At 48.4% G+C, this 72089-nt stretch overlaps 1 protein-coding gene, 1 long non-coding RNA gene and 1 pseudogene across 2 annotated transcripts; 2 read left to right on the forward strand and 1 right to left on the reverse strand.

Annotated features, from left to right (window-relative positions):
• The first annotated feature begins 4185 nt into the window (after positions 1-4185).
• LOC148140029 (U1 spliceosomal RNA) lies at positions 4186-4320 on the forward strand (annotated as a pseudogene).
• Positions 4321-12139: 7819 nt separating this feature from the next.
• On the reverse strand, positions 12140-17535 carry LOC148140030 (uncharacterized). The gene is made up of 2 exons (XR_015753017.1): positions 17423-17535; positions 12140-12615 (listed from the first exon to the last, which is right to left on the reverse strand). It is a non-coding gene; the product is annotated as an uncharacterized LOC148140030 (long non-coding RNA).
• A 7088-nt stretch (positions 17536-24623) lies between these two features.
• Positions 24624-43152, forward strand: LOC148140031 (nuclear factor 7, brain-like). The gene is made up of 6 exons (XM_087979206.1): positions 24624-25340; positions 25431-25526; positions 25617-25850; positions 28229-28251; positions 28352-28467; positions 42426-43152. Exons 1-6 carry the CDS (start codon positions 24930-24932, stop codon positions 42944-42946), a joined length of 1401 nt encoding a protein of 466 aa, XP_087835332.1. The 5' UTR covers positions 24624-24929; the 3' UTR covers positions 42947-43152.
• The last annotated feature ends 28937 nt before the right edge of the window (positions 43153-72089 follow it).

Genomic DNA, 72089 nt, shown 5'->3' on the forward strand with positions numbered 1-72089 from the left:
GATCCCAGACCACCGTGCCATTGACGAACCCCTGTGGGAGGCATCCTCACCAAAGCAGCCAGCGAAAGTGACCTGGACACCAAAGTTGGAACAGGTATTCACTGAACTAAAACAGCCCTGGTGGTCCCAGACGACTCTCAGCCCTTCTACCTGTAGGTCAACAAATCCGAGGGGTTTGCATCCAGCATTTTAACACAGCTGCCTGTGTTGCTTTTGACTCTGTACACTTACTGCCTGTTGTATGGGGAATGCTGGCATGTCTGAGAGCTGTGGCAGCAGCTGTGGGAACAGTAGAGAAGGCTACCCCCATATTATGCTGGATCACCCATGCACTGTTTTGGTTCCCCATTCGGTCTCCCTGCTGCTAAATTCTGAAGCAACCCAACATTTCACAGCCACCCGGAGAACTAGCTATGAGGTTGCTTTACTATCTAAAGCCAACCTGTCCCTACAATGTGCCCCTGCTTTGAACCCCACCACCCTGCTCCCACTCACTCAGAATGCCATCGCGGACGACCACGACTGTTTAGACCTTGTTCACATCTCTAGACAATCCTGACCTCATACTCTATACAGATGGCTCATCCTTCAGGCCCTCAGACACTGCACACTGGCAGGGTATGCTGTCTGTTTACCTTTCACAGTCCCAGAGTCAGCTGCACTGCCAGATGGCACATCCGCACAGGCTGCGGAGCTGTTTGTGGTCACTAGGGCTTGCATCATTGCAAAAGGTCATACAGCAAATATTGATACTGACTCTAGATATGCCTTCAGAGTCGTCCATGAATTTAGCCCACTTTGGAAACAGAGAGGCTTCATCACGTCAGCAGGGAGGCCACTATGACACGCTGCACTGATCTCTAACCTCCTGGAAGCGGTCCTCTTGCCCTCCGCCCTAGCCATTATAAAATGAGCTGCCCATACCTCTGCCACTGACCGTGTCACCCTGGGGAATGCCTCAGCTGACCTGCAGCCTGGGAGGCCGCACTGCCTCCCACCACTCACCCCCTGCCCACCCCAGAATAGGGATGGCCCCAGTATTGCCTGACCCTATGGAGGTAGTGCGAGCTGCCCAACAGGCTTCTCCACTGCAAGGAAAGGAGAGTTGGGCCCCACATTGGGACCACACAGTCTCCTTCCCTACAGCTGCTCGGACACCCTGATGGCTGCATCATTTACCCAAGAGCCCACCGACACTCACTGACCCTCGCAGCCCATGGCATTGTTCAAATGGGCAACAGAGGCATGATGCACACTTTAACGCAGTCCTGGTATGCACCGGGATTTGCTTCCACTGCCCTGCTAGATTATGTTCAGGCCCTTAGCAGGAGCATTAGTGTTACACACACCCAGGTCAGAGGTTGTAGCAAAACAATGCCAGGTGGGATGGATCTTTGAGAATGCTGGCGGCCTTTCCTTGACAGCGGGCCTGGTAGATGGATTCTATAGATGGGAGGTTGGCCTTTGTGATTGTCCGGCGGAGTTCACCACTCTCTGTAACCATCTCCGATCTAGAATGGTACAGTTGCCATACCAGGTAGTGATACAGCCAGACAGAATGCTCTCGATGGTGCATCTATAAAAGTTGGCAAGGGTATTTTCCGTCATGCCCAATTCCCTCAGCTGCCTGAGGAAGAAGAGACATTGTTGGGCCTTTGTAACCAGTGCGTTCATATGAAGAGTCCAAGAAAACTTGTTGTGGATGACCACTCTCCACTCGTACCATCTCTGTGCTGTTAATGTGTAGGGGGGACATGAGTAACATCCCACCGAAAGTCAATAATGAGTTCCTTGGTTTTGCCGGCATTGAGAGCTAGGTTGTTCTCAGGGCACCATTTTTCAAGATCTTCCACCTCCCCGTCTGTGACCAATTTTGTCGCCAACTAAGATTCAATCGACTGTGGTGATGTGATCAGCAAATTTGTAAATGACATTAGTCTGGTATTTGGTGATGCAGCCATGGGTATACAGTGAGTACAGTAGGGACTGAGTACGCACCCCTGGGGGGCCTCCAGTGTTAGTGAGGATGAAATATTGTCCCCAGTCTTCACTGATTGTGGCCTGTGGGTCAGGAAAGTGAGGATCCAGTTGCAGAGAGTGGGGCTCAGTCTGAGATCACTAAGTTTAGTAATCAGTCTCGAGGGAATAATGGTGTTGAAGGCTGAACTGTAGTCAATGAGTAGGAGTCTTACATAGCTGTTCTTGGTGTCAAGATGTTCTTGGGAGGAGTGAAGGGCAAGTGACATGGATCTGTTGGAACGATAGGCAAATTAGAGTGGGTCAAAGAGTAGTGGGGAGGCTGGTGTTGACTAATGCAATGACCAGCCTTTCAAAGCACTTCATGACCACCAAAGTTCGGGCCACAGGGCGGTAGTCATTGAGACATGCTTCACGAGCCTTCTTAGGCACAGGGATGATGTTGGCCCTCTTGAAGCAGGCAGCGACAGGGGCAGGCTGCAGGGAGAGCTGGAAGATGTCGGCCTGGTACTCCATCTGGTCCCATTGCTCTCCTTGAATTCACACGAAGGAAAACTGATCTGACCTCTGATGCAGTGACTGTTGGGATAGGTTCATTAGGACTTGTCGGAATAGGTGTTACCTCTCCACCAAAATTCTGCTCAAAGCGAGCATAGAAGGTGTTGAGACGATCTGGGAGGGATATGTCATTGTCTGCTATCTTGTCCCTTTTTTAAAGAAAATACAGCTCTTTTGGGATTCTGAAAACAACATTGGCCAATTGAATGGCCTGCTGGGAAAACTGGATAACTGAAGCTGGATCAGGCCAGACCAACAGGTATGCACACCTGTTACCCTGATTGATGATATGGAATAGGTTTTAATAGGACAGTGGGAACTGCGGTATGAAGGCAGGAAGCTTGCAGCATTCACTTGGATCAAGTCAGACAGATATACAGGCCATTCAACTTGATTGATTGAATAGGTGTTGACAGGACAATGCTGCAAGGTTTCGGGTGGAACAGTAGATCTGAGTTTCAGTCGAACTGCTATTGAGACAGTTTGGCTCCTCGGGTCCGCTCAGTCAATAGGGAAATTACAATATCCAACACTGTATTTTGTAACAGTCTTCCCGAGATAGAATGTCAATTAACATCAAGTAACTAATTTATGCTAATTACATTCTTACATCAAACCGTTGCTGCCCAACAGCACTCAGAGGTGACCCAGATAACTAGTTCAAAGCCCAGTCCTGATGAAGGGTTAGACCCAAAACCTTGACTTCTCCACCTCCTGATGCTGCCTGGCTTGCTGTGTTCTTCCAGCCTCCTGTCAAATAAAGCAGCTCAGATCAGACGGGTTCCCTCACACACTCCAGAGAGAACATTAGCACCAAGAATAAGAAACCTTGGGAGCAGGAAGAACAGCCTGATCTTCAGTTTGTCCTGCTATAATCGGGGTAGTATAAACCTCTTTATCACCTTCTGAAAATGCAATCTTGCACAAATAAGAGATGCCTTTTGTTTGTTTGTTGATTAGAGTAAAACTCCAATGTTTATTAGTCTCTTTGATATGCTTCTGTACCCTACCTTTGTGATATATGATTAGATTCCCTAGAGTATGGAAACAGGCACTTCGGCCCAACCAGTTCACATCAACTGTGCCTGGAGGATCATCAACTCGGTGAAGGATGCTCCAGAGGAAGTCTGGAGAGGAATGCAGTGGTGTTTGTCGAGGTTCGTCCCGAGCAGCGCCGTGACCCAGGATTCCGTGCTCTACGGCCTGTTCCCCGGGACGCACACTGAGACGAACATCAACTGTGCCTGGAGGATCATCAACTCGGTGAAGGACGCTCTCTGGGTGGTCCGAAACCTGCTGATCTTCCAGCTGAAGGAGTTGACCCCGACTGAGTGTTGCAGACTGGCACATTCCAAGGTCCAGGACTACGTGTTGGGGGATGTGCTGAGGCTTGGGGCAGCTGCTGCCAATGTGCGGTGGGGAAAGACCACTGTGTAACATCTGCCTGCCTAACGAAGAACAGGGGGCCCATGCAGTCATTTGGGCTCTGCTCACGCCTCAGCTAATCATATGGGCATATGATCGAAAAATGTACAGACCTGTATAAAAATGATAAATTCTGATCTCTGTATGTACATGTTTACATATGTATGGCATGACCAACTGTACAGACCATCAAATTATTTTATGAATAAAGTCTATTTTTGAAATAAAAAAAAGTGGTTCTCCCAGGACGAGGCTATCCCATTGCACTTCGGGTGTGCTGACGCCTGCGATGTCCCCAAATGCGGGATACTCGACTGCAAAATTTGTGGTAGTGGGGGACTGCGTTCGCGCTCTCCCCTGATTGACAAGCAAAAAGCAGATTTTTCAGTAAATACCACACACTTGTGCTTCATACGGCTTCCTTTGTCCCGCGCACCTATGTTCAATTCAGTTTCACCCAAATCGACGGATAATGCCGCACATCTTACTTCATCCGCTGTGTTCAAAGCTCTTCATAAGAGGACTAAGCCCTTCAAATAACCAAATCTGCGCCCGCATTTGCTCCATTTCCCTCTATTTACTGCCTTATTACAGTATTGCTCAAAGTGTCTCTTTCAACAATTTATTTGACAGATTATATTCAGCTCTGTCCACTGATTCTTCACCACCTGCTCCAGGTAAAAGGAGACGGTGGATGCTGTCATCTAATCATACAACTTCACAGTATGGAGGCAGGCTTTTCGGTCCAAAATGGCCATGCTGCACACTCTTATACAGTCATACAGATGTACAGCATGGAAACAGACCCTTGGGTCCAACTCGTCCATGCCAACCTGATACTCCAACCCAATCTAGTCCTACTTGCCAGCACCCGGCTCATATCTCTCAATCCTTCCAATTCATATACACATCCAAATGCCTTTTAAGGGTTGCAATTGTACCAGCCACCACCACTTCCTCTGGCAGCTCATTCCATACACGTACCATCCTCGAAGTCAAAACTTTGCCCCTTAGGTTATTGACCCTCTCACCCTAAACTATGCCACCAGGGAAAAAACTTGGTCTATTTATCCTATCCATTCCCCTCATGATTTTATAAACCTCTACAAAGTCACCCCTCAGCCTCCGATGCTCCAGGGAAAACAGCCCCAACCTGTTCAGCCTCTCCCTATAGCTCAAATCCTCCAACACTGGCAACATCCTTGTAAATCTTTTCTGAATCCTTGTAAATCTTTTCTGAACCCTTTCAAGTTTCACAACATCTTTCCGATAGGAAGGAAACCAGAATTGCACACAGTATTCCAACAGTGACCTAACCAATGTCCTGTACAGCCGCAGCATGACCTCCCAACTCCTGTACTCAATACTCTGACAATAAAAGAAAGCATACCAAATGCCGCCTTCACTATCCTATCTACCTGCGACTCCTCTTTCAAGGAGCTATGAACCTGCACTCCAAGGTCTCTTTGTTCAGCAACACTCTCTAGGACCTTACCATTAAGTGTATACGCCCTGCTAAGCTTTGCTTTCAAAATGCAGCACCTCGCATTTATCTGAGTTAAACTCCATCTGCCGCTTCTGCCCATTGACCCAGCTGATCAAGATTCTGTTGTAATCTGAGGTAACCTTCTTCACTGTCCACTACACCTCCAATTTTGGTGTCATAAGCAAACTTACTAACTATATCTCTCATGCTCACATTCAAATCATTTATGTAAATGACAAAAAGTAGAGGACCCAGCACTGATCCTTGTGGCACTCCACTGGTCACAGGCCTCCAGTCTGAAAAACAACCTCCCACCACCACCCACTCTGTCTTCGACCTTTGAACCAGTTCTGTACCAAATGCCTAGTTCTCCCTTTATTCTGTGAGCCCTGACCTTGCTAACCAGTCTCCCTTGGGGAACCTTGTCAAACACCTTACTGAAGTCCATATAGATCACGTCTACCGCTCTGCCCTCATCAATCCTCTTTGTTACTTCTCCAAAAAACTCAATCAAGTTTGTGAGACATGATTTCCCACATGCAAATCCATGTTGACTATCACTAACCAGTCCTTGCCTTTCCAAAGACATGGACATCCTGTCCCTCAGAATTCCCTCCAACAACTTGCCCACCATGGACGTCAGGCTCACCGGTCTATAGTTCCCTGGCTTTTCCTTACTACCCTTCTTAAAGAGTGACACTACGTTAGCCAACCTCCAGTCTTCCAGCACCTCACCTGTGACTATCGATGATACAAATATCTCAGTAAGAGGCCCAGCAATCACTTCCCTAGCTTCCTGCAGAGTTCTAGGGTACACCTTATCAGGGCCTGGGGTTTTATCCACCTTTATTCATTTCAAGACATCCAGCACTTCCTCCGCTGTGATATGGACATTTTGCAAGGTGTCAGCATCTATTTTGCGACTTTTTATATCTTCCATGTCCTTTTCCACAGTAAATACTGATGCAAAATGCTCGTTTAGTATCTTTCCTATTTTCTGCGGCTCCACACAAAGGCCGCCTTGCTGATCTTTGAGGGTCCCTTACCCTCTCCCTAGTTATCCTTTTGTCCTTAATGTATTTGTGTTCACAATTAAATTAGTCCCATTTGCCTGTATTTGGTCCACACTCCTCCATATCTGTCCCATCCATCGACTTGTCCAAATGTTTCTTAAATGACAAAATTGTACTCCACTCCACCACTCCCTCTGGCAGCCTGTTCCACTCCCCACCCTCTTTGTACACCCCAGTGCGACACCGGCATCTCCAATAGTCACAGACACAGTTTAGTTCTGTGAAATAGCACATGAAGAAATCAAGGTGGAGAAAGTGAGGACGCAGATGCTGGAGATCAGAGCTGAAAATGTGTTACTGGAAAAGCGCAGCAGGTCAGGCAGCATCCAAGGAACAGGAGAATCGACGTTTCAGACATAAGCCCTTCTTCAGGAATCTGAAGAAGGGCTTATGCCCGAAACGTCAATTCTCCTGTTCCTTGGATGCTGCCTGACCTGCTGCGCTTTTCCAGCAACACATTTTCAGCCATGAAGAAATCAAGTAAACATTGGAGTTTGATGCTCTCAATAAACGCATCAAAGGAATCTCTTATTTGTACAGGCAACTTCAAAGGCATCTGGATGGGTATATGAATAGAAAGGGTTTGGAGGGATGCGGGCCGGGTGCTGGCAGGTGGGACTAGATTGGTATTGGATATCTGATCGGCATGGACAAGTTGAAAGGCCTGTTTCCATACAGTACATCTCTGTGACTCAATTACTGCATTTGATGCACCAGGAACATCCCATAACTGAAGGGACCCCTGCTTACCTTGAGCAGGGAGACCTTTGACAATGGTCTTTCCCAACTATGTCTTGCTGGCACCTGCCTTCAAGCTTTAGTGTGTCCCTCAGCATGTAGTCCTGAACCTTGGAAAGTGCCTCCAACACTTGGGGAAGGTCAACTCCTTGTTCTGGAAAACCAACAATTTTTCGGAAGACCAGAGAGCACCTTTCACCGTTTGCCACGCACAAAGCCACACTGACTGTTCCAAATGGGTGCTCGCCTCTCCAAATGCCTCGAGATCCTAACTCTCAGAATCCCCTCTCACAACTTAGCAACCACAACCGTTCGCCTCACCAGTCTATTGTCTCCAATCTATGCTGTGAGTTCATTTGCCTTACCTGTCAGGCCCCTTGCTTTGAAATCAATGCAATTTCACCGAAGGCTTCCCTTGCTTCCTGCCGTGCTCTTGCCTGCCCTGTTTAGTACGAGAGTTATCAAAACTGCCATTACTGTTTAACTTAGTTTCATTACGTCTGTACTGTCCTCAAAATTCTGAATGTAGGGAGTGTTGCTGGACATAAAGACCTTGGAGTGTCGGTTCATGCTTCCTTGAAAGTCAAGTCGCAGATCGATTTAAGAAGGCATTTTGTAAGCTCCCCTTCATTGGTTGGAGGGTTCAGTATCAGAGTTGGGATTTTATGTTGTGGCTGTACAGGACATTGGTGAGGCAGAGTTTGGAGTATTGTGCCCATTTCTGCTCTCCTTCCTATCGGAAGGATGTTGTGAAACTTGAAATGCTTCAAAATACATTTACAAGGATGTTGCCAGGGTTGGAGGATTTGAGCTTTCGGGAGAGACTGAATAGGCTGGGACTGTTTTCCCTGGAGTGTCGGAGGCTGAGGGGTGACCTTATAGATGTTTATAAAATCATGAGGGGAATGGATAGGATAAACAGACAAGATAATAGACCATAGGTGCAGGAGTAGGTCATTCTGCCCTTCGAGCCTGCACCACCATTCAATATGCTCATGGCTGATCATCCTTAATCAGTATCCTGTTCCTGCCTTATCTCCATTACCCTTGATTCCACTATCCTTGAGAGCTCTATCCAACTCTTTCTTAAATGAATCCAGAGACTGAGCCTCCACTGCCCTCCGGGGCAGAGCATTCCACACAGCCACCACTCTCTGGGTGAAAAAGCTTCTTCTCATCTCTGTCCTAAATGGTCTACCGCGTATTTTTTTTAATAGATATTTTTATTAGAAATTTAACATTTTTACAAGTTTACAAAAATAAACAAAACTCTCAAGTACAAACATTGATATACAATTAAATCTTAAATATACAACTGCCAAAATTTAACAAAAGAAAAAAATACCGAGAAAGAAAAAAAAACTCAACTAACTACTAATCTAACCTCCAACTAACCAGAGTGTATATTTAAGTCAAATAAGAGAGAGAGAGAAAAAAAAACAACGGATAACATAGAAATTGAGTAGTGAGATACATGCTCGGAATGTGTTAACATCAAATGTAACAAAACCCGTATTCATGCGGGATTCCTCTCCTAAAGGGCCCCAGACCAACCAGATTCGTAATCTCAATTAAATAAAAGCCCTTGTTAGGATAGCCAAAATATCTGTATTTATGTAATTCAAGAAGGGCTGCCATATTTTATAAAATAATTCGGTCTTTCGGAGCATCATATTTGTAAGGACGTCAAGGGGAATACATTCCATAATTAATCTGTGCCAATTTGAAAGTCCAGGGGAGCCCTTAGCCACCCAGTTTATCAAAATATCTTTCCTTGCACAGAAAGAGAGAATAGAAAATAGTCTCTTCCCCCAGCCTTTCTCTGGTCTGACTGGCTGGGGCAGGGCTGGCCGCCAGGTTCGAATTGGGCTATGTTTAAAATGTCAGGTTCGCTTACCCTGTTCAGAGAAGAAGGAGCTGTCGACGAATATCGACAAACGTTTTTTTAATTTCAAAAATATACTTTATTCATAAAATATTTGGATGATCTGTACAATTGGTCATTCCATACATTGGTAAACATTCCATTTCTTGGTATGCAGAGACAGAGTCATCATTCATATATACAGCTCTGTGCCATTACATATTTAGCTGAGGTGCCAGCAGAGCCCAAATGACTGCATGGGCCCCCTGTTCTTCGTTAGGCAGGCAGACTTTACACAGTGGTCTTTCCCCACTGCGCCTTGGCAGCAGCTGCCCCAAGCTTCAGCACGTCCCTCAACACATAGTCCTGGACCTTGGAATGTGCCAGTCTGCAGCACTCAGTCGGGGTCAACTCATTCAGCTGGAAGATCAACAGGTTTCAGACCACCCAGAGAGAATCCTTCACCGAGTTGATGATCCTCCAGACACAGTTGATGTTCGTCTCGGTGTGCGTCCCGGGGAACAGGCCGTAGAGCACGGAGTCCCGCATCACAGCACTGCTCGGGACGAACCTCGACAAACACCACTGCATTCCTCTCCAGACTTCTTCTGCGTAGGCACATTCCAGAAGGAAGTGTGTGACGGTCTCGTCCCCCCCGCAGCCGCTTCGAGGGCAGCGTGCGGTGCGGCTGAGAGTCCGGGCGTGCATAAAGGATCTCACAGGCAGAGCCCTTCTCACCACCAGCCAAGCCATGTCTTGGTGCTTGTTGGAAAGTTCTGGCGATGAGGCATTCTGCCAAATGGCTTTGACAGTCTGCTCAGGGAACCGCTCGATAGGATCCGCCCTCTCCTTTTCCCGAAGGGTCTCAAGGACACTACCTGTTGACCACTTCCTGATGGACTTGTGGTCAAAGATGTTGTTCTTCATAAACTTCTCCACAAAGGACAGGTGATACGGAACGGTCCAACTACTCAGAGCGTTCCGCGGCAGCGAGGCCAGGCCCATCCTTCACAACACCGGGGAGAGGTAGGACCTCAGTACGTAGTGACACTTGGTGTTTGCGTACCGGGGATCCACGCACAGCTTGATGCAGCCACACACAAAGGTGGCCATCAGGGTGAGGGTGGCATTGGGTGTTTTTTTCACCGTTACCCAGATCTTTGTACAGTGAGTCCCTTCGGACCCGGTCCATCTTTGACCTCCATATAAACTGGAAGATGGCCCGGGTGACTGCAGTGGCACAGGTTCTGGGAATAGGCCAGACCTGTGCCACGTATAACAGCAATGACAGTGCCTCACACCTGATGACCAGGTTTTTTCCCGCGATGGAGAGCGACCGTAGCTTCCATCTGCCCAGTTTCTGCCTCACTTTGCTGATACGCTCCTCCCAAGACTTGGCGCATGCCCCAGCCCCCCTGAACCAAATACCCAGCACCTTCAGGTGGTCGGTCCTGACGGTGAAGGGGATCGAGGATTGGTCGGCCCAGTTCCTGAAGAGCATGGCCTCGCTCTTGCCTCGGTTTACCTTGGCCCCGAGGCCCGTTCGAACTGGTCACAAATGCACATGAGTCTGCGCACAGACAGCGGATCCGAGCAGAATTCGGCGATGTCATCCATGTACAGGGAGGCCTTAACCTGCAGGCCCCCACTGGCAGGAATAGTCACCCCTCTCAGGCTCGCATCCTTCCTGATGGACTCAGCAAATGGCTCTATGCAGCACACAAACAAGGCAGGAGAGAGGGGGCAGCCCTGCCTGACTCCAGATCTGACTGGGAAGCTATCTGATTCCCACCCGTTGATTGAGACTGCACTGACAATGTTGGTGTAGAGCAGTCTGATCCAATTGCAGATTCCCTCCCCAAAGCCCATTTTGGAGAGAACATCTCTCATATACCTGTGTGATATCCTGTCAAAGGCTTTCTCCTGGTCCAGACTGATCAGGCAGGTGTCCAACCCTCTGTCCTGCACGTAGGCGATCATATCCCTGAGGAGTGCGAGACTCTCAGCGATCTTCCTGCCCGGCACAGCACAGGTTTGGTCAGGGTGAATCACCAACCCCAGAGCAGACCTGACCCGGTTGGCGATTACCTTTGAGAGAATTTTGTAATCCGCATTCAACAGTGAGATTGGTCTCCAATTTCTAATTTCTTCCCTCTCCCCCTTCCGCTTGTAGACAAGGGTGATGATGCCTTTCCTCATGGATTCACTCATGGTACCTGCCCGAAGCATACTGACATACACCTCCAGCAGGCCCTGGCCAATCAAGTCCCACAGAGCGGAATAGAGCTCGACCGGTAAGCCGTCGCTTCCGGGAGTTTTATTCTTTTTGAAGGACTCGAGGGCCTTGGTCAGCACGTTCAGAGATAGTGGCAGGTCCAGCCTGTCCTGTGTTCTGTCGTCTAAGACCTCCGTGATAGAGGGCAGTAACATTTGGGAGACCGCGCTGTCGGTCGGCTTCGCGTCATACAGACTGGCATAGAAGGATCTGCTGATCCTCATGACGTCAGCCTGAGATGACGTTATCGAGCCCTCTTCTTCCTTCAGGCTGCTGAGCCGGAGCTGCAGAGAAATGACCCAATAAAGCAGATAGCACACAACCAGATCGGGTGAAATCGACAAGCTATTTATTCCGAGCGATTAAGATTAAAGGTGCCAGGTACAAGTAAATATTTCTCAACATTGTTTGGATGTGAGCTTAAACTGAGAGCACCATCTTCTCTGGCTGCACATTCCACGTTTTCAACACCCTTTGTTGCTCTGAAAAACAGTCGCCTGTGATTCCAATGTAAACATCGTTTCCACATGTCTTTGATTTACGGCACTTGCTTACTTACACTAATAACGGAATGTGGTTTACCAATGAGATGTGCTTATGATCGTTGAAACACAAGATAGATATCTGATTAGATTAGATTCCCTAGAGTGTGGAAACAGGCCTTTCGGCCCCAACAAGGCCATACCGACCCTGTGGGAGAAATTAGCCCAATAAGGCAGAGAGCACACAAACCAGATCGGGTGAAATTGACAAGCTGTTTATTACAAGCGATATGGTTGGAAGAGAAACTGACTAGTCTGACACAGAACTGACAGTCTGTACAGGGAGATCAAGGGTTCTCTTCCTCCAGCTGAGGATGAAACCAGGTTTTATAGGAATCTTGTACAAAAAGATTAATGAAAATGGGGAAAGATACAATGTATCTGGAAATGGAGTAATCTAGTTACAATGGTGATAATTGAAAAACAGTTATCGAACGAATGTCCTGAATCTCGATACGATACAATACAACATCCCGACAGTATCAACGGGATCAGGAGATTCCAGCTTTTTGCAGGTTGGTGAGAATGTCTCTTCTGAAACAGTAAGGGGCTTCCATTGTTCCTGTCCTGGGAGCGATGTCCTTGGTGGTGTCTCTCCGTCTGACCTGTTCTTTGTGGGGCTTTGGTATTGCTGTGTTATGAGACTGACCTCGGGGTTGTGGGAGGTTCGCAATCTGCTTTGAGAGCACAAGATTTCTTTTAATTTTAAAATTTATACTTTATTCATGGAAATGTCTTTACATAGATGTGTTTTCTCACAAATGCAGGGTACAATAGCAGATCAAAGAAACTATTACATATTGGAGTTTTACTCTAATCAACAAACAAAAGGAACCTCTTAGATTAGATTATTTACAGTATGAACACAGGCCCTTCGGCCCAACAAGTCCACACTGACCCTCTGAAGAGCAACCCACCCAGACCCATTCCCCTACATTGACCCCTTCACCTAATTCTGTGGGCAATCTAGCATGGCCAATTCACCTAACCTGCACATCTTTGGACTGTGGGAGGAAACTGGAGCACCCGGAGGAATCCCACGCAGACACGGGGAGAATGTGCAAACTCCACACAGACAGTTACCCGAGGTGGGAACTGAGCCGGGGTCTCTGGCACTGCGAGGCAGCAGTGCTAACTACTGCGCCACTGTGCCACCCACAAGATTGCATTTATGGAATATGATAAAGAGGTTTATACCACCCCGATCATAGAACATAGAACATAGAACAATACAGCACAGAACAGGCCCTTCGGCCCACGATGTTGTGCCGAACTTCTAACCTAGATTAAGTACCCATCCATGTACCTATCCAAATGCCGCTTAAAGGTCGCCAATGATTCCGACTCCACCACTCCCACGGGCAGCGCATTCCATGCCCCCACCACTCTCTGGGTAAAGAACCCACCCCTGACATCTCCCCGATACCTTCCACCCTTCACCTTAAATTTATGTCCCCTTGTAACACTCTGTTGTACCTGGGGAAAAAGTTTCTGACTGTCTACTCTATCTATTCCTCTGATCATCTTATAAACCTCTATCAAGTCACCCCTCATCCTTCGCCGTTCCAACGAGAAAAGACCGAGAACTCTCAACCTCTCCTCGTACGACTTCCTCTCCATTCCAGGCAACATCCTGGTAAATCTTCTCTGCACCCTCTCCAAAGCTTCCACATCTTTCCTATAGTGAGGCGACCAGAACTGCACACAGTACTCCAACTGTGGCCTAACCAAAGTCCTGTACAGCTGCAACATCACTTCACAACTCTTGAATTCAATCCCTCTGCTAATGAACGATAATACTCCATAGGCCTTCTTACAAACTCTATCCACCTGAGTGGCAACCTTCAAAGATCTATGTACATAGACCCCAAGATCCCTCTGTTCCTCCACCTGACTAAGAACCCTACCATTAACCCTGTATTCCGCATTCTTATTTGTTCTTCCAAAATGGACAACCTCACACTTGGCAGGGTTGAACTCCATCTGCCACTCCTCAGCCCAGCTCTGCATCATATCTAAGTCCCTCTGCAGCTGACAACAGCCCTCCTCACTGTCCACAACTCCACCTATCTTCGTATCATCTGCAAATTTACTGACCCACCCTTCGACTCCCTCATCTAAGTCATTAATAAAAATTACAAACAGCAGAGGACCCAGAACTGATCCCTGCGGAACTCCACTTGTAACTGGGCTCCAGGCTGAGTATTTACCATCTACCACCACTCTCTGCCTTCGACCGGTTAGCCAGTTTTCTATCCAATTGGCCAAATTTCCCTCTATCCCATGCCTCCTGACTTTCCGCATAAGCCTACCATGGGGAACCTTATCAAATGCCTTACTAAAATCCATGTACACTACATCCACTGCTCTTCCCTCATCCACATGCTTGGTCACCTCCTCAAAGAATTCAATAAGACTTGTAAGGCAAGACCTACCCTTCACAAATCCGTGCTGGCTGTCCCTAATCAAGCAGTGTCTTTCCAGATACTCATAAATCCTATCCCTCAGTACCCTTTCCATTACTTTGCCTACCACAGAAGTAAGACTAACAGGCCTGTAATTCCCGGGGTTATCCCTATTCCCTTTTTTGAACAGGGGCACAACATTCGCTACTCTCCAGTCCCCTGGTACCACCCCCTTTGCCAGTGAAGACGAGAAGATCATTGCCAACGGTACTGCAATTTCCTCTCTAGCTTCCCACATAATCCTAGGATATATCCCGTCAGGCCCGGGGGACTTGTCTATCCTCAAGTTGTTCAAAATGTCCAACACATCTTCCTTTCTAACAGGTATCTCTTCTAGCTTACCAGTCCATTTCACACTCTCCTCTTCTACAATACGGTCCCTCTCGTTCGTAAATACTGAAGAGAAGTACTTTTTCAAGACCTCTCCTATCTCTTCCGACTCAATACACAGTCTCCCACTACTGTCCTTGATCGGACCTACCCTCGTTCTCGTCATTCTCTGGTTTCTCACATACGCATAAAATGCCTTGGGGTTATCCTTGATCCTATCCGCCAACGATTTTTCATGCCCTCTCTTAGCTCTCCTAATCCCTTTCTTCAGGTCCCTTCTGGCTATCCTGTATCCCTCCACTGCTCTGTCTGAATCCTGTTTCCTCAACCTTATGTAAGCCTCCTTCTTCCTCTTTACCAGACATTCAACCTCTCTCGTCAACCAAGGCTCCTTCACACGACCATTTCTTTCCTGCCTGATAGGTACATACATATCATGGACACGTCGTATCTGCTCTTTGAAAAAGTTCCACATTTCCACCACATCCTTCCCTGACAGCCTATGCTCCCAACGTATGCTCCTCAAATCCTGCCTTACAGCATCGTAATTTCCCTTCCCCCAATTATAAAATCTACCTTGTTGTGCGCACCTATCTCTCTCCATAACCAAGGTGAAAGTCACAGAATTGTGGTCACCATCACCAAAATGTTCACCCAAGTCACAGAATTGTGATCATAGCGGGTCAAACTGAAGTTCAGAATGTTCTTCCTGCTCCCAAAGAAGAATTGAAGCATAGACTATTTCTAAATGGGGAGAACATTTGAAAACCTGAAGTGCAAAGAGACTTGGGAGTTCTAGTCCACCATTCCCTCAAGGTCAAACTTGTAGGTTGAGTCAGTAGTTTTGAAGGCAAATGTAATGTTGGCATTTACTTTGAGACGAACAAGTAACAAAGAAATTTACACGAACAGGCCCTTCAGCTCTCTAAGCCTCTGCCGATTCAGCTTCTCTGTCTAAACCTGCCACCTATTTTCAAAAGCTCTGTGTCGTTTTGTTCCCTCCCCATTCATGTATCTGCCTGGATACATCTTCAATGACGTTGTTGTTCTAGCCCCTACCACCTCCACTAACAATGTGTTCCAGGCACCCACAACCTTCTGCCTGATGAACTTTCCACATATCTCCCCTAAACTTTGCCCCTCTCACTTTGAACATGTGATCCCTCACTTCTCGGCCTTTTGGCTAAGATCAACTGTCTGTTCTTATCAGGACAGGAGTCGAGTCGCGGGTCATCAGAGCAAGTGGAGCTCATCGATGGATCATGATTGGACGTTGGAGGATCGTTTGGTTGTGCTGACCTGCTATTGGTGGATATTCATGCTGGCTTCAGCCTAATGCCAATTCAGGGACCAGCCAACCTCAGAGCTATGGCCTCAACAGCTGCCCGCACCCCGGGCCAGGGGGTTCGAAATACCGTCCGGGTGTCTGTCAAGAAGGAGGAAGAGCGTACACCAGTCGATCGGATGGTGTTCGTCAAGAAGGTGCTGTTCGAGTGCTGTGGGTTCGCCGCAGCAGATGTGTACTGCCTGCACGCTTCAGGCTCACTGCCTTTATTCCTGATGAAGGGCTTTTGCCCGAAACGTCGATTTTGCTGCTCGTTGGATGCTGCCTGAACTGCTGTGCTCTTCCAGCACCACTGATCCAGAAAAAGCTTCTTGCTGTCCATCCTGTGTATACTTCTCATTATTTTTTCGGCCTCAATCAGGGTCCTCCTCCACCTCCATCTTTTCAATGAAAATAATCCTAATCTACTTAACCTCTCTTCATAGTGAGCCATGGTCCACATTCTTTCGGGAATGTTGGGACCAGAACGTGGAATTCCTAATGTGGCCAAACCAAAGTCTGAAACAACTGCCAACTCTTGTACTCAATACCCCGTCTGATGAAGGAAAGCATACCGTATGCCTTTTTGATCACTCTACTGATCTACATTGCCACCTTCAGGGAACAATGGTCCTGAACACTAAGATCTCTCTGTACATCAATTTTCCCCAGGACTTTTTCATTTACTCTATAGTTCACTCTGGAATTTGATCTTCCAAGATCCATCACCTCGCATTTGTCCGGAGTGAACACCATCTGCCATTTCTCTGCCCAACTCACCAATCTGTCTGTATTCTGCGGTATTCTCTGACAGACCCCTTCACTATCTGCTACTCCACCAATCTTAGTTTCATCTGCAAACTTGCTCATGAAGCAACCCACACGTTCCTGCAAATCATTTATGTACATCACAAGTAACAGTGATCCCAGCACGGATCCCTGTGGAACACCATTGGTCACAGGTCTCCATTTTGAGAAGCTCCCCTCCACTAATACTCTCTGTCTGCTGTTGCCCAACCTGTTCTCTATCCATCTAGCTAGAACAGCCTGGACCCCGTGCGACTTCACCTTCTCCATCAGCTTACCAGAGGGAACCCTATCAAATGCCTTACCAAAGTCCATGTACATGACATCTACATCCCTTCCCTCATTAATCAACTAGGACTTGAATATAAAAGCAGAGATGTACTTCTGAGGCTCTATAAAGCTCTGGTCATAGAGTCATAGAGATACACAGCATGGAAACAGACCCTTCAGTCAAACCCATCCATGTCGACCAGATATCCTAACCTAATCTAGGCCCATTAGCCAGCACTTGGCCCATATCCCTCCATACCCTTCCTATTCATATACCCATCCAGGTACCTTTTCAATGCTGTAATTGTACCAGCCTCCACCACTTCCTCTGGCAGCTCATTCCATACACGTACCACACTCTGCATGAAAAAGTTGTCCCTTAGTTCCCTTTCAGATCTTTCACTTCTCACCCTGAATGTATGCCCTCTAGTTCTGGACTCACCCACCCGAGGGAAAAGATCTGTCAATCTTCCGCTCTGCCTCCACGCCACAAGTTGGCGTGGAGGCAGAGCGGAAGTGTCAGACTCGCACACAGCCGTGGTAATAGGGAACTCCATAGTGAGAGGAACTGACCGGGGTTTTTGTGGCAGCAGGCAGGACTTAAGGATGGTGTGTTGCCTTCCTGGTGTCAGGGTTAAAGACACCACAGACAGAGTGCAGGAAATCCTCAAGGACGAAGGTGCAGGTCACAGACGTCACTGTAATTTCTGAACGCGATGACATTCGTGGTGTAGGATTGTCACCAGCTGGCAGTCACCGGTACTGCAGCCAAATATCATTCATGCGCGATCTTAGCCCAAAAGTAAAATATTGCAGATACTCAACATCGAAATAAAATCAGAAAAGGTTTACAATTGCTCAGCAGATCAAGGAGCATCTTTGAACAGAGATAACTTTGCAGATCTGTGGCCTTTTGCCAAATTGTGAAAAGGTGAAAAATAGATCTGATTTGAAGCATGACAGAGGCGGGGAAAGGTGAGAAAAGTAACAACCATAAAGGGGAGGATTTGTGATGTGGTGGAAGGATCCGTTCCAGTGCAGCCTCCCCATTGGATTGTGGGATTAACCCAACTGTTGTCTCTCGTACCATTCCATAAAACCATAAGACATAGGAGTGGAAGTAAGGCTATTCCGCCCATCGAGTCCACTCCACCATTCAACCATGGCTGATGGGCATTTCAACTCCACTTACCTGCATTTTCCCCGTAGCCCTTAAGTCCTCGAGACATCAAGAATTTATCAATCTCTGCCTTGAAGACATTTAGCGTCCCGGCCTCCACTGCACTCTGTGGCAATGAATTCCACAGGCCCACCACTCTCTGGCTGAAGAAATGTCTCCGCAGTTCTGGTCTGAATTTACCTCCTCTAATTCTAAGGCTGTGCCCACGGGTCCTAGTCTCCTCGCCTAACGGAAACAATTTCCTAGCGTCCGTCCTCTCCATTCCCACTGCAGTGTGCAGCTCCTCCCGCTAATCCGAGTGATGTTCCCAATGAAAGGACCATCTGAAAGTATTTTTCTTTCTCCTGAGTTTTTTCCTGCAGGTTTCCCTCTTGCTGTCCTCTTGAGGTCGAAGCTTTTGGCACATTGAGCCTGCATCGTGGCAGAGAAGTTTAGTATCTGCACTGTTACCCCAAAAGGACATCAGACAAACTGGAGGAAATCAGAAATTGCTGGAAAAGCTCAGCAGGTCTGGCGGCATCTCTTTGGATTGTGGAAGGAGACTGGAGAATTTCCCGGATGCTGTCAGACCTGCTGAGCTTTTTCCAACAATTTCTGTTTTGGTTCCGATTTACAGCATCCGCGGGTTCTTTCGGTTTTTATGGAAGTCCATCTGAGTCTGGAACAGGACAGGAAACAGCTGCTGGTCCGTTCACTTTGTCCTTCCCAACTGCTCCATCCTGTGTATCACAATGTATTATCCCTCTCCCCGCCCCCACACCTAAAGCCACGTGATCTCCTCCTGTTGGATAAATTGTTCATTTTAAATCTGAAGTAGATACATTTTTTGGGTCAAATGTGTTATGGGATTCGGGCGAAAGTCAGGAACATGGACTGGGGACAAGATCAGTCATGATCTCATTGAATGGTAGAACATACCAAAGGGGCCGAATGGCCTATTCCTGTTCCTGTGCCCCTTTAATGGGGAGATGGCGGTGCAGTGGGAACCTCACTAGAGGAATAATTCCCGGATGGACACGGGTCCCAATCCATCACGGTGCCTGTTAGAACTTCAATGCAATGTCTCAGTCTGGAATGGAAAGTGATTCCCATTAAAGTGGCCCAATGTTGGAAAGCCCCCTCCCTCACTCCCCCCCCCCCCCCCTCCCCATTAGTGTCAGTGCTGCCCTTTAGGGAAAGCAATCTGCCCTCCTCACAGGCAGGGCGGGGCCGAGATGGGGCGCTTGCGGGCGGTCGGTAACCGGGGGGGGGGTAATGCTGGGGGAGAGAGGGAGGGACAGGAATTGGACAGCACCGGTCACCGTTCATCCTTCACTAAACCGGTTCAGGCAGATTGTCGCTCTCTCTCTCTCCCCCACCCACCGCCCACCTCCCCCTTTCTCCGGGGGCGGATTGAAAGAGACTGGGATCTTCCTGCACTCTGATCCTCCTCTTCCCCATTTATTTAAGGGATGGAGGGGCCGGGTGGGGATTGTGTGAACCGACCCCCCGCGGTGGCAGCATCATGATGGAGAGTCGAGTGGGTTTGGGAAGTGGGGCATCTGGAGCCGGAGCTGCCTCTGGGCTATTTCTCTCTCTCACACAATCACACACAGACACACACACACACACATACACACACAGAGAGGGGAGAAAGGCTGTGAGCCAAGACCGGGCGGGAAACACGAATCTGCTGGAAAAAAGACGTGGGCGATGAGGCTGAAAGGAAGCTGCTGGAGCCCGCGCCCCTGAGTCTGAAATGGAGAGGTCTCTGAGCTTGCCCAAGGTGAAGGGTTACAATCCCAGGTTTGAGGGGGCACCGTGTCTTCATGGAGGGTCTTGGGAGGAACATATTGCCAGATGACAACGGATTGAAATGTTCTTCACGACTGTTTCAGGAGGTTGTACAGGATGTTGGTGAGGACATTTCTGGAGCAATGTGTTAGATTCTCGTCACCCTGCTGTAGGATGGATATTATTAAACTGGAGAGGGTTCAGAAACAATCTACAGGGATATCACACAGACTGGAGGGTTTGAGTTACAAGGAGAGGCTGGACAGGTTTTTTCACTGCGGCGTTGGAGGCTGAAGGGTGACCTTTATCGAGGTTTATAAATCATGAGGGACATGGAAGGGGCGAATAGCAAAGCTTTTTATCCCTTAGGGTAGAGGAGTTCACAACGAGAGAGAGGTTTAAGGTGAGAGGGAAAGATTACAGAGAGACCTGAGGGGAAACATTTTCACACAGAGTGAGGGTCGTGTATGGAACGAGCTGCCAGACAAAGTGATACAACGACAACATTTAAAAGGCATTTGGACAGGGAGGTGAATAGGAAACGGTCAGAGGGTTATGGAGCAGTCACAGGCTCCTAGGACTTGTTTAGTTTGGGAAAGTTGGCCGGCATGTTCGAATTAGTATACGCCTCTATGACAGAGATTAAAGGATGTGAAAAAGAATGATTGTTAAAAGGGAAAATGAGACAGAATTTGAATAAACACAAATAGAGAATGCTGGGGATACACAGCAGGGGCGCACTGCCCGGTTCTACCTCCTTCCCAAGATCCACAAGCCTGACCACCCTGGCCGACCCATTGTCTCAGCATGGTCCTGCCCTACTGAACTCATCTCTACCTACCTTGACACTGTCTGATCCCTCCTAGTCTAGGAACTCCCCACATACGTTTGAGACACCACCCAAGCCCTCCACCTCCTCCAATACTTCCGTTTCCTCAGCCCCCAACGCCTCATCTTCACCATGGATATCTAATCCCTCTACACCTCCATCCGCCATGACCAGGGCCTCTAAGCCCTCCGTTTTTTCCTCTCCAGTCGTCCCCAACAGTACCCTTCCACCGACACTCTCATCGTTTGGCCGAACTGGTCCTCACCCTTCACAATTTCTCCTTTGAATCCTCCCACTTCCTCCAGACCAAAGGGGTAGCCATGGGCACACGTATGGCCCCAGCTATGCCTGTCTCTTTGTTGGCTACGTAGAACAGTTGATCTTCCGTAATTACACCGGCACCACTCCCCACCTCTTCCTCCGCTACATTGATGACTGCATTGGCGCCACCTCGTGCTCCCGCGAGGAGGTTGAGCAATTCATCAACTTCACCAACACATTCCACCCTGACCTTAAATTTACCTGGACCATCTCTGACACCTCCCTCCCCTTCCGGGACCTCTCCATCTCCATTAGTGACGACCGACTTGACACTGACATTTTTTACAAACCCACCGACTCCCACAGCTACCTGGATTACACCTCATCCCAGCCTATCTCTTGCAAAAATGCCATCCCGTATTCCCAATTCCTCCGCCTCCGCCGTATCTGCTCCCAGGAGGACCAGTTCCACCATAGAACACACCAGATGCCCTCCTTCTTTAGAGACCGCAATTTCCCTTCCCACGTGGTTAAAGATGTCCTCCAACGCATCTCGTCCACATCCCGCACCTCCGCCCTCAGACCCCACCCATCCAACCGTAACAAGTACAGAACGCCCCTGGTGCTCACCTTCCACCCAACAAACCTCCGCATAAACCAAATCATCCGCCGACATTTCCGCCACCTCCAAACAGACCCCACCACCAGGGATATATCCCCACCCCTTTCCGCCTTCCGCAAAGACCGTTCCCTCCGTGACCACCTGGTCAGGTCCACGCCCCCCTACGACCCACCCTCCCATCCTGGCACTTTCCCCTGCCACCGCAGGAACTGTAAAACCTGTGCCCACACCTCCTCCCTCACCTCTATCCAAGGCCCTAAAGGAGCCTTCCACATCTATCAAAGTTTTACCTGCACATCCACCAATATCATTTATTGTATCCGTTGCTCCCGATGCGGTCTCCTCTACATTGGGGAGACTGGGCGCCTCCTAGCAGAGCGCTTTAGGGAACATCTCCGGGACACCCGCACCAATCAACCAAACTGCCCCGTGGCCCAAGATTTCAACTCCCCCTCCCACTCTGCCGAGGACATGGAGGTCCTGGGTCTCCTTCACCTCCTCTCCTTCACCACCAGACGCCTGAAGGAAGAACGCCTCATCTTCCGCCTCGGAACACTTCAACCCCAGGTCATCAATGTGGACTTCAACAGCTTCCTCATTTCCCCTTCCCCCACCTCATCCTAGTTTCTAACTTCCAGCTCCGCACTGTCCCCTTGACTTGTCCGGACTTGTCCGACCTGCCCAGCTCCTTTTCCACCTATCCACTCCACCCTCTCCTCCCTGACCTATCACCTTCATCCCCTCCCCCACTCACCCATTGTGCTCTACGCTACTCTTTCCCCACCCCCACCCTCCCCTAGCTTATCTCTCCACGCTTCAGACTCTCTGCCTTTATTCCTGATGAAGGGCTTTTGCCCGAAACGTCGATTTCGCTGCTCGTTGGATGCTGCCTGAATTGCTGTGCTCTTTCAGCACCACTGATCCAGAATCTGATTTCCAGCATCTGCAGTTATTGTTTTTACCTATGGGGAAACTTTGTCGAATGCCTAACTGAAGTCCATATAGATCTGCCCTCTTTAACACTTCTTCAAAAAACTCAATCAAGTTTGTGAGACATGATTTCCCATTCACAAAGCCATGTTGACTATCCCTAATCAGTCCTTGCCTTTCCAAACACATGTACACCCTGTCCCTCAGGATTCCCTCCAACAACTTGCCCACCACCGACTTCAGGCTCACTGCTCTATAAGAACCACTCCTGCCACATTCCCATTCCATGATCCAAAACCAATTATACAAATCAAAACCACACACATTTGAGCATTGATCATTAATAAACACCAATGTCTACCTCTCAGCAGTTTGAAAAGTAACCAGTTATCAAAGGGGAGGGTAGTGTTGATGCCACTGAAAGTGTAATCCGTGAGCCCAGGCCAAGGATCAGATTAGATCAGATTAGATTACAGATTCCCGACAGCATTGGAAATGGGCCTTTCAGCCCAACAAGTTAACACCGACCCTCCGAAGAGTAACCCACCCAGACCCATTCCCCTACCCTATGTTTACCCCTGACTAATCCACCTAACACCACAGGCAATTTAGCAAGGCCAATGCACCTGAGCTGCACATCTTATTCTGGCTAATGTGTCAGACATCTCTCAACCCTCCCACTGCAGAAAAGACCAACAAAGAATTAAATCAGATGGACCACTGGCCTCCAAATCTTTTCTGAACTTTTCCAAGCTTCCCAACATCCTTCCCAACACCAGAGCCTCCAACAGAGACTGAGATCATGAACAAAGGACACTTGAGGACATGACAACAATGAGACAGGATCAGCATCATCAGGTCATTCCTTTCAGAAATGGAAGAAGTCATTGTCACAATCAATAGCCCAGACAATATCCACCGCATCATGGAAGGAGATACATCCTTCTATATTCGGATCAATTTGGGAGCCAGGGATACAATTTCCCCTAAATCCCTTCCTGTTTCAAACCCGCCTGCATTCCCCGTCCTGTGAAGGGCCTGATCTGACTCCACCGCCTATGGGAGCCCCTATTGGGAAAACACCTCTCACTTGGGTCTGGGTCGCCCAGACAATCCCCCCAATGACTCCATGTGGCAGTGAGTCCCACATCCCACCAGCCAATTGAAGAGAAGGACACTCTCATGGAGACTCATGTCCTGTCAGGCCCTCCCCCTGCCCCGTGTCCGGGAGAGGGAGATACACTCTGAGGGAGAATTGCTGCCGTGTGTCCGGTTTGATGGAAACCCTTGGGGTTGAATATCCCTGGTGCGGATTCCCTGGACTGTCTGCGGTATTTAGTGGGATCCAGCAGTGAGCCCAGAGAAATAGTGGAAACAGCACCAACAGGATTCCCACTGGTCTCCCGCCCAGGCTGCAGCCAATTCTGGGCCTGGCCTTTCGGAAGGATGTCAAGGCCGAAGGGATGGTGCAAGGGGAGATTTCCCAGAATGGGACCAGGGATGAGGCCCTTCAGTTCTGTGCAGTGACTCCCAAAGTGAGGTTTGAGATGATCCTGGTGGATTGTAAGGGAGTGATGAGGAGGCGCTGGACAATATGTTTCAGCTTGTGTTTCCCACAAAGACCAACACAACTTGGCCATCCGTGCCTGGGGCTGCTTTGGGACTGAAGGATATGAAGGAGAGCAGCAGGCTGCCAGTCACTCCCAGGACAACATCCCCACCCCCTCCCATCCTCTCTCCACCCACCCACACCACTCCCAACCGACCTTCCCTCTCACCTCCCAGCTTCAGGGATTCCCATGGTTTTGCCAGGACTAAGCACTTGATGGGGGGGCCAGGAGCTGAACAATACACAATTTATATTTAAAGGCTGAGAAACCACCACCAAAAATACAACATAATTTTCTTTCAGTGAGTTATGTACCAACAGAGATCAGTGGGAGAGAATGTAGGGAGAATATTTTCCGCTCAGTGTTGGGGGTTGGGGTCTGTTACTCATTTCCTGAAAACGGAATGCTCCAGTCACATCCAGCCGACGGCGAATTAGTCCGAGACTCTGCGATGGACGGTGCCGGTGGATACAGAAAGGAAGCCCTGTATGAACTATCACCATCTCGGTGCTGCCTGAGCTGAATGTGTTCAGCAGCGCAGGGACAGCGAAACTGAAAGGGGTTTGCATCAGGAAGTGCTGAGGGTGAACATGGATTCCAGACAGCAGGTCCTGAGACTGACTGAGGAGGTAATCTGTCCCATTTGTCTGGATTTCTTCACCGATCCGGTTATACTGGAGTGTGGACACAACTTCTGCCGCTCCTGTATCACCCAGAGCTGGGAAAAGCAGGAGATAAACTCCTGCCCGGAATGTAGACAGGAATTTCCGGACAGATCCCTCAGAGGCAGCCGGGCCTTAGCGAATCTGACCGAGAAAGCTCGAACATTAAATGTGAATCCACAAGAGAAGGAAAGTAAACATCACTGTGAGGAACATCAGGAAGAACTGAAGCTGTTTTGTGAAACTGACAAGAAATTGGTCTGTGTGATTTGTAGAGATTCCCGGGAACACAGGGAGCACCGCTTCATCCCGCTTAAAGAAGCTGTTGGAATCTACAAGGTAAAAGGAAACAGATTCCATCCCCTGATTATTTCATCACATTTTCATGGTCTAACACTTTTATTTTCTGATTTTCTCTCCCAATCCCAGGATCGGGTGAAATCTTCCTTGGATTCTCTCACAGAGAAAAAATCAGCAGCTCTAGAAATGGAGCGGGAGCAGAAACAGAAGATTTCCCAAATTCAGGTAAAATCTCCCCGGTTCGGCTTAAACATTTGATTTGTTCATTTGTTTTTTTTTTGCAGAAACATATTGTTTTTATATTTCCCCTGACAGGAGGAATCCAGCAGTCTGCAAACTCACATCAAATCCGAGTTCACTAAAATGCACCAGATGCTGACTGAGAAAGAGCAGAGTTTACTCCGAGATCTCATGGAACAAGAGGAAAACATTCTCAAAGCAATGGAGCAAAATCTTTGTGAAATTCAAAAGAATTTAAATTCTCTTCAGCAGAAACTCTCAAACTTGGAAAAACAATTGGAACAAACAGACGGAGTGATATTTCTGAAGGTGAGGGATTATGTTTCAGTTTAGTTCAGTGAAAGAGACACCCATCCTCCGTCACTATCTCCCTCTGCTGCTTTCTGCAACATTAGGTTCTCCACTTTCCTGTTCAATATATTTGTCTCAATCACACTGTGTGACTGTGGGTTCCACATTCTCATCACTTTCTTGATCAAGACATTTCTCCTGAATTCCCCATGGAATTGAATTGAAATGAATTTATTGTCACGTGCACCAGGGCACAGTGAAAAGCTTTGTGTTGCGAGCAATACAGGCAGATCACAGAGTTAAGTCACATAGACAGTAAATAATAGGCAAACAGCAACAAAAACAAACATACAGGTACAGGCGAATGTTAAGAGTTTGTGAGTCCACTCAGTATTCTAACAAGAAACTGTTGCGAAACCGGTTGGTGCGTGTGTTCAGGATTCTGTACCTTCTCCCCGATGGTAGAGATTGTAGAAAAACATTGTCAGGGCGGGATGGATCTTTGAGAATGCTGGCGGCCTTTCCTTGACAGCGGGCCTGGTAGATGGAATCCATAGATGGGAGGTTGGCCTTTGTGATTGTCCAGGCCAATTTCACCACTCTCTGTAACTGTCTCCAATCTTGAATGGTACAGTTGCCATACCAGGTAGTGAGACATCCAGACAGAATGCTCTCCATGGCACACCTACAAAAATTGGCAAGGGTATTCACCGTCATGCCAAATTTCCTCAGCTGCCTGAGGAAGAAGAGATGTTGTTGGGCCTTTGTAACCAGTGCGTCCACTTGAAGAGTCCAAGAAAGTTTGTTGTGGATGACCACTCCCAGGAGCTTGACACTCTCCACTCGTTCCACCTCTGTGCTGTTAATGTGCTGGGGAGGCATGAATAACATCCCACCGAAAGTCAATAATAAGTTCCTTGGTTTTCCGGCATTGAGAGCTAGGTTGTTCTCAGTGCATCATTTTTCTAGGTCTTCCACCTCCCATCTGTAGTCTGTTTCGTCACCATCTGAGAGTCAACTGACTGTAATGGTATCATCATCGAACTTGTAAATGGCATTAGTCTGGTATTTGGCGACGCAGTCATGGATATACAGTGAGTACAGTAGGGGGCTGAGTACCCACCACTGGGGGGACTCCAGTGTTGAGTGTTAGTGAGGATGAAATATTATCCCCAATCTTCACTGATTATGACCTGTGGGTCAGGAAACTGAGGATACAGCTGCAGAGAGTGGGGCTGAGGCCGAGATCACTAAGTTTAGTAAATCAGTCTCGAGGGGATAATAGTGTTGAAAGCTGAACTGTAGTCAATGAGTAGGATTCTTATGTAGCTGTTCTTGGTGTCAAGGTGTTATAGGGAGGAATGAAGAACACTGATATGGCATCTGACATGGATCTATTGGTCCAATAGGCAAATTGGAGTGGGTCAAGAGTAGTGGGGAGGGTGGAGTTGATTAATGACATGACCACCAAAGTTAGGGCTACTGGGTGGTAGTCATTGAGACATGCTGCATGAGCCTTCTTAGATACAGGGATGATATTGGCCCTCTTGAAACAGGCAGGGACAGTGGCCTGCTGCAGGGAGAGGTTGAAGATGTCCAAGAAGACTTCTGCCAGTTGATCTGTGCATGCTCTGAGTGCACGGCCTGATACTCCGTCTGGTCCTATTGCTTTCATTGGATTCACAGGAAGGAAAACTGATCTGAGCTCTGATGCAGTGGCTGTTGGGATAGGTTCATCCGGACTTGTCTCAATAGGTGCTACCTCTCCACCGAAATTTTGCTCAAAGCGAGCATAGAAGACGTTGAGACGATCTGGGAGGGATATGTCATTGTCTGCTATCTTGCACTGTCTCTTTTTAGAACCTGTGATGTCAATCAGTCCTTGCCATAGTCGCCGGGTGTCTGTCTGGGTCTCTGGTTTAGATCGGTGTTGGTCCTTGGCTGGCTTAATGGCTCTGCGAAGGTCATTTGAGTAGGTCTCCTGATCCGAAGGCCTCACGCCTGGTTTTTGACAGGTTCTGTATTTACTTATTGGATTTATTTTATAACAGGATGATGTTCACAGACTCACATGTTTAGATTCCTTAGAAGTGAAAATATCTTTACTGAATCTATGGAATCAATCCCTTTCTTTATTGTAATTTTAAATATCAAAGTCAGATTTTTATCCATTAAAATATATTAATGTTTCTTTCAATCCTTTGTAATTGTTCAAATTTTGTATTTATTCTTCTGGTCTTCAATATCCTTGGTGTCACATCCTCTTTCTATTCGATGCCTGCAACAATCAGAATTGGCAATTCTGAGCAGCTTGTAACAATGTGAGTGTAATTGCTGCTTTCTGGATGTAGACAGTCAGTCTCTGTTAACTCAGATTGATGTTTCATTTATTTCAGGAGGAAGCATCTCGGAAGAGAAGGTAGGACATGCACTTTACTGAAACTCAGTGCAAGTTGGTGAAATTACTCAGGAAAGTGTTTCTGCTAAATTTCTAATCAATTAATGTTTAATATGTACAGGATCAGTGACAACAGTTGTGTACTCTCACTAACAGATGGTACCATCTCCACTGAAACATTCTGCAGCCTCTTCCCTTTTCTTGTATGGAAAGAAATGCAGGAAGCCAATCACCCTGGTAAAGCTCAGATAAGTTCCTCTTTTGGCCTGATTTATATTGTATAACTTGTATTTTTGTTCATGCAAATATCAAAGTCTGTAATGAGCAAAACTGTAGTTAATAGGAATCAGTGGAAATCTCTATACTTTTTTGAGTCATACTGAACACAAGGGAAGATGGTTGTGATTGTTCAAGATCAACCATCTCAGCTCCCGGACATTTCTGGAGGTGTTTGTCAGAGTAATGGCTCGCCCAAAGCATCTTCAGCTGCTTCATGAATGGACTTCCCTCCGTCATAAGGTCACGGTGGAGGTGATGAGATATTCACTAATGATTGCACAATAACAGCACCGTTTCCATCCTCTCAGATCCTGAAACAATCCATGTCCAAATACAATGAGGCCATGACTCTGTCCAGCTGTTCAGCTTTGAGCTGACAAGTGACAAGTAACATTTGTGCCACACGAGTGCCAGGCAATGACCGTTTCCAACAAGAGAGAATGTAACCATCAACACTTGATGTTCAGTAACAATTCCATTCATCACTGCATCCTCCACTTGCAACATCCTGGAGGTTACCATTGACCGGAAACTGAACTCACCTGCCAAACACACATTATAGCTACAAGAGCAGGTCAGAGAGTGAAAGGTCTGCAGCCAGCAACTCACCTACTGACTCCTCAGTTACTAGTCCTCCATCGATAAGGCAGAGATTTGGCATATAATAGAGGTTCTCCACTTGCCTGGATGACTGCAACCCCAATTGTACTGAAGAAGCTCAACACAATCCAGGACAAAACATGCTGCTTGAATGGCACTCCGTCTAATATCTCTAACATTCACTCCCTGCACCACTGACACACAGTTGCAGAAATGTGTACACTTAAAAAAAAGTGTGAGAAAACTCACCAAGCTTCCTCAGAGAGCAACTTCCAATTATGCAACCTGAACTGACTGGAAGGGTAAGGATAGCAGATAGACAGGAACACCATCACTTGCAAATTGTCCTGTATGCCATACACCATGCTGAATTGGGCCAAAATGCTGGAAATCCTCTCCTAACTGCCCAGTGGGTGTCCCTCCCCTTCATGGATGACAATGGGTTAATGAGCAGCCTCCAGGATAATTAGGGTTGGACAATAAATGCTTGCCAAGACAGTGATGCAGAAGTCTCCCGAATGTGAAATATCATCTTCAGCTGGTCAGCTGTGACTGTTCAATCCCAAACCTTCACCAAGACAGGAACTCTCAGACACTGCTCTGTACGTGTTTTGAGAAGATTTGTAGCTCAGGTTGAGATTCTGGATGTAGGTTTGCACGCTGAGCTGGGAGATTAATTTCCAGACGTTTCATCAACCTACCAGGTAACATGTAGGTTGTGGGCCTCAGGCAATTCCTGCTTTCGATTTATATGTTTGGGTGTCTTTGGGTTGGTGATGTCATTTCCTGTGGTGATGTCATTTCCTGTTCTTTTTCTCAGGGAGTAGTAGATGGGGTCTAACTCAATGTGTTGTTCCAGTCAAAGTGATGTCCTATCTTATCTACATCAGAACGTCACTTCAATGAGCCAACACACACTGCAGCACAGAGGAACTGCGGCAGAGCAGAGGAAAATCACCTATATCGTGTATTCAAAAAGAATGGATAGCCAATGAACACAGTCCGCCAATTTCTCAGCAACAAACCCAAGCAGACAAAACACATCCAGAAACCCTAGCCACTTACCCCTACATCAAAGACATCTCGGAAACAACTGCCAGACTACTCAGACCCCTCGACAACATGGTAGCCCACAAACCCACCAACACACTAAACTAGCAGCTCATGAACTTGAAACACCCTATATAGACAACAAGCAAAACTAATGTCATTTACAAAATACCATGCAAGGATTGTAACAAACACTACATTGGACAAACAGGCAGAAAACTAGCCACCAGGATACATGAACACCAACTAGCCACAAAACGACATGATCCTCTGTCACTAGTATCCTTACATACAGATAAGGAAGGACACCACTTCGACTGGAACAATACATCCATCTTAGGACAAGCCAAACAGAGAAATGCACGAGAACTCCTAGAAGCATGGCATTCCAACTGGAACTCCATCAACAAAGACATCGAGTTAGACCCCATCTCCCACCCCTGAGAAAAAGAACAGGAAATTACATCACCATGAGAAATGACATCACCAACCCAAACTAACCCAAACATATAAATAGAAAGCAGGAATCATGTACACTGCCTTTGCCTGAGGCCCACTGAAGATGTTACCTAGTAGGGTGACGAAACGTCTGGAAATGAAGCTGCCAGCTCAGTCCCTCTGTCTCCAGTGGCTGAAGAAGGGGGAGGTTGATCAGAGTTTGATCACTCTTTGATTTTCTCACAGACCACTTGAGGCTCCGTTCTTAGTTTCAATGGTTCTATTCAAGCAAATACAGGGGACAGGTCCATTGGTCAGGCTGATGCACAAACTCTGATTTAATTACAAACAAAGAGTTGATACTTTATTCATTTCATAATTGATAACATTGATTACATTAGCTTTGGGAAGTTGTCCGACCAAGATACTGCACACACTTTTGATGTGGTAATCACATGATCACTGGCCAATCCCCTCGATGTTCATGGTGATGACATCACAATGACCAGTTGTAGCAGTGCCCTGTACACCTCAGGGATTTACTGACATCATCAGGTTGAACAGTCTTGTGATGTAACATCTCCTACGGGTCAGCTGACACTGCCCCATTATCCCAGATAAACCTGGCTCCCTGTCAAACCCATCCATACTTTACAAACTTCAACAAATGGAAACCTTACTCTTCCCAGTTGAATTGTTCTGAGGAAGGGTCACTCGACCCAAAATGTTCACTCAGATTTCTCTCCACAGATGCTGCCAGACCAGCAGAGCATTTCCAGCAACTTCTGTTTTCATTTATAATTTCCAGTATCGTCCCACTCTCCTCAACCACTCCTCACGATATAGTCTGTCAATCCCTGGAATAGCCCCAGTGAACCTTCTTTGGACTGCCTCCAACACCAGCGTATATTTCTCCTGATAAAACAGAACTATTCACAGTATACCCAGAGCAGAGCCCACATTGCTGAACACCTACTCTCTGACCATAAAGATGACCTTGAACTTCCAGGTGCCTGCCAATTCAACACAGCCCCCCCCCTCCATGTTTCCATGCTGAAATTTCCATCTCAGGCCTGCTGCAGTGCTCCAATGAAGCTCATCACAAGCTCGTCTTCTGCCTTGGTACCTTGCAGTTACACTGAGTTGAACAATTTCGCATGGTACATTACCCAGCCCCACAACCCCAGGTCCTGTTCTGTGTTGGTTGTTCCCAGCAAAACCAACCCTTTTGTGAAGGTGGAATCATGTCTGACAACTTCACTCAAAATCTCTGAGAAGGTATTAAGGAGGATAGATGGGAGGAAATATAGGGATGTAATATATTTGGATTTTCAGGAGACATTTGATAAGACATCACACATTCAACTGGAGAGATGATTGTCTAACTAATAAAAGACTGAGAATTGGGATAGCTCGTAGCTAGTGGTGAGCCACACGGTTCAGTGCTGGGTCCACAATTATTTATGAAATACATAAATGGCTTGGTTGTGGAAGGTGAATGCCAAGTTTATAGGTGAAACAAAAAAAGTTGGGAAAGCAAGTGGTGAGGATGACATAAGGAGTCTGCAGAGGATTATGGTCAGGTTGAGTTAGTGGACAATACTTTTGGCAGATGACATATAATGTAAAGGAACTTTAGGTTAAGGACATTGGCAGGAAGAATAGAGGAGCTGGATATTATTTAAATGTACAAAGGCTGCAGGGAGCTATGGAACTGAGGGATCTGGGAATCCTTATCCATGAGTCACAAAGAACCAGCATCTAAGTTGAGTGGGTATGTTGGCCTTTATTTCAAAAGGAATGCAATGTAGAAGTAGGAAGCTTTTGCTAAAACTTTACAAGGGACTGGTCAGAACACAACAATTACAATGAAACGAGGGTAGAGTTATCTGAAGTGAACTGGGTGAATAGATGAGGAGGAATGACAGTAAACAAGCAGGGGTAGACATTTAAGGAGGTTCACCTCAGCTCTCAGCATAAATATATCTTGAGTAAGAGGAAAGGATCTAAGAGCAAGATAAATTTAAGGAAGTTGGGCAGAGTATAATGTTGAAAATGTGTTGCTGAAACAGCGCAGCAGGTCAGGCAGCATCCAGGCAACAGGAGAATCGACGTTTCGGGCATAAGCCCTTGTTCAGGAAAATTCCTGAAGAAGGGCTTATGCCCGAAACGTCGATTCTCCTGTTCCCTGGATGCTGCCTGACCTGCTGCGCTGTTCCAGCAACACATTTTCAGCTCTGATCTCCAGCATCTGCAGACCTCACTTTCTCCCCAGAGTATAATGTTGAAATAGTGTGAGACAAACTAATGGGGCGAAAGACAGAGAGGTTGCTTGGCCCTGATGGCTTACATCTGAGGATTCTAAAACAGGTCACTACAGAGATAGTGAAGGCATTTGTTGTAATTCTCCTTAAATTGCTCAATTCTGGAAAAGTACCAGAGGATTGGAAAACTGCTGATATGACACATCTGTTTAATAAGGGAAGGAGGCAAAAAGCAGGTAACTATAGGTAGATTATCCCATGATCTATTATTGGAAAAGTATTGCAGTTGGTTACTGTGGAAGTAACAGTAGAATATTCAGAAAATCATAACCTCATCAAGCAGAGTCAGCGTGGTTTTATGAAAGGAAATTAATATCTGTCTCAGTTATGAAAGCTTTTGAGGAGATCTCAACTAGAGGGAATGGAATGGAAGGGAGCCAGTAGAGTTTTATTTGGACTTCTAGAAGCATTCAACAAGATACTTCAAGAAAGATTAAGAGGCCATGGTACTGTTGGCAGGATTATGGGATGGAGAAAGAATTGGCTTATGGGCAGGAAACAGCAGGTGGGGATAAGGAGTGCTTTTACAGGTTGGTGACCTGTGGCCAGTGGGGTTCCACAGGGATCAGTGCTGTGACTGCAAATGTTTACAATAAATATTAATGATTTGGAGGAAAGAAGTTAATGCACTGTCACCAAATTTGCAGACAATTCTAAAACAGGTGGATACAAACAATTCACAGAGACATTGATGGTTCAAGTAACTGGCATAAAGTTGGCAAATGGAGGATTAATTTGGGAAAGTTCTTTATTTTGAAGAGAAAACAAAAGAACAAAGAATTATTTAAATGGAGAAAAACTGCAGAAAGGTGCACCACAATGGCACTTGAGAGTATTTGCGCATGAAATGCAGAAAACTAGCACTCAGGGGCAGCATGTAATCAGGAAGAGCTATTGGAAAGGTGGCCCTTTCAATGTGGTTGGAGTGTAAGAGCTGGGAATTACAAGGCCCTCATGGAGTACTGAAAGAGCAGCTGGGAATTTAAGAAAGTAATTGAGAGAGCAAAGTAGGTGCATGAGAAAACACTAGTGGCTAAAATGAGGGAGAATTCCAAGATATTTCATCAGTATTTTAAGGGGAAGAGAATAACCAGGAAAATGTAGGGATCAAGGAGCAATCCAGGTATGGAGCTGGAGGAGAGACACAGGGTGTTAATTTACTATCTTGCTTCTGTCTTCACTTGGGAGAAGGACGATGTAAGTTAGAATTTAGAGTCAGAGAGTCATAGAGATGTACAGCATGGAAACAGACCCTTCGGTCCAACACGTCCATGCCGACCAGATATTCCAACCCAATCTAGTCCCACCTGCCAGCACCCCACCCATATCCCTCCTATTCATATACCCATCCAAATGCCTTTTAAATGTTGTAATTGTACCAGCCTCCACCACTTCCTCTGGCAGCTCATTCCATACACGTACTACCTTCTGTGTGAAAAAATTGCCCCTTAGGTTTCTTTCATATCTTTCCCCTCTCAACCTAAACCTATGTCCTCTAGTTCTGGACACCCCCACCTCAGGGAAAAGACTTTGCCCATTTACCCTATCCATGCCCGTCATAATTTTGTGAACCTCTATAAGGTCACCCCTCAGCATCTGACGCTCCAGGGAAAGCAGCCCCAGCCTGTTCAACCTATGGCTCAAATCCTCCAACCCTGGCAACATCCTTGGAAATCTTTTCTGAACCCTTTCAAGTTTCACAACACCTTTCCGATAGGAAGGAGACCAGAATTGCATGCAATATTCCAACAGTGGCCTAACCAATGTCCTGTAGAGCCACAACATGACCTCCCAACCCCTGTACTCAATACTCTGACCAATAAAGGAAAGCATACCAAACGCCTTCTTCACTATCCTATCTACCTGTAATTCCACTTTCAATGAGCTATGAACCTACACTCCAAGGTCTCTTTTTTTTATTTCAAAAATATACTTTATTCATAAATAATTTGATTGTCTGTACAGTTGGTCATGCCATACATATGTAAACATGTACATACAGAGATCAGAATTTATCATTTTTATACAGGTCTGTACATTTTTGATCATATGCCCATATGATTAGCTGAGGCGTCAGCAGAGCCCAAATGACTGCATGGGCCCCCTGTTCTTCATTAGGCAGGCAGATGTTACACAGTGGTCTTTCCCCACCGCGCCTTGGCGGCAGCTGCCCCAAGCTTCAGCGCGTCCCTCAACACGTAGTCCTGGACCATGGAATGTGCCAGTCTGCAACACTCAGTCGGGGTCAACTCCTTCAGCTGGAAGATCAACAGGTTTCGGACCACCCAGAGAGCGTCCTTCACCGAGTTGATGATCCTCCAGGCACAGTTGATGTTCGTCTCGGTTTTCGTCCCGGGGAACAGACCGTAGAGCACGGAGTCCCGCGTCACGGCGCTGCTCGGGACGAACCTCGACAAACACCACTGCATTCCTCTCCAGACTTCCTCTGCATAGGCACATTCCAGAAGGAGATGTGTGACAGTCTCGTCCCCCCCGCAGCCGCTTCGAGGGCAGCGTGCGGTGCGGCTGAGAGTCCGGGCAGGCATAAAGGATCTCACAGGCAGAGCCCTTCTCACCACCAGCCAAGCCATGTCTTGGTGCTTGTTGGAAAGTTCTGGCGATGAGGCATTCTGCCAAATGGCTTTGACAGTCTGCTCAGGGAACCGCTCGATAGGATCCACCCTCTCCTTTTCCCGAAGGGTCTCAAGGACACTACGTGCTGACCACTTCCTAATGGACTTGTGGTCAGAGGTGTTTTTCTTCATAAATTTCTCCACAAAGGACAGGTGATACGGAACGGTCCAACTACTCGGAGCGTTCCGCGACAGCGAGGCCAGGCCCATCCTTCGCAACACCGGGGACAGGTAGAACCTCAGTACGTAGTGACACTTGGTGTTTGCGTACCGGGGATCCACGCACAGCTTGATGCAGCCACACACAAAGGTGGCCATCAGGGTGAGGGTGGCATTGGGTGTATTTTTTCCCCCGTTGCCCAGATCTTTATACAGTGAGTCCCTTCGGACCCAGTCCATCTTTGACCTCCATATAAACTGGAAGATGGCCCGGGTGACTGCAGCGGCACAGGTTCTGGGAATAGGCTAGACCTGTGCCACGTATAATAGCAATGACAGTACCTCACACCTGATGACCAGGTTTTTTCCCGCGATGGAGAGCGACCGTAGCTTCCATCTGCCCAGTTTCTGCCTCACTTTGCTGATACGCTCCTCCCAAGACTTGGTGCATGCCCCAGCCCCTCCGAACCAAATACCCAGCACCTTCAGGTGGTCGGTCCTGACGGTGAAGGGGATCGAGGATTGGTCGGCCCAGTTCCCGAAGAGCATGGCCTCGCTCTTGCCTCGGTTTACCTTGGCCCCTGAGGCCCGTTCGAACTGGTCACAAATGCACATGAGTCTGCGCACAGACAGCGGATCCGAGCAGAAAACGGCGACGTCATCCATGTACAGGGAGGCCTTAACCTGCAGGCCCCCGCTGCCAGGAATAGTCACCCCTCTCAGGCTCGCATCCTTCCTGATGGACTCGGCAAATGGCTCTATGCAGCACACAAACAAGGCAGGAGAGAGGGGGCAGCCCTGCCTGACTCCAGATCTGACTGGGAAGCTATCTGATTCCCACCCGTTGATTGAGACTGCACTGACAATGTTGTTGTAGAGCAGTCTGATCCAATTGCAGATTCCCTCCCCAAAGCCCATTTTGGAGAGAACATCTCTCATATACGTGTGTGATATCCTGTCAAAGGCTTTCTCCTGGTCCAGGCTGATCAGGCAGGTGTGCACTCCAAGGTCTCTTTGTTCAGCAACACTCCCTTGGACCTTACCATTAAGTCTATAAGTCCTGCTAAGATTTGCTTTCGCAAAATGCAGCGCCTCACATTTATCTGAATTAAACTCCATCTGCCACTTCTCAGCCCATTGGCCCATCTGGTCCAGATCTTCTTGTAATCTGAGGTAACCCTGTCCACTACACCTCCAATTTTGGTGTCATCTGCAAACTGTACCCCTTATGCTCGCATCCAAAACATTTATGTAAATGACAAAAAGTAGAGGGCCCAGCATTGATCCTTGTGGCACTCCACTAGTCACAGGCCTCCTCACACACACACACACACACACACACACACACAAACCCCTCCCCTCGACACACACACCCCTCCCCCCCACACACACACCCCTCCCCCCCACACACACATCCCCTTCCCCACAACCCCCCCCCACGCACACATCCCCTTCCCCACACACACCCCCCTCCCCACCCACACGCACACGTCCCCTTCCCCACACACACATCCCCTTCTCCCCCACACACACAACCCTACCCCCCACACACACACCCCTCTCCCCCCACACACACACCCCTCCCCCCCACACACACACCCCCTCCCCCCCACACACATCTCCCTCCCTCCCACACACATCCCCCTCCCCCCCCACACATCCCCCCCCCACACACACACACACACCCCTACACGCACACATCCCCTTCCCCACACACACTCCCCTCCCCCCCCCCACACGCACACATCCCCTTCCCCACACACACATATCCCCTTCCCCACACACACATCCCCTTCCCCCCACACACACAACCCTATCCTCCCCACACACACACCCCTCTCAACCCACCCCACAAACATCCCTCTCCCCCCACACACATCCCGCTCCCTCCCCCCACAAACATCCCTCTCCCTCCCCCCCACATCCCCCCACACAGACACCCCTCCCCCTCACACACCCCTCTCCCCCCCACACACACATCCCTCTACCGCCCAACACACACATCCCTCTCCCCCCAACACACACATCCCTCCCCCTCCTCCCCACACACACATCCCTCTCTCCATCCCACACATCGCTCTCCCCCCCCCACACACACACACAGACATCCCTCCCCCTCACACACCCCTCCCCCCCCCACACTCACATCCCACTCCCCCCTGCACACACATCCCTCCCCATCCCCCACACACAATCCCTCTCCCCCCCCACACACACATCACTCCCCCTCCCCCACACACATCCCTCCCCCTCCCCCACACACACCCCTCTCCTCACACACACCCCTCCCCTCACACACACCCTTCCCCCCACACACACATCCCTCACCCCCCCACACACACATCCCACTTCCCCCTACACACACATCCTTCCCCCTCCCCCACACACACATCCCTCTCCCCACACGCACACATCACTCCCCCTCCCCCACACACACCCCTCCCCTCACACACATCCCTCTCCCCCCCACACACATCCCCTTCCCCACACACACCCCCCCACACGCACACATCCCCTTCCCCACACACACACCCCTCCCCCCCACACGCACACATCCCCTTCCCCACACACACACATCCCCTTCCCCACACACACATCCCCTTCCCCCCCACACACAACCCTACCACCCCACACACACACCCCTTTCCCCCCACACACACACCCCCTCCCCCACACACACATCCCCTCCCCCCACACACACACCCCTCTCAATCCCCCCCACAAACATCCCTCTCCCCCCACACATATCCCGCTCCCTCCCCGCACACCCCCCTCGCAACAGACACCCCTCCCCCCTCACACACCCCTCTCCCCCCCCACACACACCCCTCCCCTCACACACACCCCTCCCCCCAAACACACATCCCTCACCCCCCCACACACACACACCCCACTCCCCCCCTACACACACATCCCTCCCCCTCCCCCCCACACACATCCCTCTCCCCACACGCACACATCACTCCCCCTCCCCCAGACTCACCCCTCCCCCCACACACAAATCCCTCTCCACCTCCACACACCCATCCCCCTCCCCCCCCACACACACCCCCTCCCCCCCACACATTTCCCCCCACCCCACACACACTCCCCCCCCACACACACTCCCCTTCGCCCCACACATGCACATCCCCTCACACACACAAATCCCCCTCACCCCCTCCACCTACACACACCCCTCCCTCCCACACACACCCCCACACACATCCCCCTCCCCCCCTACACACACATCCCCCTCCCCCCCCACACACATCCCCCTCCTCCCCACACACACACATTCCCCCCCAAACACACACAACCACCCCTCCCCACACACATCCACCCCACACACACATCCCTCTCCCCCCCACACACACACACATATCCCCTCCCCCGCTAACACACACACACATCCCCCTCCCCCACACACAGACACATCCCCTTCCCCCCCACACACACCCCTCACACCCCCCCACACACACACCTCACCCCCCCAAACACACACCTCACCCCACACACACACCCCTCACCCCCCACACACACTCCCCCTCCCCCCAAACACACACATCCCCCTCCCCCCACACATACACATCCCCCTCTCCCCACACATACACACCCCCCTCCCCCCACACACACATGCCCCACCCCCCACACACATCCCCCTACCCTCCACACACTTCCCCCTTCTCCCCACACACATATCCCCTTGCCCCCCCCACACACACACATCCCCTTCCCCACACACACACCTCCCGCTCCCCTCCACACCCATATCCCCCTCCCCCCTACACACCCATCCCCCTCCCCCCACACACACACTCCCCCCACACACTCCCCCTCCCCCCACACACACCCCTCCCCCCACACACACACACACACACATCCCCTTCCCCACACACACATCCCATTCCCCCCCACACACACATCCCCCTCCCCCCCACACACACACATCCCCCTCCCCCCCACACACACCCCTCCCCCCCACACACACACCCCTCCCCCCACACACACATCCCCTCCCCACACACACATCCCCTCCCCACACACACATCCCCTCCCCCACACACACATCCCCTCCCCCACACACACACCCCTCCCCCCACACACATCCCTCTCCCCCCACACAAAACCCTCTCCCCCCACACAACCCCCTCCCCCCACACACAACCCCCTCCCCCCCCACAAACACAACCCCCTCCCCCCACACACACAACTCCCTCCCCCCACACAGACACATCCCCCTCCCCCACACACACCCCTCCCCACACACACACCTCCCCCTCCCCCCACACAGACATCCCCCCCCACACACATCCCCGACCCCCCATACACTCACATCCCCCTCCCCCCACACACACCCATCCCGCTCCCCCCCACACACACCCACCCCCCTCCCCACACATACACACACATCTGCCACTCCCCACACACACAGATCCCCCTCCCCCAACACACACATATCCACCATCCCCCCCACACACACAACCCCCTCCCCCCCCACTCACACACATACACATCCCCCTCCCCACACGCACACACACCCCCTCCCCCCCAAACACACATCCCCTTCCCCCCACCACACACACACATCACCCTCCCCCCCACACACATCCCCCTCCCCCGTACACACACCCGCCCACCTCCCCCCACACACACACCCATCCCCCTCCCCCCCACATACATATCTGCCTCTCTCCACACACAGATCCCCCTCACCCCCCCACACACATATCCCCCTCCCCCCACACACACACATCCCCCTCCCCCCCACACACACATCCCCCTCCCCCCCCCACACACACACCCCTCCCCCCCACACACACACCCCTCCCCCCCCCACACACACATCCCCCTCCCCCCCACACACACATCCCCCTCCCCCCCACACACACACCCCTCCCCCCCCACACACACCCCTCCCCCACCACACACACACATCCCCCTCCCCCCACACACACCCATCCCCTCCACCCCCACACACACCCATCCCCCTCCCCCCACACACACCCATCACCCCCACACACACACCCATCCCCCTCCCCCCCACACACACACATCCCCCTCCCCCCCACACACACCCATCCCCCTCCCCCCCACACACACACCCATCCCCGTCCCCCCCACACACACACACCCCTCCCCCCCCACACACATCCCCTCCCCCCCACACACCCATCCCCCTCCCCCCCACACACACATCCCCCTCCCCCCTACACACACCCACCCACCTCCCCCCACACACACACCCATCCCCCTCCCCCCCCACACACACATCTGCCTCTCCCCACACACAGATCCCCCTCACCCCCCACACACATATCCCCCTCCCCCCACACACACATCCTCCTCCCCCCTCACACACACATCCCCCTCCCCCCCACACACACCCCTCTCCCCCACACACACACCCCTCCCCCCCCACACACACATCCCCCTCCCCCCACACACCCCCCCCACACACACATCCCCTCCCCCCCACACACACACCCCTCCCCCCACACACACACCCCTCCCCCCCCACACACCCCTCCCCCCCCACACACCCCTCCCCCCACACACACACATCCCCCTCCCCCCACACACACCCATCCCCCTCCCCCCCACACAGACCCATCCCCCCCACACACACACCCATCCCCCTCCCCCCCTACACACACATCCCCCTCCCCCCCACACACACCCATCTCCCTCCTCCACACACACCCATCCCCCTCCCCCCCACACACACCCATCCCCCTCCCCCCTCACACACACATCCCCCTCCCCCCCACACACACCCATCCCCCTCCCCCTCACACACACATCTCCCTCCCCCCCACACACACATCCCCCTCCCCCCCACACACACATCCCCCTCCCCCCCACACACATCCCCCTCCCCCCCCACACATCTAACACACACCCCCCCAACCAATCCCCCTCCCCCCACACACACCCATCCCCCTCCCCCACACACACACCCATCCCCCTCCCCCACACACACCCACTCCCTCCCCCCCCACACACACACATCCCCCTCCCCCCCCACACACATCCCCCTCCCCCCCTCACACACACATCCCCCTCCCCCCACACACACCCATCCCCCTCCCCCCCACACACACCCATCCCCCTACCCCCACACACACCCACCCCCCTCCCCCCCACACACATCCCCCTCCCCCCCCACACATCCCCTCCCCCCCCACACACATCCCCCTCCCCCCCACACATCCCCCCCCACACACATCCCCCTCCCCCCCACACATCCCCCTCCCCCACACACACATCCCCGTCCCCCCCCACACATCCCCCTCCCCCCCACACACACACCCCTCCCCCCCACACTTCCCCCTCCCCCACACACACATTCTCCTCCCCCCCCACACACATCCCCTCCCCCTCACACACATCCCCTCCCCCCCACACACACCCACCCCCCCCACACACACACCCCTCCCCCCTCACACACACCCCCCTCCCCCCCACACACACCCATCCCCCTCCCCCCACACACACAACCCCCTACCCCCACACACACACACCCCACCCCCACACACACCCCACCCCCACACACACATCGCCCCTCCTCCCCACACACACATCCCCCTCCCCTCCACTCACACCACCCCCACCCCACACACACATCCCCCTCCCATCCACCCACACCCCCCTTCCTCCCCCACTCACACCTCCCCCACCCCACATTTCCAGACCCAGGGACTGTCTCTAATTCTCTGTGTTTCTCTCCCAGTCTCTGTGACCCTGGATGTGGAAACAGCGCATCCCCGGCTCGAGGTCTCTGAGGATCTGAAGATTTTGAGACGGACTCGGACCCCGAGGAGTCTCCCTGACACCGGGAAGAGGTTTACAGACTGGGACAGTCCCTGTGCCCTGGGATCAGAGGGATTCACATCGGGGAGACATTACTGGGAGGTTGAGGTGGGGGGGAATCGGGACTGGAGTCTGGGAGTAGCCTCAGAGTCTGTGGAGAGGAAGAGATGGGTCAGTCTGATCCCGGAGAATGGATTCTGGATCATGAGGCGGGATTGGGATCAGTTTTATATAAACTCCTCTCCTCAATCCCCTCTCCCTGACGGTCAGATCCCCAGGAAGGTGGGAGTTTATCTCAGTTATGAATCTGGGACAGTTTCATTTTACAACGCGGACACCAAGTCCCATCTCCACACCTTCACTGGGAATAAATTCACTGGGAAACTTTATCCTTTCTTCGAGGTTTGGGATTTAAACCTGTTTCTGAGAATCAGCTGTTAAAGAGGCGGGGCCTCCCTGACCTCACATTGACCCCCGGGTTTAGGGTCTGGGTCAGGGATTGGGGTCAGAAACCTCCCATTGACAACAGGATGTTACTGAATGTGTTATTGAATTCTGAGATTATACTTTGTAACATCACAAACAAACTGTCAATAAATCAGATACAAATATAAATGTCAGATGGTGAAAATAAAAAGTAAATTAAATATCATGTGTCTCTCCTTCCTTCATTTACTCCCTGTTTCAGTCCCATCCTCCATCTCTTCACCTGTTTCCCAGTCTGGAGCTGGGATTTCTCTGTGTTTCTCACTCTGCACCCGGAACATGAAATCCTGAGGGAGAAATCCAAACACTGGAGGGTGTAACAAAACTGCATTTACATAGCATCCTCCACTGAGCTGCTTGTATCATTGTGGCGGAGATTTACACAGAATCTCTGTCAGGATATGCAATATCCCCAGTGTTTAACTGCCCGTTAACTCTGGTTCTCTGTGCACAGATGCTGCCTGACCTGCTGAGGATTTGCAGCATTTTCTGATTTTATTTCTGATTTCCAGCGTCCCCAGGATTTGTTTGTGTGTCCCCGCCATCTGCTGGATGGAATTGGTACTGAATGACATTGGGCCGCAGTACCGTCTCCCGCCAGGCGGGGGCGGTCCTGTACCGTGTGTCTGAAAAGGCTCCGAGGATCATCGATCAATTTGGAAATTCACTGAAAAGGAAGTGTCCAGGGTCGAGCTGTTGCTGTGATCATGTTTATTCCTCACACATCTGTTGGAAAACGTGGAAAATCGTTAACAAAATACCAGATAGTAAGAACTGAGCCCCAGATCCTCTTTAATGTCAGGAAGAGGTCATTCCCGGTGGGATCGGGTGGGTATCATTCCCGCTGAAAGATCCCAAACAAATACAAGGAGTTGGGCATCGTCCAGGGAAAAGGTGAGAACTTTCTCCAATGTCTCTGATCAGCTGAACAGAGCCTGGAACTGGCTCCTGTCAGTATAAGGGAACAGCAGGGAGAGGCAATCTGCAACATTAAAGTCTCAGACTCAAACACAGCGACTGGAAAGGGAGGCAGAAGTGAAAAGGAAGAACATAGTGAGGGCCATGAGGTTAAATATGACCCAATGGGGTTTCTATTTAAAGACAAAATATTGCTTGGTGAAAGACAATCCTTGATCTGCCTGAAACCTGTTGGTCCAGAACAAGGAGTTGACCCTGACCGAGTGTTGCAGACTGGCACATTCCAAGGTCCAGGACTACGTGCTGAGGGACGCACTACAGCTCAGGGCATCTGCTGCCAAGGTGCAGTGGGGAAAGAAAATCGCCTGGCACAGGGTGATTCCCTGATCCAGAAGGTGGGTCACCCAGGATGGGACTGAGCTGAGACCCTGCATCATCAGAGGATCTTGAGCCCTGATTTATGGGCGGCACGGTGGTACAGTGGTTAGTACGGCCGCCTCACAGCGCCAGAGACCTGGGTTCAATTCCCGCCTCAGGCGACTGTCTGTGTGGAGTTTGCACATTCTCCCCGTGTCTGCGTGGGTTCCCTCCAGGTGCTCCGGTTTCCTCCCAGAGTCATAAAGATGTGCAGGTTAGGTGAATTGGCCATGCTAAATTGCCTGTAGTGTTAGGTAAGGGGTAAATGTAGGGGTATGGGTGGGTCGCGCTTCGGCGGGTCGGTGTGGACTTGTTGGGCCGAAGGGCCAGTTTCCACACTGTAATCTAATCTAATCTAATCTAATCACAAAAGCAGTTAGGTTCTGTGCAGAGTTGAGCACAGCGTCACGGCGCTGCTCGGGATGAACCTCGACAAACACCACTGCATTCCTCTCCAGACTTCTTCTGCGTAGGCATATTTTTCAAACCCACCGACTCCCACAGCTACCTGGATTACACCTCTTCCCAGCCTATCCCGTATTCCCAATTCCTCCGCCTCCGCCGTATCTGCTCCCAGGAGGACCAGTTCCACCACAGAACACACCAGATGGTCTCCTTCTTTAGAGACCGCAATTTCCCTTCCCACATGGTTAAAGATGCCCTCCAACGCATCTCGTTCACATCCCGCACCTCCGCCCTCAGATCCCACCCCTCCAACCGTAACAAGGACAGAATGCCCCTGGTGCTCACCTTCCACCCTACAAACCTTTGCATAAACCAAATCATCCGCCGACATTTCCGCCACCTCCAAAAAGACCCCACCACCAGGGATATATTTCCCTCCCCACCCCTTTCCACCTTCCACAAAGACCGTTCCCTCCGTAACTACCTACAACCCACCCTCCCATCCTGGCACCTTCCCCTGCCACCACAGGAACTGTAAAACCTGTGCCCACACCTCCTCCCTCACCTCTATCCAAGGCCCTAAAGGAGCCTTCCACATCCATCAAAGTTTAACCTGCAAATCCACCAATATCATTTATTGTATCCGTTGCTCCCGATGCGGTCTCCTCTACATTGGGGAGACTGGGCGCCTCCTAGCAGAGCGCTTTAGGGAACATCTCCGAGACACCTGCACCAATCAACCACATCGCCCCGTGGCCCAACATTTCAACTCCCCCTCCCACTCTGCCGAGGACATGGAGATCCTGGGCCTCCTTCACTGCCGCTCCCTCACCACCAGAACGCCTCATCTTCCGTCTTGGAACACTTCAACCCCAGGACATCAATGTGGACTTAAACAGTTTCCTCATTTCCCCTTCCCCCACCTCACCCAAGTTCCAAACTTCCAGCTCAGCACTGTCCCCATGACTTGTCCGGACTTGTCCTACCTGCCTATCTCCTTTTCCACCTATCCACTCCACCCTCTCCTCCCTGACCTATCACCTTCATCTCCTCCCCCACTCACCCATTGTACTCTATGCTACTTTCTCCCCATCCCCACCCTCCTCTAGTTTATCTCTCCACGCTTCAGGCTCACTGCCTTTATTCCTGATGAAGGGCTTTTGCCCGAAACGTCGATTTCGCTGCACTTTGGATGCTGCCTGAACTGCTGTGCTCTTCCAGCACCACTGATCCAGAATCTGGTTTCCAGCATCTGCAGACATTGTTTTTACCTGGCTGGATATTGAGGCTTCCCAAGCAAAATGCCCCCTCATCAATCTATTATTTATGGATAAGATGAGAGTTATTACAGATTACTGTAAAAATTGAATTGTATTAAATACAATCAAAGCTTGGAGGATGACATGACAGGATGAGGATAATTCTCCTTTTACCCCTATAGTGAGAACATTGGAATTTCAGCCAGGCCTGACTGATGCTGGATTTAAAATCTGGGAGTCCAGAGGCACCTCCTGTTTGGGAGATCTGTTCGATGGGGAGGTTATGATGTCCTTCAAACAGTTGCGTCAGAAGCAAGGACCTTTTTCAATATTTTCAAGTACAAGACTTCAGACAAAAAAGACCACATTGATGATTAATCCATACAAATCAGATTCGGAAAGGAGAGTGCTGCGGCCAATGGATGCGCCCTGGGTCAGTACTCTCTACCACTCACAAGGTAATACGGTATTGAAGGACATGGAACGGTTATATAAAATCTGGAATCAAGAATTAGGGATAGAAATCTCCTTCGAGATGTGGGAGGATATCTGGGAAAATGCCATGAAGATGTCATAGAACTCAGGCTATTCAATAGAAAATACTTCATAGGGCTCATATGGCACCAAACTGATGTGCAAAGTTCAAAGCAGAAGCATCTCCAATGCCCTAAATGTAAAATAGAAGTGGGTACTCTCACTCACTGTTTGTTGACATGCCATAAGATTTATTCCTGATGAAGGGCTTTTGCCCGAAACGTCGATTTCGCTGCTCCTTGGATGCTGCCTGAACTGCTGTGCTCTTCCAGCACCACTAATCCAGAGTGCCATAAAATTTGCAGATATTGGAACAGCATAGCGAATGCCTCGGCAAAGATTTTGGGAATGGAGTTTTGGGTTGGACCCTGTGTTTCTTTTTTTGGGCTTTCCAAATTTCCCCTCTCTCGATGCATCCGGGAAGAAGTGGTTCACTGTCCTTTCCTTTTGTGCTAGGAAAAGCATTTCAGTAAGTTGGGATCCGAAAGTCCTCCAGAACTTTCGAATTGTCATAGGATAGTCATGGAATATATTCCCCTTGACTTCCTTACGAATATGGTGCACCAAAAAACTGAATTATTTTACAGAACATGGCAGCCCTTTTTGAACTACACCAATGCAGATGTATCGGCCAGATGTTCAGGGCCTTTGTTTAGCCGTGGGGATGGTGCTTGTTGGTTCGGGGGCCCCTGGGAGGAGGAATCCCGTATAAATATGGGTTTTGTTATGACTTAATATAATTTTATTTTGAATGTCATTTATTTAATTATTTTTTTCCTTTTTTTGAGTTATTGTGAGTAATGTACGATACTGTGGTTTTCTTTTTATATACAGTCTTCTTTCCTGTATCCTATTTTGTGATTTGGTAGTCTGTACAGTAGATTAGTAGTTAGTTTTCTTAATTTTATATTGATGCTGTTATTATTTTGTAAAGTGGATAAACTATTTTGTATTAACTTTGTAGTTTTGTAAGAAACAACTCAAATTTTTTTCAATAAATAAATATTTTACAAAATAGCAGGTATGATGGGCCGAATGGCCTCTATACTATCATATAACCGGGGAGGGTCAGGAGAAAATATGGAGACAGGTTTTACCCAAAGCTGCCTGGCTGACCTGGGTCTGAAAGGGGCAGATGATTTACCCCACAGATTGTCAGGGGTGGAGGTGAGGTCGGAGTGGGGCATGTTGGAGAGAGAGGGGTGTCTGGGGAAGGAAAGAAAAGCGAAAGGAAGAGGGAGGCTGCCTCCCACTCACTGGAAACTGAAACCCAGGAAGATAAGTCAGAAATGGGTGATTGGTGAGTGGCTGTGGGCGCAGATGTAAAAGCTGAGAATTAGGAAACAGACTGAGAGCCGGAGAGCTACAGGAGTTCACAGGCTCTGTGTCTGTCCGGGTGGGTGTGTGTGTGTGTGAGTGAGAGAGAGATCACAGCACAGTCTCACACACATACACATACACAGCCCCCAGCCCTGCTCGGCTGCACCTACCAGAGGGAGTGAGACACTCAGAACAGACTGTCCTCCCCACTCCCACAGCCCAGGAGAGCTCCCCCAGCCCCATGCCTGACTCGGAGAAGGGAGCGGACGGATCTGGTGGCCGCCTGGACCCTGTACTCGGCACCGTCTTCCTGAGCCTGGGGCTGTCAGTGCCCACCATGGCCCTGCTCGTCATCTACTTCCGATGTGGAGCCGAGCCAGAGCAGCCCGAGCAGGTGAGAGAGCGGGGAGAAGGGAGAGAAGCACGTCACCGAGCCTGCCGCTGGGACAGGCGCTACACAAATGCAACTCTTCCTTGTTGTTAAAAGGAAGGTCATTTGATGTTTTGACGTTTCCCCGTTTACACCAGACCTTTCCTCGTTATAAATTGCTGCCGCTCGGAGTCAGGGCACCGGAATCTCTCGGGAAATCCCGGGAATGGCACTGAGGCCAATTGGGAAGCTGGTCTCTGAGTGGTCAGCATGTGGAGTATCCCATTGGCCTCAGTACCCTTGGAGAGGAAGGAGGGAGAGGGGGATGGGGAACCAGGATGGCTGCAAGGACCCCCTCCCCAGCCGGGGATGACCTTGAGAAGATCCCAGTCACCACTTAAGGGACTTAATGTCCTCCATCACTCACCTGTGGGAGCTCAGCCTTTGGGGGAGGAGGGGGTGGTAACGTAAAATGGGGAGGATCAGGAGGGGGACCCGAGGGGAGGGAGACCCCGAAGAGGGTGTACTTGAGAACCCGGAGAGCTGATCCCAGCCAGCGATGCCCACATCCCCATGAATGAATGTTTAAGAAGCCCCCTCCTTGTGGGCTGCCATTGCAATGTCCCTCTTAAACACTTTCCCTCTCAGAGTTAACCAGGTTCATCAAAGGGCCAGACAGAAGTAAACACAGGGCTCTCACTGAGAAAGCGGAGTTTGAGCCATTCGCTTGCCTTTATTGGTCAGTGCATTGAGTATCGGAGTTGGGAGATCACGTTGTATCTGTACAGTCTGTTCAGCCACTACTGGAATACTGCATTCATTTCTGGTCTCCCTGCTATAGGAAGGATGATGTGAAACTTTAAAATGTTCAGAAAAGATTTACAAGGATGTTGCTGGGGTTGGAGGGTTTGACCTACAGGGAGATGCTGAACATGCTGGGACTGTTTTCCCTGGAGTGTCGGAGCCTGAGGGGGACTTTATAGAGTTTCATAAAATTATGAAGGGCATGGATAGGGTGAATAGTCAAAGTCTTTTCCCTGGGCTGAGGTGTCCAAAACTAGATGGCAGAGGTTTAAGGTGAGAGGGGAAAAATTTAAAAGGGATCCATGGGGAATTGTTTTTTTCATGCAGAGGGTGGTGAGTGTATGGACTGAGCTGCCAGAGGAAGTGGATGAGACTTGTACAATTACAACATTTAAAGGGCATCTGGGTGGGTATGTGAATAGGAAGAATGAATGTGGATGTGTGGCAAGTGCTGGCAAGTGGGGCTACATTAATTTAGGACATCTGCTTGGTGTGGATGAGTTGGACCGAAGGGTCTCTTTCCATGTTGTACGAATAAGACTCTATCTGAAAAGTGCCGGTTCCCTTTTGTTGCTTTTGTTGTTCTCACTGCTGCTTTGTTACTTCACATTAAACAGCGTTGTCTGCTTCGTTTGACCTACAACCCTACTTTTACAGTGGTGTACATAAACTGCAGGGTCTCTCCCTCCCCTCTGTGTTCCTGCAACCTCCCTCAGACTGGGCTGGGATGGGGCTATTCAAGCTGAGTTTCTCAAGCTGCCTGTCACCTCTGTGCAGACCGAGGTGAGGCAGTGATGTCTCCGGGTGAAACTGGGAAACCACAGCCTCCTGTTGTATTGACCGTGGGCCAGCTTTGGAGGCTCAGAGAGAGAGAGAGAGAGAGAGAGAGAGAGAGAAACTGCAGACAGAAATCAGAGGAAGCTGCTGGCAGGTGATCACAGCCTGAGATTGAGCGAGAGTGAGAACTGCAGATGCTGGAGATCAGAGTCGAGAGTGGAGTCCGGGAAAAGCACAGCCGGTCAGGCAGCATCTGAGGAACAGGAGAATTGATGTGCCAGGCAAAAGCCCTTCATCAGAGTCTGAGATTGCTCAGTCCCTCTGCAATCTGAGAGCTCCACATGGGAATACAGACAGGAACACTGTCTCCAACCCTGAGCCGAGCATCTCTCCTGCTGGATCACTCTGTCAGGTCTCTGAATTGTTCATCTGCCATGGGGGAGGTTCAGATGTTGCTTGATATCACTCTGAGGTGGCGCCACAGTCTGCCCACTCTGTGCACAGCAAGATCCAAATAACAGGCGGATGGGAGTGAGCTGACCATTTCCTTTCTGAGTTTCTCTTCAGCATCGGGGACAGATATTGATCAGGTTCATTGCACTGAGCTCAGGGGAGCAGCTGAACCCACTCTCACTTCCTGTGAGGGCTCAGCTTTTCTCTCCCCTGATTCCTGCGTGTTTTCCAGGAACCTGAAGACAGGGAAAGTGAGACTTCCTGGGAATACGCAGTGCTTTCTGTTACCAGCAGAGGTGGGTTCAGGTGGCTTTGGGTTTGAGGGAAAGGGTCCCACTGCAACAGCACCTTGGGAATATCCTGTTCCTGTTAACAGCTGGAGAATTCCAAGTGCCCATCCTGAGGCGAAGTGAGAGAGGGGGCCTCCATGGGTCGAGCTCTCTCCCCTCGAAGTGGGAAGGTGGTGGTGGGCTCAAGCCCCATTCCGGGGAGGGTGGTCAGTGCCCATGGTGAGCCCCTTTGAAGTGTCTCCTCTCAGAAGTGGCCTCTCTCAGGTTGTCAATGATCTCCCTTGCTCTTTTTTTCTCAGAAAAGTGACAAGGCAGGAATTCAAGGAGGTTGCTCCATCTTACAACTGGTTCCATTTTAACAGAGGAAGAAATACCAGACAGATTAAACAACAAAGACAGATCTTCCCTTATTACATGATGGATACACACCAACACTGAAAAAACCTCACAGCTTCAAGTCGATGTTATTCCCAAAGAACATGACTCCACTTGTGAATCTGCTCCACTCACCTTATCCAGTCCCTTCAGGAACATCTTCAGCCACTTTCCTGTTCTCCTGTCCCTGAGCCCATGACATTGGTCAGACAACAGACAGACAACGATAAATCCAAGCTCACAACCAGGACGTGAGAGAGAATTCATCCCCAAGGATGGAGTTCGAGGCTAAGACCAATGTCACCCCATTGACCCCCGTCACCAGTCTCTGCTCTTTCTCCCTTCATTGTCTGTTCTTTTCACAAATAAATGGATCCCGCTGTGTGAGCCGAGCTGGACAAACCCGGACCTCCCCAAGTCATCCTGGGCCCCGAGTGCCCTGTCCCTGCGCCTTGCTCAGAATGGGACACATGGGCCTGGGGTTTTCGCGCCCAATGCTTTCAGTTGGAGAAGAGGATGAGGCGTGTCCCCTTCCTCCAGGACAGGGGAATCCAGAACCAAGCCGAGCCAGGCCAGGCTCCTGTTCCCCGGATGGCCCTCAGGCTTCACCAGGGAATCCTAGCACCAGGCCCGGATTTGACAGATCTCGGTGGTAAAAGTGCACACGGCTCGAAGGTATTTCTCAGGAACCTGGGTGGTTCATTTCCTTCCTCGTCCGGAGCCGAAACGTAACTCTGATTTCTCTCCACAGATGCTGCCAGACCTACTGAGCTTTTCCAGCAATTTCTGTTTTTGTCTCTGATTTCCAGCATCTGCAGTTCTTTCGGTTTTTAATTCTCAGGTGGACATGGGGTCCAAACCATCATGTTGCCTGTTCATACTTAAAATGTAGTATCTCAATCTGGAATGGATTAAAGTGGCCCAATGTTGTAATCCCTTCCCCCCCCCCCCCCCCCACATTAGTGTCAGTGCTGCCCTTCAGGGAAAGCAATCTGCCCTCCTCACAGGCAGGGCGGGGCCGAGAGGGGGAGCTCGCGGGCGGTTCGGCTCCAGCCGTTTGGGGCGGGCTCGGGCGCGGGCTCTCGTGCAGGCGCGACGGTTAGATTCAAATTTGAATGTGCGCTCGCGGGCGGAGGTGACGGTTAAGATGGCGGTGAGTGGCGGGAATGGCTCTGCTCACAATAATGGCGGCTTTGGGCGGGTGAAGGGAGAGACTGGGATCTTCCTGCACTCTCTGTCTCCTCTTCCCCATTTATTTAAGGAATGGAGGGGGCGGGTGGGGATTGTGTGAACCGACCCCCCGCGGGGGGGGGGGGGGCAGGGCAGCATCATGATGGAGGATCGAGTGGGTTTGGGAAGTGGGGCATTTGGAGCCGGAGCTGCCTCTGGGCTATTTCTCTCTCTCTCTCACAATCACACACAGAGAGGGGAGAAAGGCTGTGAACCAAGACCGGGCGGGAAACAGGAATCTGCCGGAAACAAGACGTGGGCGATGAGGCTGAAAGGAAGCTGCTGGAGCCCGCGCCCCTGAGTCTGAAATGGAGAGGTCTCTGAGCTTGCCCAAGGTGAAGGGTTACAATCCCAGGATTGAGGGGGCACCGTGTCTTCATGGAGGGTCTTGGGAGGAAAATATCGCCAGATGACAACGGATTGAAATGTTCTTCATGACTGTTTCAGGAGGTTGTACAGGATGTTGGTGAGGACACTTCTGGAGCAATGTGTTAGATTCTCGTCACCCTGCTGTAGGATGGATATTATTAAACTGGAGAGGGTTCAGAAACAATCTACAAGGATATCACACAGACTGGAGGGTTTGAGTTACAAGGAGAGGCTGGACAGGTTTTTTCACTGGGGTGTTGGAGGCTGAAGGGTGACCTTTATCGAGGTTTATAAATCATGAGGGACATGGATAGGATGAGCAGCAATGATTTTTTCCCCTTAGGGTGGGGGAGTTCAAAACTAGACAGAGAGGTTTAAGGTGAGAGGGAAAGATTACAGAGAGACCTGAGGTGAAACATTTTCACACAGAGTGAGGGTCGTGTATGGAACGAGCTGCCAGACAAAATGAAACGACGACAACATTTAAAGGGCATTTGGACAGGGACATGAATAGGAAACGGTGAGAGGGTTATGGAGTAAACAAAGGCTCCTAGGACTTGTTTAGCTTGGGAAAGTTGCCTGGCATGGTCGAGTTGCTGTATGCCTCTATGACAGAGATTAAAGGATGTGAAAAAACATGGTGATGGTAAACAGGGATATGAGACAACAATTGTATAAAGCTGGAAATGTGTTGCTGGAAAAGCGCAGCAGGTCAGGCAGCATCCAGGGAACAGGAGAATCGACGTTTCGGGCATAAGCCCTTCTTCTTTCCTGAAGAAGGGCTTATGCCCGAAACGTCGATTCTCCTGTTCCCTGGATGCTGCCTGACCTGCTGCGCTTTTCCAGCAACACATTTCCAGCTCTGATCTCCAGCATCTGCAGACCTCACTTTCTCCTCAACAATTGTATAAATACAAGTAGAGAATGCTGGGAATACACAGCAGGTCTAGTAGGGTCAGTGCAGAGAGAAACAGAAACTGAGCGTGGAGTTCTGAACAAGAGACAGATTGGACTGAAATGTTAATTCTGTTTCTCTGTTCACTGACTCTACTATACCTGCTTTCTCCATCACTTTGTTTTGTACTTTAAATCACCAGAATCTGCAGGATGTTGGTTTAATATTATTATAGTAATGTTAAATGCAATGAAAAGATGCATCAACAAGAGATTCAAATGGAAACTGCAGAAGCATTCAGACACACAATCGATCTTCATGAAAAATATAGAGGGACATAGAGTACAATTCACAATTTCAAAATGGGATCACATTATTGGGATTGCATTATAGACCCCCTAATAGTTAGGTGGAAATTGAGAAACAAATTTGTCAGGAGATCTCAGTTATCTGTAAGAATAATAGGGTGATTATGGTAAGGGATTTTAACTTTCCAAACGTAGTCTGGGGCTGCTATAGTGTTAAGGGTTTAGATGGAGAGGAATTAAGTGTGGACAAGAAAATGTTCTGATTCAATATATCGATGTACCTACTAGAGAAGGTGCAAAACTTGACCTACTCTTGAGAAATAAGGCAGGGCAGGTGACTGAGGTGTCATTAAGGGAGCACTTTGGGGCCAGTGACCGTAATTCTATTAGTTTTAAAATAGTGATAGAAAAGGGTAGACCAGATCTAAAAGTTGAAGTTCTAAATTGGAGGAAGGCCATTTTGATGGTATTGGGCAAGAACTTTCAAAAGCTAATTGGGCGCATATGTTTGCAGGCAATGGGATGGTTAGAAAGTGGGAAGTCTTCAGAAATGAGATTATGAGAGTCCAGAGAAAGTGTATTCCTGTTAGGGTGAAAGGAAAGGATGGTAGGTATAGGGAATGCTGGATGATTAAAGAAATTGAGGGTTCGGTGAAGAAAAAGAAGGAAGCAAATGTCAGGTATGGACAGGATAATTCGAGTGAATCCTGAGAGAAAAAAATGCAGTAGGAGTATACTTAAGAGGGAAATCAGTGGGGCAAAAAGGGGACATGAGATAGCTTTGGCAAATAGTTAATGAGAATCCGAAGGGTTTTTACAAATACATTAAGGACAAAAGGGTAACTAGGGAGAGAATAGGACATCTCAAAGATCAGCAAAGCGGCTTTTGTGTGGAGCCGCAGGAGATGGGGGAGACACTAAGAGAATATTTTCCAACTGAATTTACTGTGGAAAAGGACATGGAAGATATAGAATGTAGGGAAAAACTGGCGATATCTTGAAAATCATCCATATTGCAAAGGAGGATGTATTGGATGACATGAAACACATAAAGGTGGATAAATCCCCAGAACCTGATCAAGAGTACCCTCGAACTCTGTGGGAAGCGAGGGAAGTGATTGGTGTGCCTCTTACTGAAACATTTGTATCAATTAGTTTAAAATAGTGCCGAAAGTCTGGAAGTTGGCTAATGTGGTGCTACTGTTTAAAAAGGGTGGTAAGGACAAGCCAGGGAACTATAGACCAGTGAGCCTGACGTCAGTGGTAGGCAAGTTGGAGGAAATACTGAGGGACAGGATGTACATGTATTTGGAAAGGCAAGGACTAATTAGGGATAGTCAACATGGTTTTGTGCATGGGAAATCATGTCTCTCAAACTTGATTGAGTTTTTTGAGAAGTAACAAAGAGGATTGATGAGGGCAGAGCAGTAGATGTGATCTATGTGGACTTCAGTGAGACGTTCGACAAGGTTCCCCATGGGACACTGGTTAGCAAGGTTAGATCTCTCAGATTACATGGAGAAATGGCCATTTGGATACAGAACTGGCTCAAAGGGAGAAGACAGAGAGTGGTGGTGCAGGGTTGTTTTTCAGACTGGAGGCCTGTGATCAGTGGAGTACCACAAGGATCTGTGCTGGGACCTCTACTTTTTGTCATTTACATAAATGATTTGAATGCGAGCATACGAGGTGCAGTTAGTAAGTTTGCAGATGACACCAAAATTGGAGGTGTAGTGGACAGCGAAGAGGATTACCTCCGATTAAAACAGGATCTTGACCAGACGGGCCAATGGGGTCAGAAGTGGCAGATGGTCTTTAATTCAGATAAATGCGAGGTGCTAAATTTTAGGAAAACAAATCTTAGCAGGACTTATACACTTAATGGTAAGGTCCTGGGGAGTGTTACTGAACAAAGACACCTTGGAGTGCCGGTTCACAGCTCCTTGAAAGTGGAGTCGCACATAGGTAGGATTGTGAAGAAGTGTTTGGTATGCTTTCCTTTATTGGTCAGAGTATTGAGTACAGGAGTTGGGAAGTCATGTTGCGGCTGTACAGGACATTGGTGAGGCCACTGTTGGAATATTGTGTGCAATTCTGGTCTTCCTGTCAGAAAGATGTTGTGAAACTTGAAAGGGTTCAGAAAAGATTTACAAAGATGTTGCCAGAGTTGGAGGATTTTAGCTGTAGGGAGTTGTTGGATAGGCTATGGTTGTTTTCCCTGGAACATTGGAGGCTGAGGGGTGACCTTATAGAAGTTTATAAAATCATGAAGGGTTTGGATAGGATAAATAGACAAAGTATTTTCCCTGGGGTTGAGGAGTCCAAGAGTAGAGGGTGTATTTTTAGGGTGAGAGGGGTAAGATATAAAAGAGACCTAAGGCGCAAGGTTTTCACGCAAAGTGCTATGTGTATGGAATGAGCTGCCAGAGGAAGTGGTGGAGGCGACAATAATTGCAACATTTAAAAGGCATCTGGATGGGTATATCAATAGGAAGGGTTTGGATCGATATGGACCAGATGTTGGCAGGTAGGATTAGTTTGGGTTGGGAGATCTGGACAACATGGAAGAGTTGGACCGAAGGGTCTCTATGACTCTATGTATTAGCACAGCACCTGGGTTTCGAGGAAATACATGAAGCCAATTCTCCAGGGAGTGAAATCAGGGCAGATGCAGTTCCAGTGAATGCAGCTTGAGCATAAGGGGAGAATGAAGAAATTGAGAAGGCAGAAAAAAGATAAGGTGGAGCAGAACATGAGAAAGAAAGAGCACAGAAAGTTAAGGCAAAGGAGATGGAATTATGAAGCTATGAAATCAAACTGAAAAGGCTTGAAATGGAAAAGAGAACTTGGTTGAGAAGTGAAAGGGAGAAAGAAGTGAAATAATATGAATATCAGTTCAACACAATGCATTTGGAACAAGAGACATCAAATACTAATGTAGTACTGAGAGTTGTGGAGGTGCCATCACTGAAAGGATTTAAAGTAGAGGTTGATAGATGTTGTAATATCTGAGAGTTGATGGCTGTGATGAGCTGCCATCGAAATGGAGCTGAGCCCTGGGGCAGGTTACCCATGATCCTGTTGAATGGCAGTGCAGACCTGAGGGGCTGAACGGCCTATTATTTCTCGTATTCCTTATGTTCTTATTTAAATATATCAGGTCCTCTCTTTTCAATCCCTCTTCATACATCGCAACAAATATCTTCATTTCCTACCACAGTTGTGGGTCTGTTCACCGAGCTGGGAAGTTGTTTTGCAGATGTTTCATCTCCTGACTCCGGGACATTAAGCGCTTTGGATCCTCCTGTGAGGCGCTGCTGTGAGGTGTTTTCTGGAAATTATTTGGTTCTGTTCCTGCTGCTTCCAGTTGCTGGTTCTGGTTGTTCGTTGTAGTGGCCGGTATATTGGATCACGGTCTGTGTGTTTGTTAATGGAGTCCGTGGATGAGTGCTTTGCTTCGAGAAATTCTTTGGCTGTACCTCTGTTTAGGTTGTCCCTGTCATCTGTTCATATGGCCACTTGGGACAGTTGATCATGGCGTTTTGTGGCGAGTTGGTGTTCATGGATGTGGATTGCAATTGTCTGTCCGTGCTCGATAGTGTTACATACAGTCTAAGCATTTTTACAAGATTTCTTGGAAAGACTGCATGAAACATTGGAGAATTTCTAGCAGCATGGCCCTCAGCCATGGACTCCCATCAACAAGCACATAGACCGCCAACCAATATACTGGGCACTACAATGAACAACAGGAACCAGCAACAGGAGTCGAACCAAATAAATTCCAGAAAACAGTACAGCAGCACTTCACAGGAAAATCCAAAGCACTGAAGACTTCACCTAGACAGGAGACAAAACGTCTGCAAATCAACTTCCCAGCTTGGTGAACATACCCACAACCATGGAAACTGGTACCCGAGCTACAAATCTTCACACAAACCTTGATCTTCATTTCCTCTTCTGTTTCACACTTCATTTCAAATGTAATGAATGAGATCAAACTGATGGAGCCAAATAATAAGGATTTCTTGAGTGAAAAAAAGAGGAGTTTTGTTCCCAATAACCCTGAGAAAATAAAAAAAAGTACCAACAAGTATAAACACAGACCAGAAGGGACAGGGATGTTTGATCCACAGGGGAAGCTGAAGTTTAAATTCCTTGAGTTGTGAGAATTATCTGAATCCTGTCTGTATTGCTGTTGTCTTGTTTGTTTAGCAGTCGAGAGGTTTGAAGATATCCTGGAGTTCTTAGTTGTTTTTTTCCAAGTTGCTTTTTCACTGGGCACTGACATTGACTTTGACAGAGAGAATCCTTTAGCTCTTTCACTTCTTGTTGTTTTTCGCAGAAAAATGTGTGTAAATCTTTATTTATATTCCACCACCAGGAAGAAAGGAAACACCTGAGTGGCCAGTGACGAGCGATGCCCTTCCTCAGGACAATGCTGCGTGATCAAATATGAAGTGGAGGGCAGGGATTAGATCAAAATCGATTTGGAGGGGGAAATAATACACTCCACCGCTCTTTCACTTCACAAGGTAATAGCACACTGTGTTGGTGGGAATTTGAGCTTGGATCGAGAATTGGCTAACAGAAAGCCAAGAGTTGGGCAAATTGGGCCATTTTCTGTTTGTCAAAATGTAACTGATAGCATGTCACAAACCCCAAATATTTCCAGTCGTTATGAATGACTTGGATGGAAGGATAGAAGGAATTATGGACAAATTTACAGATGATGCTAAAAGAGGTGAGAAAACATATTGCAATGAATAAATAAGAAATATAAAAATGCATATGGATAGATGAGGTGAATGGGCAGAATTTGATAGATGAAACGTGAATGTGTGTGAGGTTATCCATTTTGGACAGAGGAAAAGAAAAGCAACTTTTTATTGAAATGGAGAGAAACATCTGAGTGCTTCAGTGCAGAGGGATCTGGATATCCTTGGGTGTGAATCGCAAAAAAGTCAAATGTAGCTACAGCAGGTAACCAGGAAAGCAAATGGAATCCTGACATTTATTACTAAAGGAATAGGGTATGAAAGTAGATGAGTGTTGCTACAATTGTACAAGGCATTAATAAGACCTGAGGATTGTGTACAATTTTAGTTCCCATATCCTTGAGGACGAATATAGTGGCACTGGAGTTAAGTGAGGGGAGATCTCAGTGAGTATATAAGATGATGTAGGGGATTGAGAAATTAAATGTCCAGAGGATACTTCCCGGAATGAGATCATAGTTGTTAGGAAAAGGTATTGTAGTTTTTAAACAGAAAAGAGGAAAGATTATTTCTTTCACAGGGTCGTGAATATGTGTAATTCACTATCCCAGAGTACAGTGCATGCTGGGACATTGAGTAAACTTAAGGTGGATATAGGTTTCTAATTGATCGGTGAAAGGGTTAGAAGGAGCAGGCAGGAAGTGCAGTTGAGGCTGAGATCGGACCATGACTGACCTCATCAAATGGTGGAGCAGGTTCAAGGGCCTGAATGGCCTATTCCTGTTCCTAGTTCTTATGATCTTTCTGATAATTCCAGCTTCCTTCTCTCTGCTCTACTGCAAAAAAAAATCTTAAGCTATAAATTCTGTGATCCTGCCCCCCAAGCAACCTGACGAAGAAGCAGTGTTCTGAAAGCTTGTACTTCCAAATAAACTTGTTGAACTTCCAAATAAACCTGGTGTTGTGATTTTTTTTTAGCAAAAGACATTGCTGTTGAAATATAGTTCAGCGTGTGTTGCAGAGTGAGGATCCATCAAGCGAATGTTATCAAATATCAGACAAGTGTCAATTTTGGGAAGTTCCATGGATGGGATCATTCAGTGAGTTTTCTCACAGTTCTCCATAGCTCACCTCATTGAACATGAACCGTGACTCCAAGATGCCTTACTCTGACTATTGTCACTTCACAGTGCCCGTAGTGACAGGGCAATGAAAGAAATGCTTCTGGGGGCCCCACAGGTGACCCTTCATTGGAAACTCCCATTCATAAATGTATTGCTGTTATACATCATCTTATTTCTGATTGATTCATGTAACAACACCTGCAATGGCAGTCAATCTACACAGGCTGCATGTCCTGAACACCATACCATCTTTCAGTTTTGTGTAATGGAATGTTAATCTTTCCCTAAAACATATCGAAGCATTACGCTATCTCATAGACATAGAAAATAGGATCTGGAGTAGGCCATTTGATCTTTTGAAACTGAACCATGGGTGATCATTCAATGCAGTCCCTTATTCTAACTTTCTCGCACACCCCCCTTACTCCTTTAGCCCAAGACCTATGTCTAAAGCCTTCATGAAAACATTTAATACTTTACCCTCAACCACTTTGTGAGGCAGAGAACGCCCCAGGCTTAGCATCCTCTGGAAGATGAAATTTCTCTTCATTTTAGACCAAAAAAGCAAAACAGCACAGGAACAGGCCCCTCAGCCCGCGAGCCTGCGCCAACACATTTTGCCCTTCCATACTAAAACTGTCTTCACTTACAGGATCCATATCCCTCTATTCACTTCCTATTTATGTATTCATCCAGGTGCTTCTCAAATGCTGCTGTTGTGTCTGCTTCCACCACCACCTCTGACAGCATATTCCAGGCATTCACTGTTCTTGATGTGCAAAATGTGACTTGCATATCTCTTCTAAACATTTCCCAAACCCTCCCAGTCCCCACAAGTTGAATCTGTGCCTTCTAGTAATTGACTCCTCCACTCTGAGAAAACCCCTCATATTTTCCATTCTATCTGCCATTCACAATCTCATAAACTTCCATCAGGTCAGCCCTCAACCTCCTGTGTTCCCTGTGAAAACAAACCAATTCTATCCAGACTTCATAGCTACACCACACCAGGCAATATCCTGGTAAACCTTCTCTGTACTCTGACTGTGACTCAGGTGCTGCAATCTTGATTATCACCCTTCCTGTATTTATCCTGTTAGAATTTTATAGATTTCTATAAGATGCTTCCTTATCTGAAGTCCAGGGAATATCGCCCTGACAGATCCAGTTTCTTTTCACATGTCCGAGGATTCAGTCTGGCAAACCATATTTCAATGCCCTCATAGTCAGTACTTCTTTCCTCAGATAAAGAAACCAAAACCACACAGAATACTCCAGGTGTGGTCCCACTAAGGCCCTGTACAGCTGCAGCAACTCATCCCTGTCCCTGTACAGCTGCAGCAACTCATCCCTGTCCCTGTACACTATCCTCTCACTATGAACGCTAACTTATCATTTGCCCCCTTCACCTGCTGCACCTGCATACTTACTTTCAGCGACAGGTGTACAAGGACATCCAAGTCTCATTGCACATCCCCTTTTCCCTATCTATTGCCTTTCTGTTTGTGCTACAAAGTGGATAACCTCACATTTACCCATATCATATCTCATCTGCTGCACGTTTTCCCACTCACTCAACGTGTCCAAATCACACTGAAACATCTCTGTATCCTCTTCACAGCTCACCCTCCCACCCAAGTTCTCTCTGTTCAATGTGAGAGCTTCACATGGTAGAAAACATTTCAACATTTACAAAGTTAACTTCTTTTCAACAGCAACAAAAGTAAAGATAAAACAAGGAAAAAGAAGCTGTATTTCTTCTGGGAAGACAGACCACTTGCCTTTCAATCATCAACAAATTTACAGCCAGTGATTGGAAGTGTTCATCCTCTGGAACAGCTCGACAGAATGTTAGGACATTGGGGGGTCAATGAGATCCGAAATGGACAACATACTCATGGAGCTGTCCACTCAAGTTCCCCCCTTCACAGTAATATTCACCTGTCCATGAGAAGAGACATTCAGTATTCCCTGCACACCCAGTTGAACACCTTGAGCTGGGGTTAAACTAAACATCCCATTGAGAATAGAACTGATCAGATCCCTGTCCCTGTATTCTCAGATGGGACACAATATTCACCCAATACCCTCATCTCTCACGGAGCTGCTCCATCTCAACACTTGGTGCAGCATCAATTCTGCAATGCTCATGCTTTATATTGACACTGTGGGGGTGTCCCCATATCCCCTAAATTCCTCATTGCCAGCATTACCTGGTGGGGCCCATGGGGAGAGAGGCTCATCGGGGTGGGAGTAACAAACAGCCCGTTCTCTAGTCCCAGTGATTGGGGAGAGCATCCGGCAGACTTGGGTTCCTCTTTTTCTTCAAAGCAAACAGAGGGAGCTTCTGGGTGAGATTAATGTTTTTCCAATGGAACATTTCCCCCCTTTTTCCAGCACACAGCCACAAGGGCCCACCTCCTTTCCAGGGCGGTGCCATGCAATGCCTAATAGGTCCACCTCTTCCATCCCAACAGCGATGAAGATTTGCCTTTCACAGCCGCCATTCCCATCCCAACCTGACTGAAGCTGGGGCCTGCCCCAGGCCTCACATTATGTCTCCCTCACATTGTTCCCTCCAGTACTGACGTCAATGCACTCGGATTCTGACTGAGGAGGAGACATCTGGATTCCAGGTATCCCCTACCTGCTCCCATCTATTTTAACTCTCCTCAGAAACCAGACGGGGTTGTTCTCCATCACTGTCTTTATGGATGTGTTACAAATGATAAACACTTTCTTTACTTATTCTTCCCTAACTGTGTTTGTGCTGCTAAACACACTTTACGTGACAATTTCTAGTCAGCTCCCCAGTGTAACCTCCCCTCTCAAACCTCACCAATTTACCCCACTCCATCACCCTCCTCAGTTACCTAATGTATCCCCCCTCCCCACCCAGCCTGACCCTCAGGGTTTCAATGGGATCGGTGTATCAATCACTGACCCTGCATTATTATTCTCTTCCTGATTCTGTCTGGACAAGGTTCCCAGTCGGGAATCCCAGGATCATCACCGTCTTCGTGGTTCCATAAAAATCCGCAAACCCCCTACTCTGGGAGCAGGATTGGTTCCAGGAGCATGTTATGGACCAGGCCAGACCTCCCTCAAAGCAGTTTAAGAAGGTATCCCAGACCCTAACCTTTCTGGTTGTTTTAAGCAGGTGTGACGTGGATATTCCAGGAGTGATGCAGCTGGCCCAACCACCTAGTGTAAACAAAACAGAATTCATTTGCAAGATCAAAACGAGAACAAAATATTAAATTACATAACTATTTAAAAACACTTGACTTTATCACAACTCAATGATGCTGTTCCAAATACTTGTACAGACCCCATAAACACCCCCTTGGCAAAAAATCTAAACTCAAACACAGGATCTCACAGGAGGGATGTCAGAGAGAGAGAGAGAGAGAATCAGCGCGGAGCTGCTTCCTTGACCAGCAGCCTCAAAAAGCTGCCATCTTGCTAAAACCAAACCAAACCAGAGCGAAGATGAGCTGGGAGAACTGGGCACTTTCCTTTCACTGTACACATTTTCTTTACAAAAAATAACACCTTGAAAGCCTTATGCCTGAGGCATTATTTGTTGGCTATAAGCAAGTTGGCCCTAAAATCCATCCCAATTGGACACATCGGAATCTGTATTTGTGACTCCTCTGAGAAAAAAGGACAAGCTAATCTTGTTAAAGGAGTAGCAACATTCCAGGAGCATTATTCCCATCTCCAACTGTATGGAATGCTCCATGAGCTGAGGATCCATGTGGGTCTCCTGTCCCTGTTCCCCTTTCTTGGGGCTGCTGTTGCAGCTCTCTGTCCTGGGGCTGGCTTTGTCCATGATAGACTCTGCGTCCCTGTTGAGTGGGTCAAACATTCCCATTCCAGTGTAATTTTCCACCATCTCCTGATCTCCCACAGCCATTTATAAATAAAATGTGTTTTGCTTAAAGCCTCACACTGGACCAATCAAATCACATCTGGAACGCAGCACCTTACACTTCCCTTTAAATAAAATGAAGAATTAGGGTCACGGCTATCTCTTGACCTATTTTGAGGGGGTTTGGTCTGATCCATAGCAATAAAGGAAACACAATGTCTGTCACAATTAAGCTGTAAATTTATCTTTGGTCATTGCCCTCATCTGTGAATTGGTCAGAGTGGGCACCAGTATCCACACTGGCATTCTCATCTGGTGCCCAGTGACCAGTTTGTGAGGAGAACAGCTGGTATCCCTGGATTCTTGTCTCTCGGAGCCCAATGAATATCAGTGGGAGGGTCTGATCCCACTTCAGCTCCCGAGGGAGGAGATCTCTGATCTTGCTGCACAGACACATTTTTCTCATTTCACATCGAACATTTACATCTATGTTATATCTCCACATTGAGTTTACACCATCGTCACTCCCTTTGTCTTTTGCTCTGGGCACCCTCACAATCCGTTCCTCTCTCTGCTCCTCACTTTCTGTCATCAACACAAGCTAATACGATTTTCCAGCCCCTTTCAGTTCTGAAGAAAAGTCTTTCTGGACTCGAACCATTCACTCTGCTTCTGTCTCCAGAGATGCTGCCTGTCCTGCTGCATTCAATCTGTTGCAATCTCCAGCATTTTCAGGGAACCACCAACGGTCCACAAGATCTCCACTTCCCCCGTTTCAGTGAGGAATCCCGTTTCCTGTCTGATTCCATTTGAAGAATAATCTGTGCAATATTGATTTGGAGATGCCGGTGTTGGACTGGGGTGTACAAAGTTAAAAATCACACAACACCAGGTTATAGTCCAACAGGTTTAATTGGAAGTACGCTAGCTTTTGGAGCGACACTCCTTCATCAAGTGATAGTGGAGGGCTCAATCCTCACACAGAATTTATAGCAAAAATTTACAGTGTGATGTAACTGAAATTATACATTGAAAAATTGATTGTCTGTTAAGCCTTTCATTTGTTAGAATACAGTGATAGTTTCACTTCTTTCATGTGTAAATCACAAAACCTTTTTTTTAAAAAGTTACATTCTCGGGTTAGCTGTTAACAATGGTGATAGCGAGACAATATGTTGGAGGTGTTGGTCCCCTGTGTTCTCTATCTGTGCCATGATGTTTAGATTGATTCTAATCTAAAAAGTGAGTTAACGGAGTTTTACATAAATTCATGCAGTTTTTGAGCTCAGAGTTCTACATGAACGGATGCAGTTTTTGAGCGAAGTACAATGTAATCCTGCAAGTACAAATTCACCCCACAAAATATATGTGTGTATGTGGGTCTTTGTCTGTCTATGTGTGTATGTGTCTGTCTGGGGTGGGGGTTGTGAGTGTGAGAAAGTGTGTGTGTATGTATGTAGTGAGTGCAGAGTGTCTTAAGTCTGTGAGGGGGTGCATGTGTGAGTGTGGGAGTGTGTATGTCTGTAAGGGTGTGTGTGAGTGTCTGTGTGCGCGTATGTGTGTATGTGTGTATAGGAGTGCCTGTGTATGAGTGTGTGTGTGTGTGTGTGTGTGTGTAGGAATATCTGTGTGTGTATATAGTGCAATGGTGGTCATCTGTAATGTGACATGAACCCAAGATCCCGGTTGAGGCCCTCCCTATGGGTACCGAATTTAGCTATCAACCATTCTGCACTCTGCACTCATCATTTCCTCACTCTACACCAGCATCCCCCATAATGACGGCATCGCAGCAACAATCTCAGTACTCAACACCAACAACTACCAATCTCCAAACACCATCCTACAACTCATCCACTTTATCCTTGATCACAACGTCTTCACCTTTGACGACCAGTTCTTCATCCAGACACATGGAACAGCCATGGAGACCAAAATTTGCACCCCATTTTTATGCACAGGTTTGAACAAGACTCCTTCTCTATGCAGGATCTCCAACCAACATTGTACACCAGGTACATTGACGACATTTTCTTCCTCTAGACCTATGGCGAGGAGTCACTGATAAAACTATACAGTGACATCAACAAGTTTCATCCCACCATCAAACTCACCATGGACTCCTCTCGACTATCTGTCTCATTCTTGGACACATGTGTCTCCATCAAGGATGGACACCTCAGCACCACACTCTACCGCAAACCCACAGACAACCTCACAATGCTATACTTCTCCAGCTTCCACCCAAAACATATTAAAACAGTCATCCCCTATGGGCAAGCCCGACGCATACACCGGATCTGCTCAGATAAGGAGGAATGTGACGGACACCTGGAAGTACTCAAGGATGCCCTCACAAGAACGGGGTACGATGCTCAACTCATCGACTGCCAGTTCCAACGTGCCACAGCAAGGAACCGTAATGACCTCCTCAGGAGACATGCTGCAACTGACAGGGTACCCTTCGTTGTTCAGTACTTCCCTGGGGCTGAAATATTATGCCATGTTCTTCGTGACCTGCAACACATTATCAATGAGGATGAGCACCTCACCAAGACCTTCCCCACAGCTCCACTACTTGCCTTTAAACTACTGCTAAACCTCAAACAGATCGATGTTCGTAGCAAGCTGCCCGGCTCTCAGGACAACTCCACACAACCCTGTCATGGTAGGCGCTGCAAGACGTGTCAGAGTGTGGACATAGATACCACCATTACATGTGGGGACAGCTCCCACCTTGTATATGGCAAGTACTCATGTGACTCAGCCAATGTTGTCTATCTTATATGATGCAGGCAAGGATGCCCGGAGGCTTGGTACATTGGGGAAACTGAGCAAAGGCTACGACAACAGATGAATGAGCACCGCACAACAACCAACAGACAGGAGGGTTCCCTCCCAGTTGGGGAACACTTCGGTGGTCCAGGACATTCAGTCTCGGACCTTCGGGTGACCATCCTCCAACGGGGACTTCGGGACAGGCAGCAGAGAAAAGTGGCAGAACAGAGGCTGATAGCTAAGTTCGGTACCCACAGGGAGGGCCTCAACTGGGACTTCAGGTTCATGTCACATTACAGGTGACCACCATTGCACTATACACATACACAGATACTCCTACACACACACACTCCTATACACATGGACACACAGACACCCATGCACACCCTTACAGACACACACACTCCCAACTCACACATGCACCCCCTCACAGAATTAAGACACTCTGCACTCACTACACACACATATACACTTTCTCACACTCACAACCCCCACCCCAGACAGACAGACACACACATAAACAGACAAAGAGCCACATGCAAACACATATTTTGTGGGATGAATTTGTACTTGCAGGGTTACATTGTACTTTGCTCAAAGACTGCATGCACTCATGTAGAACTCTGAGCTCAAAAACTGCATGAATTTATGCAAAACACCGTTAACTCACTTTTTGGATTAGAATCAATCTAAACATCATGGCACAGACAGAGACCACAGGGGGCCAACACGTTCAGCGTATTGTGTAGGTATCACCATTGTGAACAGGTAACCTGAAAATGCAACTTTAAAAAGAAGGGTTTTGTGATTTACACATGAAAGAAGTGAAACTATCACTGTATTCTAACAGATGAAAGGCTTAACAGACAATCAATTTTTCAATGTATAATTTCAGTTACATCACACTGTAAATTTTTGCTATAAATTCTGTGTGAGGATTGAGCCCTCCACTATCACTTGATGAAGGAGTGTCGCTCCGAAAGCAAGTGTGCTTCCAATTAAACCTGTTGGATTATAACCTGGTGTTGTGTGATTTTTAACTGTGCAATATTACCATTCTCTGGCGGCGAGGGGTACTGCAGGTCTCAGACTTCATTGTAAATTCTAAACGGCGATGACATTCGTGGTGTAGGATTGCCACCAGGTGGCAGTCACCGGTACTGCAGCCAAGTATCATTCATGCGCGATCTTAGCCCAAAAGTAAAATTTTGCAGATACTCAACATCGAAATAAAATCATAAAAGGTTCCCAATTGCTCAGCAGATCAAGTAGCATCTTTGAACAGATATAACGTTGCAGATCTGTAGCCTTTTGCCAAAATGTGAAAAGGTGAAAAATAGATCTAATTTGAAGCATGACAGAGGCGGGGAAAGGTGAGAAAAGTAACAACCATAAAGGGGAGGATTTGTGATGTGGTGGAAGGATCCGTTCCAGTGCAGCCTCCCCATTGGATTGTGCAATTAACCCAACTGTTGTCTCTCGCACCATTCCATAAAACCATAAGACATAGGAGTGGAAGTAAGGCTATTCCGCCCATCGAGTCCACTCCGCCATTCAATTATGGCTCATGGGCATTTCAATTCCACTTACCCGCATTCTCCCCGTAGCCCTTAATTCCTCGAGACATCAAGAATTTATCAATCTCTGCCTTGAAGACATTTAGCGTCCCGGCCTCCACTGCACTCTGTGGCAATGAATTCCACAGGCCCACCACTCTCTGGCTGAAGAAATGTCTCCGCATTTCTGGTCTGAATTTACCCCCTCTAATTCTAAGGCTGTGTCCACGGGCCCTAGTCTCCTCGCCTAACGGAAACAATTTCCTAGCGTCCGTCCTCTCCATTCCCACTGCAGTGTGCAGCTGCTCCCGCTAATCCGAGTGATATTCCCAATGAAAGGACCATCTGAAAGTATTTGTCTTTCTCCTGAGTTTTTTCCTGCAGGTTTCCCTCTTGCTGTCCTCTTGAGGTCGAACCTTTTGCCACATTGAGCCAACATCGTGGCAGAGAAGTTTAGTATCTGCACTGTTACCCCAAAAGGACATCAGACAAACTGGAGGAAATCAGAAATTGCTGGAAAAGCTCAGCAGGTCTGGCGGCATCTCTTTGGATTGTGGAAGGAGACTGGAGAATTTCCCGGATGCTGTCAGACCTGCTGAGCTTTTTCCAACAATTTCTGTTTTGGTTCCGATTTACAGCATCCGCGGGTTCTTTCGGTTTTTATGGAAGTCCATCTGAGTCTGGAACAGGACAGGAAACAGCTGCTGGTCCGTTCACTTTGTCCTTCCCAACTGATCCATCCTGTGTATCACAATGTATTATCCCTCTCCCCGCCTCCACACCTAAAGCCACGTGATCTCCTCCTGTTGGACAAATTGTTCATTTTAAATCTGAAATAGATGCATTTTTTGGGTCAAAGGTGTTACGGGACTTGGGCTAAAGTCAGGAACATGGACTGGGGACAAGCTCAGTCATGATCTCATTGAATGGTAGAACATACCCAAGGGGCCGAATGGCCTATTCCTGTTCCTATGCCCCTGTAATGGGGAGGTAGTGGTGCAGTGGGAACCTCACTAGAGGAATAATTCCCGGATGGACACGGGTCCCAATCCATCACGGTGCCTGTTAGAACTTCAATGCAATGTCTCAGTCTGGAATGGAAAGTGATTCCCATTAAAGTGGCTCAAAGTTGGAAAGCCCCCTCACTCCCCCCTCTCCCCCCACCATTAGTGTCAGTGCTGCCATTTAGGGAAAGCAATCTGCCCTCCTCACAGGCAGTGCGGGGCCGAGAGGGGGCGCTCGCGGGCGGTCGGTAACCGGGGAGTAATGCGGGGGGAGAGAGGGAGGGACAGGAATTGGACAGCACCGGTCACCGTTCATCCTTCATTAAACCGGTTCAGGCAGATTGTCGCTCTCTCTCTCTCCCCCACCCACCCCCAATCTCCCCCTTTCTCCGGGGGTGGATTGAAAGAGACTGGGATCTTCCTGCACTCTGATCCTCCTCTTCCCCATTTATTTAAGGGAGGGAGGGGCGGGCGGGAGGGATTGTGTGAACCGACCCCCCGCGGGGGCAGCATCATGATGGAGGGTCGAGTGGGTTTGGGAAGTGGGGCATCTGGAGCCGGAGCTTTTTCTGGGCTATTTCTCTCACACACACATAAAACACAAACACACAGACAGATGACTGAAATATTAATTCTGTTTCTCTGTCCAATGAACATACAGAACCTGCTGTGTTTCTCCAACACTTTGCACGTTCAACCACCAGAATCTGTAGTATTTTGCGTTAATATTATTGTAATGTTGAACGCAACGAAACGATACATCGACAAGAGGTTCAAATGGAAACTGCGGAAGCATTCAGACAAAAAATTCTCTGCACGAAAACAATATAGAGGAACATAGAGTACAACACAAAATTTCTGGAAGGCTGCAATATTCCTGTACCACAGGTGAGGGGCTATCTCTTCATCTTCCAGTTTCATGTGAGCGAGACGATTTGGAGGGAAATGGTAAGTGGAGTAATGGCACCGCCAGGTGGCGGAAATAGGCAGTGTAGGGAAAAATAAAATTGGGGTGTCCCAATGACAACCACCAGATGGCGATGACGGTCCATGGAAAACATTATTTGTGCAATGTCTTCAGTCGATTTCCTCAAAAATCATTGATTGACTCTCACTCTGCGACTCATTTCAAAGACGATGTTGTTTGATTTGATGGACAATCTAGAGGCAGGGTTCGCTGGCAGAGCTAAGAAGGCACAAGCACCTGGGTTTAGAGGAAACACGAGAGAAGCGCATTCTCCAGGGAGTGAAACAGTGGAACCAGGTCAGATGCAGTTCCAGTGAAGGCAGCTGGAGCAGACAAAGAGAATGAAGAAACTAGAGAAGGCAGAAAAAGATAAGGTGGAGCAGAAAATAAGAAAGATCAGAGAAAGTTAAGGCAGATGTTTCATCCCCTGACTCGGGGACATTCAGTGCTTTGGATCCTCCTGTGAGGTGCTGCTGTGAGGTGTCTTCTGGAAGTTATTTGGTTTCTTTCCTGCTGCTTCCGGTTGCTGGTTCCGGTTGTTCGTTTTAGTGGCCGGTATATTGGGTCACGGTCTGTGTGTTTGTTGATGGAGTCCGTGGATGAGTGCTTTGCTTCTAGAAATTCTCTGGCTGTACCTCTGTTTAGCTTGTCCAATGATCATTGTGCTGTCCCAGTTGAATTTGTGGTCCCTGTCATCTGTTCATATGGCCACTTGGAACAGTTGGTCATGGTGTTTTGTGGCTACTTGGTGTTCATGGATGTGGATTGCAATTGTCTGTCTCGATGGTGTTTCATGCAGTCTTTGCATTTTTACAAGATTCCTCCTTGTAAAAACTGCATGAAACATTCGAGAATTTCTAGAAATATGGCACTTATCCACGGACTCCATTAACAAACACACTGACCGTGACCCAATATACCGGCCACCACAACGAACAACCGGAACCAGCAACTGGAAGCAGCAGGAACGGAACCAAATAAATACAGAAGACACAGTACAGCAGCACTTCACAGGAGAATCCAAAGCACTGAAGATGTCCCCTGGACGGGGAACAAAACGTCTGCAAATCAACTTCCCAGCTTGGTGAACATACCCACAACTACGGGAACTGGCATCCGAGCTACAAATCTTCACACAAATCTTCATCTTCATTTCCTCTTCTGTTTCACACGACACACTTCAATTCAAATGTAGCGAATGAGATCAAAATTACGGAGCCAAATGATAAGGATTTCTTCAGTGCAAAAAAGAGGAATTTTGTTCCCAATGGCCCTGAGAAAATAATAAAAATGCACCATCAAGTATAACCACAGACCAGAAGGGACAGGGTGTCTGATCCACTGGGGAAGCTGAAGTTTCAAGTCTTTGAGTTGTGGGAATTATCTGAATCCTGATTTGGAGATGCCGGTGTTGGACTGGGGTGTACAAAGTTAAAAATTACACAACACCAGGTTATAGTCCAACACGTTTAATTAAACCTGTTGGACTATAACCTGGTGTTATGTGATTTTTAACTATCTGAATCCTGTCTGTTTTGCTGTTGTCTTGTTTGTTTAGCAGTCAAAAGGTTTGTAGATATCCTGGAGTTCTTGGTGAATGGTTGTTTTTTCCAAGTTGCTTTTCCACTGGGCACTGACTTTGAGTTTGACAGAGAGAATTCTTTAGCTCTTTCACTTCACAATGTGATATCACATGGTGTTGGTGGGAATTTATGACTTAGGGTGTAGGTTTGCTCGCTGAGCTGTAGGTTTGATATCCAGACGTTTCGTTACCTGGCTAGGTAACATCATCAGTGGTGACCTCCAAGTGAAGAGAAGCTGTTGTCTCCTGCTTTCTATTTATATCTTTCTCCTGGATGGGGTTCCTGGGGGTTGTGGTGATGTCATTTCCTGTTCGTTTTCTGAGGGGTTGATAGATGGCATCTAGATCTATGTGTTTGTTTATGGCGTTGTGGTTGGGGTGCCAGGCCTCTAGGAATTCTCTGGCCTATATTTGCTTAGCCTGTCCCAGGATAGATGTGTTGTCCCAGTCGAAATGGTGGTTCTTTTCATCCGTGTGTAGGGCTATGAGGGAGAGGGTGTCGTGTCTTTTTGTGGCGAGCTGGTGCACATGTATCCTGGTGGCTAACTTTTTTCCTGTTTGTCCTACGTAGTGTTTGTGGCAGTCCTGGCATGGAATTATATAGATGACGTTGGTTTGTCCATGGGAATTGATGAACTTGGTTGGAGGATTGGCTGACAAACAGAAAACTGGGAGTTGGGCTGAATGTGTCTTTTGCTGGTTGGCAAGCTGTAACTGTGTGTGTCACAGACCCCAGATATCTGCAATCTTTATGAATGACTTGGAAACAGG

Source organism: Chiloscyllium plagiosum, unplaced genomic scaffold (genome assembly GCF_037043375.1).
Source record: "Chiloscyllium plagiosum isolate Xiang-an unplaced genomic scaffold, Cpla_swu_hap1 HiC_scaffold_35, whole genome shotgun sequence".
NCBI classification, from domain to species: Eukaryota; Metazoa; Chordata; class Chondrichthyes; order Orectolobiformes; family Hemiscylliidae; genus Chiloscyllium; species Chiloscyllium plagiosum.

Bases quoted from the DNA above. Each gene is read 5' to 3' on its own strand.
- LOC148140031 (XM_087979206.1), top strand. From the start codon at position 24,930: ATGGATTCCAGACAGCAGGTCCTGAGACTGACTGAGGAGGTAATCTGT. The intron at 28,252-28,351 runs GTAGGACATGCA...TAATATGTACAG, and splicing joins GAAGCATCTCGGAAGAGAAG to GATCAGTGACAACAGTTGTG. The intron at 28,468-42,425 runs GTAAAGCTCAGA...TTTCTCTCCCAG, and splicing joins GCAGGAAGCCAATCACCCTG to TCTCTGTGACCCTGGATGTG.